At 37.3% G+C, this 72,089-nt stretch overlaps 1 protein-coding gene across 2 annotated transcripts; it reads left to right on the forward strand.

Annotated features, from left to right (window-relative positions):
• Positions 1-9,310: 9,310 nt before the first annotated feature.
• On the forward strand, positions 9,311-39,965 carry LOC104227188 (myosin-6-like). Of its 2 annotated transcripts, none has more exons than XM_009779380.2 (41): positions 9,311-9,849; positions 11,439-11,567; positions 12,350-12,493; positions 12,955-13,100; positions 13,179-13,335; positions 13,523-13,581; positions 13,674-13,833; positions 15,943-16,092; positions 16,167-16,303; positions 16,386-16,532; positions 16,617-16,718; positions 17,079-17,136; positions 17,221-17,322; positions 17,700-17,737; positions 17,861-17,987; positions 18,103-18,273; positions 18,359-18,490; positions 18,571-18,680; positions 18,785-18,860; positions 19,862-20,039; positions 20,253-20,458; positions 20,638-20,757; positions 21,565-21,663; positions 22,279-22,737; positions 23,323-23,462; positions 26,677-26,797; positions 26,956-27,095; positions 33,598-33,703; positions 33,793-33,813; positions 34,170-34,295; positions 35,232-35,402; positions 35,894-36,037; positions 36,799-36,981; positions 37,493-37,624; positions 37,710-37,780; positions 37,867-37,966; positions 38,094-38,150; positions 38,390-38,446; positions 38,764-38,844; positions 39,212-39,309; positions 39,388-39,965. In XM_009779380.2, exons 1-41 carry the CDS (start codon positions 9,847-9,849, stop codon positions 39,500-39,502), a joined length of 5,073 nt encoding a protein of 1,690 aa, XP_009777682.2. In that variant the 5' UTR covers positions 9,311-9,846; the 3' UTR covers positions 39,503-39,965. The 2 variants fall into 2 exon arrangements, with proteins under 2 accessions (XP_009777682.2, XP_009777683.2); XM_009779381.2 differs by having other exon boundaries at positions 18,800-18,860; positions 39,388-39,964.
• Positions 39,966-72,089: the final 32,124 nt, after the last annotated feature.

The raw sequence follows: 72,089 nt of genomic DNA on the forward strand, positions 1-72,089 counted from the left end.
GAAAAGTGAAAAATGACTGAGATTTCCGAACTTGTATACCTTTTTGAGGACCTGGCGCAGACCGCACAAAAATGTGTTGCGTCCGCGCCGAATGGGAAAAAAATTTGGGCTTCTCTGAACCCTTCCAGCGCGGACCGCACTGTTTTGGTGCGCGGCCGCGCTGGTTGACCTGAAACCCTAGCCCTCAGACTCAGCCACGCGGACCGCACAAAAATGCATCGCGGCCGCGCGGCTCCAGCGCGGACCGCGCGGAAATGGCCGCGGCCGCGCTGGTGTCTGCAACACCTGAACCTGCATTTTCTTAAGTCCAAGACCTCCCGGGCCCCATTCAAAACTCACCCGAGCCCTCGGGGCTCCAAACCAAACATGCACACAACCTTAAAAATATCTTACAGACTTACTCGTGCGATCAAATCGCCAAAATAACATCATATACATAGGATCAAGCCTCAAACACATGATTTTCTTTCTTTAACTTTCATAACTCAAATTCTCCATTTTTAGTCCGAAACACGTCATATGACGTCCGTTTTTAGCCAAATTTTACAGATAGTGCTTAACACATATTTACGACTTGTACCGGGCGTCGGAGCCAAAATACGAGCCCGATACCTATATTTTCTAACTCCTTTTCATTTCAAATTTTCATATCAAATTTCAAAAAAACAATTTCTTTCAAAAATTCATTTCTCGGGCTTGGGACCTCAGAATTTGATTCCGGGCACACGCCCAAGTCCCATATTTTTCTACGGACCCTCCGGGACCGTCGAATCACAGGTCCGGGTCCGTTTACCCAAAATGTTGACCGAAGTCAACATTATGCATATTAATACCAAAATTCATCAAATATTTCACATAATTCACATATTCTAACATAAAAACTTTCCGGCTACGCGCCCGAACTGCGCACGCCAATCGAGGCAACTAAAAGCGAGGTTTTCAAGGCCTCGAAAGCATGGAACAAGGAAGAACTACGGTGATGACCCTTCGGGTCGTCACATTCTCCACCTCCGAAACAACCGTTCGTCCTCGAACGGACAAAAGAAAGAAGTACTTGAGTCGGGAAATAATTGAGGATAACGGCTCCGCATATCGCACTCGGACTCCCAAGTCGATGCCTCAGGAGGCTGACCTCTCCACTGAACACGCACCGAAGGAAAACTCTTCGACCTCAACTGTCGAACCTGCCGGTCTAGAATAGCCACCGGCTCCTCCTCATATGACAGATCCTTGTCCAATTGGATAGTGCTGAAATCTAACACGTGCGATGGATCTCCGCGATACTTCCGGAGCATAGATATATGAAACACGGGATGCACAGCTGACAAGCTAGGTGGCAAGGCAAGTCTATAAGCCACCTCTCCCACACGATCAAGAATCTCAAATGAACCGATGAACCTGGGGCTGAGCTTGCCCTTCTTCCCAAATCTCATCACGCCCTTCATAGGCGATACACGGAGCAATACCTGCTCACCAACCATGAAGGCAACATCTCTGACCTTGCGGTCTGCGTAACTCTTCTGTCTGGACTGAGCTGTACGAAGTCTATCCTGAATAATCCTGGCCTTGTCCAAGGCTTCCTGAACCAGATCCGTACCCAATAATCGAGCCTCTCCCGGCTCAAACCATCCAACTGGAGACTGACATCGCCTACCATACAACGCCTCATACAGAGCCATCTGAATGCTGGACTGGTAGCTATTGTTGTAGCGAACTCTGCTAAAGGCAAAAACTGGTCCCACGAGCCTCCAAAATCAATGACACAGGCTCGGAGCATGTCCTCAAGAATCTGAATAGTCCTCTCGGACTGACCGTCCGTCTGGGGATGAAATGTTGTACTCAACTCAACCTGGGTGCCCAACTCTCGCTGAACCGCTCTCCAGAAATGCGAGGTAAACTGCGTACCCCGATCCGAAATGATAGATAGCGGCACCCCATGAAGGCGAACAATCTCCCTGATATAAATCTCGGCTAACCTTTCGGACGAATAGGTGGCTGCAACAGGAACAAAATGCGCTGACTTGGTCAGCCTATCAACAATGACCCAAACTGCATCAAACTTTTTCCGAGTCATCGGAAGTCCAGTAACGAAATCCATCGTAATCCTCTCCCACTTCCACTCGGGAAGTGCAATCCTCTGAAATAGACCACCAGGTCTTTGATGCTCGTACTTAACCTGCTGACAATTCAAACACCGAGACACATGCACAACGATGTCTTTCTTCATTTTACGCCACCAATAGTGCTGCCTCAGATCCTAATACATCTTCGCGGCACCCGGGTGAATAGAATACCGAGAACTGTGGGCCTCCGCTAAGATCAACTCTCGAATCCCATCAACATTGGGCACACAAACTCGCCCCTGCAATCTCAATACACCATCATCATCTAAGTTACTTTTTTGGCACCTCCACGCTGCACCGTGTCTCTCAAGACACACAAATAGGGATCCTCAAACTGCCGCTCGCGGATACGCTCTAATAGTGAGGAACGAGCAACCGTGCAAGTTAACACTCTGCTAGGCTCAGAAATATCCAACCTCACAAGACGATTGGCCAATGCCTGAACATCCAAAGCAAGTGATCTCTGGCTGACTGGAATATAAGCAAGACTACCCATGCTGGCGGACTTCCTGCTCAATGCATCGGCCACCACATTGGCCTTCCCCGGGTGGTATAAGATAGTAACATCATAATCCTTTAGCAACTCTAACCACCTCCTCTGCCTCAAATTCAACTCTTTCTGCTTGAACAGATACTGAAGACTCTTGTGATCAGTGTAAACCTCACACGTCACGCCATATAAGTAATGCCTCCAGATCTTCAAGGCATGAACAATGGCTGCCAACTCGAGATCATGAACCGGATAATTCTTCTCGTGGATCTTCAACTGCCTCGAAGCATAGGCAATGACTTTGCCTTCCTGCATCAACACTGCACCAAGCCCAATACGAGACGCATCACAATAGACCGTATATGGCCCTGAACCTGTGGGCAAAACCAATACCGGTGCCGTAGTCAGAGCCGTCTTGAGCTTCTGAAAGCTCGCCTCACACTCGTTCGACCACCTGAACTGGACACCCTTCTGGGTCAATCTGGTCATAGGGGCTACAATGGATGAAAACCCCTCCACGAACCGACGGTAGTAACCTGCTAACCCTAGGAAACTCCGAATATCCGTAGCTGAAGCTGGTCGAGGCCAGTTCTTGACTGCCTCTATCTTCTTCGGGTCTACCTGAATACCTGCTGCTGATACGACATGACCCAGGAATGCGACCGAACTCAACCAAAACTCGCACTTTGAGAACTTAGCATACAACTGACTATCCTTTAGGGTCTGAAGGACCACTCTGAGGTGCTGCTCATGCTCCTCCTGACTGCGGGAGTATATAAGAATATCGTCAATGAAGACTATCACGAACAAGTCCAAATAAGGTCTGAACACTCGGTTAATCAACTCCATGAACGCTGCTGGGGTATTAGTCAATCCGAATGACATGACCAAAAACTCATAGTGCCCATACCGAGTGCGAAATGCTGTCTTAGGGACATCAGACGCCCTGATCCTTAGTTGGTGGTAGCCAGATCTCAAATCTATGTTTGAAAACACACTCGCACCCTGAAGCTGGTCGAACAAATCGTCAATCCACGGTAGTGGATACTTGTTCTTTATCGTCACCTTGTTCAACTGCCGGTAATCAATGCACATCCTCATCGACCCATCCTTTTTCTTCACGAACAACACTGTTGCACCCCAAGGTGATACACTGGGTCTAATGAAACCCTTATCAAGCAAGTCCTGAAGCTGCTCTTTTAACTCTTTCAACTCTGGCGGGGCCATGTGATATGGCGGAATGGAAATAGGCTGAGTGCCCGAAGCCAGATCAATACAAAAATCAATATCCCTGTCGGGCGGCATACCCGGCAGGTCTGAAGGGAAAACCTCGGGGAACTCCCGAACAATAGGAACAGAGTTAATTGATGGAACCTCTGCGCTAGAGTCGCGAACATACGCTAGATATGCTAGACACCCCTTCTCGACCATACGTCGAGCCTTGACATATGAAATAACACTGCGGGTGGCATGGCCTGGGGTCCCTCTCCACTCAAGTTGGGGCAAATCTGGCAAGGCCAAGGTCATGGTCTTGGCGTGACACAAAATAGCATGATACGGGGACAACCAGTCCATCCCCAATATAGCGTCAAAGTCCACCATATCTAAAAGCAATAAGTCGACACGGGTTTCAAGACCGTCAAATACCACCACACATGAACGATGCACTCGGTCGACCACTATAGATTCACCAACTGGTGTGGACACATATACAGGAATACCCAAAGCCTCACTAGGCATGATCAAATAGGGTACAAAATAGGACGACACATAAGAATACGTAGATCCCGGGTCAAATAACACAGAAGCACCCGTACCACAGACTAGAATAGTACCTGTAATCACAGCATCTGATGACTCGGCCTCTGGCCTGGCCGGCAAAGCATAACAATGGGCTGACCCCCACCTTCCTAAACTATGTCTCTGGGGCGATCGGCTGCTGGCTGACCCCTGCCTCTGGCGGTCCGAGCTCCACCTCTACGGTCTCTCCCTCCACCCCTATGATCCCTACCCCCGCCTCTAGCTGGCTGGGCGGCCTGTGGATCACCTACTGCCTGAATCGTAGGGCGAGGACCCTGCTGCTGAGAACTACTCAAGGCTCGGGGGCAAAACCTGACAATGTGACTCGGGTCACCACAACCATAACATGCCCTCGGCTGCTGGGACTGTTGGCCCTGTCGACCTGTATGTCCTCCCCTGAAGCTTTAAAGTGGCGGTGCACTGATGGGGTCTAGTGGTGCGCTGAAGGTCTGCTGACCTGAATAATACTGCTGAGGACCACCACCGCCTGGAGACCTGAAGTGCCGACTGGAAGGGCCTCTGAGAGTGGCCTCTGTCATATGAATCTCTACATCCAGACGAGGTACCACTAAATCTACCGGAGTAACGGGGCCTCTTATCAGACCCATGACCACCTCCTTGAGCAAGTTCCATCTCTATCCGGCGGGCACCATCTGCCGCCTCCTGAAATGAAATCTCACCACCGGCACTCATGGCCATCTGAACACGGATCGGCTGGGCCAACCCATCAACAAACCTCCGCACCCTCTCTCTCTCGGTGGGCTGTATCACAATGGCATGACGAGAGAGATCAATGAACCGGGTCTCATACTGGGTGACCGTCATAGGACCCTACTGGAAACGCTCAAACTGCCTGCGAAGAGCATCTCGCTGAGTAACTGGAAGGAACTTCCCCAGAAATAACTCTGAAAACTGATCCTAGGTCAATGATGGCGACCCTGCTGGCCTGGCTAAAGAGAAATCCCTCCACCAAGTCTTGGCGGATCCTGCCAGGCGAAAAGTGGCGAAGTCGACCCCATTGGTCTCTACAATGCCCATAGTCCGTAGAACCTCATGACAGCTGAATATGAAATCCTGAGCATCCTCTGAAGGGGTGCCACTATATGTGGTTGTGAAGAGCTTGGTGAAACAATCAAGCCTCTACAAAGCATCCGCGGACATAGCCTAACCATCGCTGGACTGAGTCGTAATACCTGGCTGGGCTGCCACAGCTGGCTGAACTGCCACGGCTGGCTGAATTGCTGGAACCTGAGCCTGAGGAGCTACCGGCTCTGGAGTACGAGTATCGGGAGTCTGAACTCCTCCCCCATCCTGAGATGTGGCTGGAGCTACGGGAAGTAAACCCGCTCTAGAAATGCACTGCATAAAGCCTACCAGTCAGACCAAAGTGTCCTGAAGCACTGGAGTGGCTATGAAACCCTCTGGGACCTGAGCTGGGCCCACTGGAACAGTTGGGGCCGGAACCTCCTCCTCAAAATTGACCTGAGGCTTCGTCGCTGGAAATGCTGCTCGAGGCTGAGCTCTACCCCGGCCTCGGCCTATGGCACGGCCTCGGCCTCGCCCTCTGCCCCTAATAGGGGCTGCTGCTGGGGGCTCAGGCTGTTGCACGGTAGAAGAGGAAGCACGTGTCCTAACAGTGGAAAGAACATAGTGGAAAGACAATCAGTACTTGAGAAACAGAATCGCACGACAAGAATGAACAAGGTGAAGTTTTCCTAACTCAGTAGCCTTTGCGGGATAAATACTGACGTCTCCGTACCAATCCCTCAGACTCTACTGAGCTTGTCCGTGAGTTGTGAGACCTAAGTAACCTAGTGCTCTGATACCAACTTGTCACGATCCGAATTCCCCACCATCGGGAGTCGTGATGGCGCCTACTGTCGGAGCTAGGCAAGCCAACCTTAACATATATTTTCAACTAATTTTTAACAAGATAATAATAAAAACAACAAATTCAAGCGGAAGCCTTAATTTAATATTTAATGAACGAAAATGCGGAAAAATTAACATCATCCTCTACCCAAGATTTAGTGTCACAATACTCACGGACTACTATAAGATACTACAAATAAGAGTTTGAAAGAAAATACATAAGGAGTCTGCTTCGATACAATGAAAACAAACAGAAATGAAATAGATGAGACTTAGGGCCCACGCACGCCAGCGAACTACCTAGGAGTCTCTGGACTGAAGGCACGCTCCCAATCTACTGCTACTGCCGTCCGTAAACTACTCCCGAATCTGTGCACAAAAAGGGCACAAAAGTGTAGCATCAACACAACCGACCCCATGTGCTAGTAAGTGCCTGGCCTAACCCCGGCGAGGTAGTGACGAGGCTAGACCAGACCTACCTCAAATAACCTGTATAGATATATGTGCAACAACGGAAAGATATACAGAATTTAAACAGATAATAGGGAGGGGACATGCTGTGGGGTGTAACAATTTAGATATAAGACCAACGAACAGAAGAGATGGAAACTGAATAATTAGCATCTATGAAAGAGAGCAAGTGAATCAACAACTGCACAGCACCAACCTTCGTGCTTTTACTCTCAATTCTCACCAAAACTGTCAAATATAGTGCACGGCATCACCCTTCGTGCTTTTCCTCACATAACTCTCACATCAAGGCACGGAATGACCCTTCGTGCTCAAATAATTAGAGACATGGCACGGAAAGACCCTTCGTGCATAAATAATTAGAGACATGGCACGGAAAGACCCTTCGTGCATAATTATCAAAACATGGCACGGAAAGACCCTTCGTGCATAATCGCTCTTCCTCGCCCAATCATCAGTCACAACCAATCGGGGAAGGGAATATACAACAAGATTAAACATCCCGGCAAGGGAGAACAAATCAACAATAAGTCCCGGCAAGGGAAAAATACCACACTTCCTTCTTTAACTCATCTGCTTCTCAACTATCACTTCATAATTATATTAGCAAGTAATTAGCTCAACTGTTTCACATCTTTCGAATTTAAAAGCAACTACGACTCACGGTCATGCTAGACTCCGGTGCATAGATAACCGTCACCATGCCTATATATCATACTCCACAGTTAACACGTAGCAAATAACATCCAAATCCTAATCCCTCAAGCCAAAGTTAGAACAAACACTTACCTCGAATGCTCCAAACTCAACTCACGCTTCTAGTATAGCTTTACCTCTTGATTCCACCACCAATCCGCTCGAATCTAGTCATAAGTTACTTAATCACATTAATAATTACTAAATGAATCATCCCCAATGCATGAAAATAGATTTTTTAAGGTTTTTCCCAAAAGGTCAAAAATACCCCCGGACCCACGTGGTCGAAACTCGAGGTTCGGACCAAAACCCGGTTACCCATTCCCCCATGAATCCAAATATATGATTTGTTTTTAAATCGGACCCCAAATTGAGGTCCAACTTCTCAATTTGTAGAAAACCTAGGTTCTACCCAAAACACCCAATTTTCCCCATGAAAATCTTTGATTTGAAGTTGAAATTATGTTAAAAGATGTTAAGGGATAAAGAAATTAAGTTAGAAATCACTTACCAATCGTTTTGGAGAAGAAAAGTTGTTTGGAAAATCGCCTCTTAGGTTTTGGGTTTTTGAAAAGTGAAAAATGACTGAGATTTCCGAACTTGTATACCTCTCTAAGGACCTGGCGCGGACCGCACAAAAATGTGTTGCGACCGCGCCGAGTGGGAGAAAAATTGGGGCTTCTCTGAACCCTTCCAGCGCGGACCGCACTGTTTTGGTGCGCGGCGGCGCTGGTTGACCTGAAACCCTAGCCCTCAGACTCAGCCACGCGGACCGCACAAAAATGCATCGCGGCTGCGCGGCTCCAGCGCGTAAATGACCGCGGCCGCGCTGGTGTCTGCAACACCTGAACCTGCATTTTCTTAAGTCCAAGACCTCCCGGGCCCGATTCAAAACTCACCCGAGCCCTCGGGGCTCCAAACCAAACATGCACACAACCTTAAAAACATCTTACGGACTTACTCGGGCGATCAAATCGCCAAAATAACATCATATACATAGGATCAAGCCTCAAACACATGATTTTCTTTCTTCAACTTTCATAACTCAAATTCTCCATTTTTAGTCCGAAACACGTCATATGACGTCCGTTTTTAGCCAAACTTTACAGATAGTGCTTAACACATATTTAAGACTTGTACCGGGCGTCGGAACCAAAATACGAGCCCGATACCTATATTTTCTAACTCCTTTTCATTTCAAATTTTCATATCAAATTTCAGAAAAACAATTTCTTTCAAAAATTCATTTCTCGGGCTTGGGACCTCAGAATTTGATTCCGGGCACACGCCCAAGTCCCATATTTTTCTACGGACCCTCCGGGACCGTCGAATCACAGGTCCGGGTCCGTTTACCCAAAATGTTGACCGAAGTCAACATTATGCATATTAATACCAAAATTCATCAAATATTTCACATAATTCACATATTCTAACATAAAAACTTTCCGGCTACGCGCCCGAACTGCGCACGCCAATCGAGGCAACTAAAAGCGAGGTTTTCAAGGCCTCGGGAGCACGGAACAAGGAAGAATTACGGTGATGACCCCTTGGGTCGTCACATTCTCCACCTCTAAAACAACCGTTCGTCCTCGAACGGACAAAAGAAAGAAGTACCTGAGTCGGGAAATAAATGAGGATAACGGCTCCGCATATCGGACTATTAATATTAATATTATATTATCATATTAAAGAAAAGGGCAAAACCAGGGAGGTAGTTAAGTTCCGAGACAAGCCACGTAACTATAAAATCTCAAGCTGATGACAATTATGCAAATAGAACGAAAAATAAGGGCATTATGGAATTTAAATAATCATCTCTCCTTAAGACACATTCATGTTGTGGATTCTCTCTGCATTTGACGTGAAAATAACCAACCAAGAAACCTCAAACAAAACAAAATGCCTCAACAAAACATAATAGTAGAACAAAGATTAGCATTCTGAAGAGAGAAACAACAATTTTTTTCCAGAGGAAAGGAAAGGAAAAGGGAATTGCAAAGGGGGCTATTTTTCTTTCCTTTTCATTCATCATCTCCATATATTGAGGAAGAAAAAACAAAATATAGGGACATTGATTTCATATTATATATACCCCTTATTGCATACTCCAATTATATTTTTCTTTCCCATTTTCATTTCTAAACCCTTCAATTCTTCTCTCTTTTTTTTTCCATCTCATTTTCTTGAATTTGCATTACACATTGTGGAGAAGCTAGAGAAGAATGAGAGACCAAAGGCCACGCCTTGAAAGGCAATTTTTGGGTGCACATTTGCATATATAATGAGGCGCATTGTGGGTAATTGTTGGATAAAAATATCATTGGTTTTTATGGGGTTGTGGATTTGAAGGGAAAAATTGGAGTCTTGATTGATCTCCATTGTGTTTGTTGAGAAATGGTATGGCTTTCTTGCTTTTCTCTGAAGAATTTTCTTAGTTTGCATGTTGGCTTTTGCTTAAGTTTTTGTTATTTTCTTCAAGTAGTTGACAGCTGCGGTTATTATGTTTTCAATTGCATGAGAAAGGTGGCGTATTTGTTTTTGCTTAACTATACTGTTCTAATGAAGGGTTATTATAATTACTTCTTGGCGATAAATTGTTCAGATATAACTAAGTCCATAATTGTGTATTCTATTTTACGACTTTAAACTTTTAGATGAGATTATCACATAATTCAACATGGTATGAGACAGAGGTCTTAGGTTCAATTCTCACCTCCAACCATAATCATCAGAAAGAATTTGCACGTGCTACAACTTAAGCTTTTGGATGAAATAACCACAGAGTTTGTTTCAGAGAAAGGAAAAATAACATTATTTTCAGTAGGTTCAGAGAAGCTGTATTTTCTTTATTAAGAGAGTGGCAGTTAAATTGCTTTCCGCATGACGGTCTAAGTATATTATAAACTGGCCTTATCCATCTTGTCGATTGGCTAAGGAGTGCATAAGTGTTAGAGTGGGTTAGAGTCCCACATCGGTTGGGGATTGGGCTGGTGCGTAGTGGTCTCCTTATATGGACTTAGGAAATCTTACTCGCATGAGCTAACTTTTGGGGTTGAGTTAGGACCAAAGTCCATATCTTCAAAATAAGCAAGCCAACTTTCATCGCTCCAAGAAGAACTTATTTTTTAAAGCTCACTTTCAACTGTCAAGTGTTGCATACTGCACCTCCAAGTTAGAGGTTCTTGAGATTTGTCAGAACGGGTTATGTCTCGCATTGGTTGGGGAATGTGCTGGTGGTCTCCTTACATGGACTTGGGAAATCTTCATTCATGAGCTAGATTTTGGGGTTGAGTTAGTCTCAAGGTCCATATCTTCTTCACATGCTATCAAAGCCAGCCAGGTGTGTTCCCGTTTGGGCTCTCGTATTATATTGATCATGCTCCAGTTGGAGGTCTGGGCGTGTGAGGGGGTGTTAGAGTCGGTTAGACTCTCATATTGGTTTTTGGGGTTGAGTTAGGACTAAGGTTCATATCTTCTTCACAAGATTAAAGCAGGTTTACCTGCATGAAGCTTCTATTTGGAAACAAAAAGAAGTAAATTTGTGTGTTTGGATGGGCCCATCTCTGTTAAAGTATTAGCCAGTGTTCTATTCTCCCTGTCAAGATAAAAATTTGCATAGCTAGCTTTAGTCGCTTCAAAGTATTATTTTTCTAGTAACTAAACTCTATAAACGAGATTCCGTTAGACACGCCTTAATGTTTGCTTCGCCTTTCAGCTTCTAAATCATCAGCATATGTTACTGAGAGTCAAAATGGCATATTCAAGAGTAAGATATGTAGACAAATATAGATTCCATGTGTAGTATATCTGTCATCTCTTGTTCTCCTTTTCTTTTCTGATTTTATGTCATGTTCTTCGGTTCTTTTTTGCTTTTTATATCTCCTCTCTGGTGTATAATTCAAACCTTCTATGTGCATAGTGGTTTTTAAGGTACAAAATGTTTTAGTGCTGTGACTGAGACTTCGAAAATTCTAAATGTTGTGCAGAGTGTTTCCGCCAGTGTTGTGGTTGGATCTCATGTATGGGTTGAGGATCCTGAGGTAGCTTGGATAGATGGGGTAGTTGCTGAAGTCAATGGTGAAGAGATCACAGTTAACTGCACGTCAGGGAAGACAGTGAGTTTTACATTAACATACACCTTTTACACATTTCTATTATTTACATTATTTAAAGTAAATTTTTCTTTGTCTTTTAAGCTTTAATATTCTGCTTTTGCTGTATTATGTTTGATCCACATCCTTGGTGCCCGTGGCAAATGCTTGAATGATAGTGTAATTATGACTTGTTGCTTCCTGCATACATTCTTCTAGATAGTTGTGAAAGTAGGTGAACTAGAAATTCTTTAACTTGCTAGTATTGTCCGCTCTGGTAATTGAGCAGATGCCTTGGTGTTTTGACTTGTATTGTCCTCTTGTAATTGTCTAAATAATCTGTTGAATCTTCATCTTCACTTTTAAGTTCCTTTTTTCTTTTCTTGGGAGAATAAATAGCATCGTGGGATTTGATATTCCAGCGCATAAACTACTGATTTCAGTCAATTTTGATCTCAGAAGATAAAAATCTGATTGTGGCAGGCAGTATTATTGATAAGATTAGATATGGTTATACTGAGTAAAGGTCTGTTTACCATGTTGTTTGTTTAGCTTACTATGGTCTCTGAGCAGAGTGCTCTTTGGCAAATTTTGAAAATTAGTCTTTATGAGCTAAAATTAGTTTTGGTTTGAATATAACAATGATCATAAAGCGCAATAGTATCCGTCTTTAGTGTTTGCAGCATGCTGCTAGCTAGCTCTGTAGACTGTCACTTTTTGGAAAACAGATTGACAGGATTACATCATTTTATTTTCCCGGTATCTGAATGTGTTGTCTGATAAATCTCCCTGAATTTCCTTTGTAGGTTGTAACCAATCTATCCCATGTGTACGCAAAAGATACTGATGCGCCTTCTTGTGGCGTGGATGATATGACAAAACTTTCTTATCTGCATGAACCAGGAGTTTTGCAGAATTTGAAAAGTCGATATGACATGAATGAAATTTATGTAAGGGCTTTCAGGACGATTGTTATGCATTTTTTGAATCAGATATATTTTCTGTTTCTTTTCTTGATGATTTTTAGGCATTAAGGGGTGGTTTGGTTTGGTTCATGGTTATGTGGGGACTATAATTCAATGAATAATAATGATATGAATTATGTACAGTGAATAATAATGTAGTATTACACATAAAAAAAAAGTAAGTTTCCTAGTATAACTTAATGCAGGTTTTATTTGATACCGTCAACCAAACATAACACCAGTTATGCAGGGATAATATTTCCAACCAAATGCTGCCTTAATGCGGAAATTTATTTTCTAATCCATCCAAGCAAACACTGCATTTTTTTATGTCAGGATTATTTTTGCTAATCCGTTCAACCAAACAACCCCTTATGTTTTCTTTTTCTTTGTCATGTCTTGAGTAAACTGGTTGAGAAAGCTAACATGTGATTTGGTGCATTCAGACTTACACTGGGAGCATATTGATTGCCGTGAACCCCTTCAAGCGGTTACCCCATTTATATGATAAAAGTGTGATGGAACAGTACAAAGGCATTGCACTTGGGGAGCTGCCCCCTCATCCTTTTGCTATTGCTGATGCTGCTTATAGGCAAGATTCATGGTTTTTCGTGTAGCTGTCAAAGTATTAACTTCTGTATAATCTTTAACATTGTGCTTCTGAATTCAGGCTGATGATTAATGAGGGGATAAGCCAGTCAATTTTGGTAAGTGGAGAGAGTGGAGCGGGCAAGACAGAAAGCACAAAAATGCTTATGCAATATCTTGCATATATGGGAGGACGAGCGGCAGCTGAGGGAAGGAGCGTGGAGCAGCAAGTCCTTGAGGTATGATACTTTGGTAGATTTTCTCCGTTGTTTGATTTATTCGATTATTGGAATCTTGAAATAGCCACTTTCTTGCCAAGGTTGACTTTACAAAATCTGTTCAAAATATTTCTGGATCAATCAATTGATCAACTATACTTAAAAACATTTCCTGATCTATGTACATATTTACTTTTGCTTTTTTCAGTCAAATCCGGTTTTAGAAGCCTTCGGTAATGCTAAGACAGTCAGAAACAACAACTCAAGGTGAGGAAACTCAAAAATTCAGATACCTTTTCCTCACCGTATTACACATTCTGTTTAACTCATGAATTTTGCTGCACCATGTATTTTGGCAGTCGTTTTGGTAAATTTGTGGAGCTCCAGTTTGATAAAAGAGGGAGGATATCCGGTGCTGCTATCAGAACATATCTGCTGGAACGATCACGTGTTTGTCAAGTTTCTGATCCTGAGAGAAATTATCACTGCTTCTATTTGCTTTGTGCTGCACCACCTCAGGTAATTTTACTTTCCCTGTATGTTTGCAATATGTTTATTTCTAGAAGTTAGGGAGCACTTTACCTTTATTAGGATTTAAATTGTACTTGATGATGCCCCTCCAAATGCAATTTGTCTATTTTTCAAAAAGCAACATGAATATGTTAATAAAGAAAAGAGTTCCGAAGGTCTTATTTTTATTTTCATTTTTCTTAAAGAATTCCAAAGTAAGCACCGTGGAAACAACCTCTTACTGAAATATTAGGTAAGATTGCTACCATTAGACCTAATGTGATCTGGCACTTCCCTGAACCTTGCACATAACGGGAGTTTAGTGTATCAGGTTGTCCTTTTTATTAAAAGATTAAATGAAGATTAGTGATGAAAGAAACATTCAACACTTATCTGCTAAATTAATAACATCGAAACTAAAAGGTATCTTCGGAAGTTCCCGTGTCTTTTTGTACACCAAAATCATAAATGCCTTCGGAGAGAATTGGAACAAGACAGTAGATGTCAGCACTTAGTATGCTCAGCCGAAGCCACAGCAGTAGGTGCTACGGTCTGTTTTTCATTTAAGCACTAGTTGTTCGTGCCAAAGTTCTTGTTAACATACTATTCCCTCCATTTCATTGATTTGGTTTGATCTGCAAGGTTACTAAGAGTGAAATGATCGATGAGATTATTTTACTGATTTTGATAAAAAGTGTATTAAATAATACTCTGAAATGTGAAAAGGTTTAAATCTAAGTTTGAATGATTGAGTAGAAGTATTAGTTTGTACTACCGCATCCCATTTTGTATGACAGTATTTGACTTGAAACGAAATGATTTTATTTTGATTTGTTGTATAGCTTTGTAATTTGATTAGACTTAGATGTAGGGTGTGTTTGGTATTCCGGAAAATGTTTTCCAATTTTCCCATGTTTGGTTGGCTTAAATGTTTTGAAAACATTTTCCTTATGAACTCGTTTTCCTCCAATTAATGTTTTCCTCATCAAGAGAAAGGGAAAACATTTTCCAAAACTCCTTCTCAACCTTTCCCATCCTCACCAACCCACCCCACCCCCTCTCTCCAAATTTTTTTTTTCAAATTTCAGTTTTTCCGTTACCACCCACCCTACTGCCACCCCACCCCCACCCCCGCCGCAAAAAAAAATATTTTTTTTACCTTATTTTTTTTTTTGCAATTTCAAATTTCTGTTTTTTATTTTTCTGCACCTCCCCCCCCCCCCAACCTCCAAAAAAAATTTTAAATATATTTTTCAGTTTTAGTTTTTTTATTTATCGGTTTAGAGGTTCAAAATTTTACAAGTTCCAAAGTTATGAGTTCGGAGGTTTATGTGTTTGGAAGTTTACGAGTTTAGAAATTATAAAGTTTATGGGTTCGAAATTTCGCGGTTTTGAAAGTTTAGTGGTTCGAAAGTTTATGAAATTTGTGGGTTCGGAAGGTTGTTGGTTTGAAAGTTTATGGCTTCATGTTTATTATATCTAAATTATTTATGAATACTTTGAGAAGTCATTTTCCTTAATTTGCGTACCAAACACCGGAAAATGAATAAGATTACTACTTATTTTCCAAGAAAACATTTTCCACGAAAAACATTTTCCGTTATACCAAACACGCCCGTAATGTACTAAGGTATTAACAATTGTGTCACATATAACCCATGTACATTTAGAAGTTTGAATATAAGATACTTGTCTTTAGGCATTTTTTTCCACTTAATTCTCACATGGCATAACTCATAAGAGTTTTGATGAGAAATAAATCCTAGTTCCTTGCTTGGATTCACTAGAAATATCCAAAGAGAAAATATCAGCACGCATATTTTGGGCAGTTTCTACTTGACCTGATCACGAATGAACTATCGCTTCTGTTTTAAGTTTTGTTGTCTTCCTGAAGTGCTACACTTAAACCAGTACTCCCACTAAGACCAGAGAAAATCCTTGTTAAACATATCCCAAAACAAATATGTTGCAGCGCTACATAAATAAATAAAAATGACTCCTCTTTAACAGTTTAAGCATTAGATGAGCTATCACATATTTCAACAGTTTATGCAACATGCAATGCTGTTTTTCTAAGTTGGAGCTACTTAGTTTGCTTGTTTTCTTTTTTTCTTGCAGGATGTTGAAAAATACAAAGTAGGGAATCCTAGGACATTTCATTATCTGAACCAATCAAATTTTTTTGAACTAGCTGGAGTGGATGAGTCAGAGGAATACCTGGCAACGAGGCGGGCTATGGATATTGTTGGGATCAGTCATGATGAGCAGGTATTAGCATCATTAAATTCTTCGCATACATGGGTTACTTCATGAGAGTCTCTAGTTTTAATATTCAACTGCAGGATGCTATTTTTAGAGTAGTTGCTGCGATTCTTCACTTGGGAAACGTTGAATTTGCAAAGGGAACAGAAACTGACGCTTCAGAACCTAAGGATGATAAGTCTCGGTTCCATCTTAAGATTGCAGCTGAACTATTCATGTAAGTGGTTTCTTCTATTTATATCTCCAGATACCCACGTGCTTTTCGGTAAAAACTATCATTTCGCTGAAATCTCGTTTAGGTGTGATGAGAAGTCTCTTGAGGACTCCATGTGCAAACGTGTCATGGTAACTCGTGATGAGACCATTACAAAGTCCCTCGATCCACAGGCTGCAGCTGTCAGTAGAGATGCTTTAGCCAAGATAGTTTACTCAAGATTGTTTGATTGGTTAGTTGAGTACCGTAAATTTTATTGCTTGTTCATTTGTATCAAAGGTAATTGACCCAACACAAATGTTGTTTTGTTGTTCAGGATAGTGAACAAGATCAATAACTCCATTGGCCAAGATCCTGATTCAACTTTCTCAATTGGTGTTCTAGACATCTATGGATTTGAGAGTTTCAAGACAAACAGGTGCTTAACCGGTATGCTTTTGTTTTCATCATTCAAGTAGTTAAGTTTTGCAGAATGCTGGATGAAAGTTCTGTTCTGCAAATTTGGATTTTTGGATTTAAAATTTCATTATCCTCCATGATCTGACATAACCATAATTTTCTCTGTCAACATCTGGCTCTGTTCCAAGATTTATTCTGGATATGGTTTACTGTTCCTACTTTATTTATAGCTGCCTATACACACATTCTACTTCTTAAAGCACTTTTGGTGTTGAGTTCACATTTAGATGAATAGCCTTGTTTGTTTTCCTGCTCGTTTCTTTAATTTTATTTTTTTATGCTCTCTCCTTTGTTATGATTATTGATTTCTTCTATGCAGTTTTGAGCAATTTTGCATTAATTTGACCAACGAAAAGCTGCAGCAACATTTCAACCAGGTTTGTGTGGTCATTCATTTGATAGTCTCATAGCTCGGACATGTTAATGTAAATACTGAAAAACCTTTTATTTCCCTTTGCCAGCATGTTTTCAAGATGGAGCAAGAAGAGTATACCAAAGAGGAAATTGACTGGAGTTACATAGAGTTCATTGATAATCAAGATATTCTGGATCTTATAGAAAAGGTGACCTGGATATATACTATATCACCATCTTTTACTTTTGATGACTGCCTACGACATGTATAGAGAAAGATTTATAGGCAGAAAATGGGACAAGACCATATACAAGTGCGTAGAGATAAGGAGTTCTATAAAAAATAGATGAGTTCTATAAAAAGTAGATCTTTCTACCGAATATATTAAATCATCAATGCATGTTGAATCATCTTATGTTGATTACCATACTATTTGTTTCACTTCTTTCCTCCACAGATATGCTAATATAAGAAAAATAAATCTTTGTTGTCAGTTTCTGTTATATGTTATAGATTTTAATTTTATTGATATGTTTTGGTTCCATTTTTACCATGTTTATGTTCTGAATACTTCGTTTCCTTCAGAAACCTGGCGGGATCATTGCTCTTCTTGATGAGGCCTGGTATGTAGAGAGTTCAAATCTTTTCTTTACTCAAAATTTCCATTCTTTAGGTATAATTGCCAAAAATACCCACAAAACTCATTGGTTGTTGTTTTGACTACTCTTGTGGCTCACTTTTGCCAGTATGTTCCCAAGATCAACATATGAAACCTTCGCAGAAAAGCTATATCAGACTTTTAAAGATCATAAGCGGTTCAGCAAGCCAAAGTTGTCCCGGACTGATTTTACTATTTGCCACTATGCTGGTGATGTATGTAGCAAAAGTACTTAAATATATCTATGTACTTTACAAGAGTGAGGGTTATGCAATTTTTGCTAAGAAAAGCAAGTGTTGCTCAATCTTGTTTTGACTTCTTTCATGTCAGGTCACTTACCAAACTGAGTTCTTTTTGGATAAGAACAAGGATTATGTAGTTCCAGAGCACCAAGCAACACTTACTGCTTCAAGGTGCCACTTTGTCTCTGGCTTGTTTCCACCTTTACCTGAAGAATCTTCTAAACAGACCAAGTTCTCCTCTATTGGCGCTCGATTTAAAGTATATTTTCTTCTTTCCTTTGATCAACCTGTTTTTATCTCATTGTTTCATGCTTCTGAAATATATTACACTTTACCTGGTATAGCAACAATTGCAAGCATTGCTTGAGACACTTAATGCCACAGAGCCTCATTATGTTCGTTGTGTGAAGCCAAATAATCTTTTGAAGCCAGAAATTTTTGAGAACCAAAATGTACTCCAGCAGCTTCGTTGTGGGGTAAGCTTTAATAACCTCCGTCTGTTATAAACTGTATAGTCTCTGCAAGCCTGGGTACTTCACAACTAAACCTTTTATAGGGAGTTCTGGAGGCTATTCGGATCAGTTGTGCTGGCTATCCTACTCGGAAACCGTTTGATGAATTCTTAAGCCGGTTTAAGGTCCTTGCACCTGAGGTTTTAAATGGAAGGTATTATTCGCATTAACACAATTCAAAGAGTTTCGAGGTTTCTATCCATTTTCTTCTTTGGTCTGTCAACATTTATATTTTTTTTTTACTTTCTCATTTAGTAGTATTCTCATTGATAGTATTGACGAGGTCGCCGCTTGCGGGAGACTTTTAGAGAAGGCTGGACTCAAAGGTTATCAGGTACCGGTCGTCGTTTTTCTGGTAGTGGTTAATCATTAAGATTATCTATTACAGAGAAAGATGTTCTGTTCTGTGTGCTGAATTACATCGGCAGCTATATAGGTGCATTTATATCCACAGATAAGGTTTTTAGCCCTCACTAAATTCCTTACATCAATGGAATGCTGTGACTAATTGTTATTGCTATCATCATTTAAAAGGGCAGCGTGTAAAAATCTGATGGAAGAAGAGTGAACTGAAATTTCTTGGTTGGTTTTCTTTAGGGAAGGAATTACAAACATATTACCTACTTCAAATAATATATTATCTCCCTATTCTAGAAACAAATCAAATCAGGTTTTGTACTCTAGAAAAGCTGACAAATCTAGAATTCTGGAATCCTTGAGATCCTTTCCCAGAATATAAACACTCCTCGAGCTAGGTTGTAGATATTGATTAAGACAAGCTTGGAACTTGTAGGGAAGTAAGGAAGTAAAGAAGTTCCATTTTCCCTTTTTCTATATTTTTTATTCTAGTGGCGATCTATTTCAACGTGTTTGTAGCAGCAAGAAATCAATGAGTAAAGGATCTCCCAATTCTCTTTTCCTTTAGGAAATAAATTACCTTCCTAAAATATTATATAATCTAGAAAACAAATAAAATCCGGATTCCTAGTCTAGAAACAGTGTACTAATCCAGAATTGTGGAATCTTTGAGATCCTTTCCCAGAATAAGGACAGTTCAAAATCATGCTTTATTCCTTTCGCTCCGAAAATGCCGTGCCTTTTTCTCTCTTTAATTGAAGTATTTGGTCATTTAGATGCTGCAATTTAGTTGAGGAGCACTGTTGAGAATCTTGTGGGAAACCTGTAAACTAGGTTTTCTATTTTCCTTTTGCATCAGATTTTATGTATTTATATCGTTCAAACTTGTATCAGCTGGTTGTATGATTCTTTTTGTTGAAGCTCATAAAATTTAAACTTGCTGGTTGATGCATTCTATCTGATGTTACATAATTGCAGGTTGGTAAAACAAAAGTGTTTCTTAGAGCCGGCCAAATGGCAGAATTAGACACCCGCCGAAATGAGGTCCTTGGCAGATCTGCTAGCATAATCCAGGCAAAAGTTCGCACATATTTCGCTCGCAAAACTTTTTTGTTGTTACGGGTTTCAGCAATCCAAGTCCAAGCTGTTTGTAGGGGTACGATAGCCTGTTTAACTTTTATATATAATTTATATGACCATGCCCCGACAAAAAGCTAGAAACCGCTGTGAATATGTACCTGGATCCTGTACACGCCGTTCATCACACCGTGTGAATTGGTTTCTCTAAATTCAATAATGCCTCAAATGTTTTACTTATGCAATAAAAAAAAAGAAATGCCCAATAACTGTTTTATGATACCTTATGCAGGCCAACTTGCACGGGCTATCTACGAGTGCATGAGGAGAGAAGCTGCCTCTCTGAGGATCCAAAAAGATGCACGCAAGTACCTTGCACGGAAATCTTATGGATTGCTGTGCTTTTCAGCTGTTTCAATTCAAGCAGGATTGCGTGGCATGGCTGCTCGAAATGAGCTTCAATTCAGAAAGCGAACAAATGCAGCTATCTTTATCCAGGTAAAGAGAGATTTTCTACTGGCTTTTCTGAATTTCACATGCCATTTTAGCGTCAATTTTTTATCCTTCAGGATCAGCATAATGATAATTTAGAACTCAAGTAACTAAGCCATTTTACATGCTTTGACTGACATATAGCTTCGGCGTAATTTTTCTTTCTTTGATTATGCTGGTTATAGAGTGATTGGCGGAGATACTTGAAACGGCTACATTATAGGAGGATGAAGAAAGCAGCAATTGTGTTACAATGTGCCTGGAGAGCTAAAATGGCCCGCAGAGAACTACGAAAGCTAAAGATGGTAAGAACTCACTCTGTTCGCCTTTACCGCTCACAAGATTTTGGGTACGACATGCTAGTTTGTTGTGTCCCTTGATCTGTGTAAACTGTATGTGTCATTATTCTCCCAGTTTTCTGTTACGATAGAATAACAACTAGTTCTGAATCATTCAGTGAATAATAGTGAACTTTCTCAGTACTTTGTATTAATTACAAAGCAAGAAATAGTTGAATAGAAAGGCAAGAAACATATTGTTCCTCTCACCCTTACCCACCAATAATTAATGTATGGAGGTTCAGTCATCAGGGCGATGGTAGAAGGTAATTTTTATGTGTGTGCTGAACTGGGCACCTTTGAACGGTGAACCAAAAATAACCAGGTGGTTTGTGGGAAGTCCATGCCATAGCAGTGGAAGTCCCAACAATTGCTGTGTCGACCCTTGTGCATTATGGTGTGCCTTTTGCGCATTGTGTCACGAAGGATGACAAATAAGGTTTTTGATATGGCTTTTATGTTCAATCCATATGATCTTGCAGTGCAAAATTTTCTGCCAGTATAGTTCTTTTTATCATCTCCTTCTCTTCCTTCTGATTTCTCTTTTAGTTTTCTCTTCTTTAGTGGACATAAAGCAAGATCTCCATTAAAAGAAAGGAATTATTTGGAAATGAACATGCTTTTGTGGAGTGAAACCGAAGAGCTGGAGCTTTAGTTTTATTTTCTTTAGTGACATAAAGCCGACTTTTATGTTCAACTCATATGATTTCGCAGGCTTTAGTTCAAATACCTTAATAGATGTGTTAAATGTCTTGATTTTATTTTCTGCTCCAGGCAGCGAAAGAAACTGGAGCTCTCCAAGAAGCCAAAAGCAAGCTGGAAAAGGAAGTTGAAGAGCTGACACAGAGACTACAGGTGGAGAAGCGCATGAGGGTAAATATATTTCTTTGAACTTACTAGATTACTATCAGTTTTTATAATTGGTAATTATGTTCTAACAGGATGGTTAGCTATGATGTCGTATTTCCTCTTTGCACTCAGTTTAAAGGAAATGATTTCTTCTCATATTTGACCAGTCCATCTTTTTTGCACATTATTGTGAGTTACAGGTCCTAAACTTGGCAACTAAGACATAGATCTAATTGTATTTCTAGACTTCAGACTTAAAATAGATTTCCATTTGCTGGAGTCTTAGATCAACTTCTGGTTGTTGCTCTGACTTCAGTATTTGATCAAATTTGTTAATTTTTATATCTTTTTTGCGTTAGAGCCTACTAAACCTCAATCTGAAAGTAGTTGGGCTCGGCTATTCACATCCTATATGTCTATTCTGCTGTATTTGGAGTTTATATAGCTCAAATATTTTTGATGCAAATCATGTTGGAAACATGTATGTTTTATAGTTTCACTATGAAGTGTTTATTATTGGATTATGGAGTTGGATCAATGCAAGCAAGCATTGAAAATAAACAGAAACAAAATGTGATTCTATTTTGCAGTAGCATCTTGTTTCTATACCAGCTAATTGACAGAAACCATATTATACAGGACAATTTGGAGGAAGCTAAAACCCAGGAAACAATGAAATTACAGTCTACATTGGAAGAGACTAGGCTTCAGCTTAAAGAAACTAAAGAGCTGCTCGTGAAGGAATGTGGGGCTACCACAAAGGACAATCTGGAGGAAACTAAAGCCCAGGAAACAATGAAATTACAGTCTGCATTGGAAGAGACAAGGCTTCAGCTTCAAGAAGCAAAAGAGCAGCTCGTGAAGGAACGCGGGGCTACCACAAAGGACAATCTGGAGGAAACTAAAGCCCAGGAAACAATGAAATTACAGTCTGCATTGGAAGAGACAAGGCTTCAGCTTCAAGAAGCAAAAGAGCAGCTCGTGAAGGAACGTGGGGCTACCACAAAGGTTGCGGAACAAGGATCTATTATACAAGAGGTCCGAGTTATAGATCAGGGGCTGGTCGACAAGCTTAATGCTGAAAATGAGCAGCTTAAGGTAAGGATGTAGAAGTAAATGTGTTGTACTATTTGATGGATATTGCATACTGTTAGAGTAGGTTAGAGTCCCACACTGGTTGCGGAATGGGATGGTATCCCCTTATATGGACTTGGGCAATCCTCTCCCATGAGCTAGCTTTCTGGGTTGAGTTAGGCCCAAGGTCCATTTCTTTAACATGATATCAGAGCCGGGCCCATTCCCGTTTGGGCTCCAGTGTTATATTGTCCACACTCCAGTTGGCGGTCTGGGAGTGTGAGGGGGTGTTAGAGTGGGTTAGAATCCCACAATGGTTGGGGAATGAGCTGGTGGTCTCCTTATATGGACTTGGGCAATCCTCCCCTCATGAGCTAGTTTTTGGGTTTGAGTTAGGCCCAAGGTTCATATCTTCACACATACTCTATTTGAAGATCAAAAAGCACATGAGTTAAGTCTGACCAGGAAAAGTTTTTCTGCTTCTAATTTAATATTCTATAGACTGTTTTCTTGCTCAAGATTAGTACTCCATGGTTACAGCTTCTGATGCATTATTGTCATAATTTAGTTGTCGAACTGGCTTTCAATATCTTGTCAAATATGTTGCAGGTTATTGTTAACTCGTTGGAAAAGAAAATTGATGAAACAGAGAAAAAATATGAGGAGACAGTCAAAATAAGCGAGGAGCGATTGAAGCAAGTTCTGGAGGCCGAGTCTAAGATAACTCAGTTGAAGGAAGTCATGCAAAGGTAGGGAAATTTTAGACAACGCCTTTCCTTATTTGTTATACCTTAACTAGTAGTCGTACCCGCGCGATGCGCGGTCAATATTAAAAAAATATTAATTAAATTAAATTATGATCAGGCTTGTTTGATTCTATTAGATCGTATTGCTTTAATAAAATTCAATTGTCATCTTGTTTGTCAATACGATATACCCAATAATGAAATCTCTATTAAATCAAACGTGCTTATATAGTCAGTGAATAACTTTTTTGTTCTATTTTTCTTTATTATATTAAACAATATTTAGTATTCGCTTTCTTTTTGTAATATATGAGAAGATATATAATTTATTACTATTGAATTTTTTGTTTTTAAATTTTATTATGTTGTTCTTAATAATATTATCTAAATTTTAGTGAATAAAATCTATGTTAAACTAACGGGACTTATACAGGCAGCGCATCAAATAACGTTTTTGTTATGTATTTTTCTTTATTATATCTTTCAATATTTAATACTATTACTTTGTTAATAGAAAGTTTCATTAGCATATTACGTTATTTAATATTTTTCTCTGAAGTTTTTTTTATTACTTTATTTTTAAATAATTTTAAAACTCCAACTTAAAACTACTCCCCAATTTGAATTGGTAATTTATTATTTTTTTAATTTTGTTTTTTATATTAAAATTCCAACTTGAACTACTCCCCAATTTGAATGGATAGTTTTTTTCTCTTTTTTCGTTTTTTATAGCTTTTTTATTTTAAAATAATTTAAAAACTCCAACTTGAAACTACTCCCACCCAATTTGAACGGGTAGTTACTTTTTTATATATTTATATTTTCATTTTCTAATTATAGTTAATTATAAGATATCTATTTTTATTTTAAAATTATTTTAAAACTCCAACTTGAAACTACTCCCCGATTTGAATGGGTAGTTTTTCTTCTCTTTTTTTTTGTTTTTTTATAGATTTTTTTTTGCTTTTTTATTTTAAAATAATTTAAAAACTCCAACTTGAAACTACTCCCACCCAATTTGAATGGGTAATTTTTTTTTATATTTATATTTTCGTTTTTTATATAGTTAATTATAAGATATCTATATTTATTAATTCAAATAAAGTAATCAATTAATATATATATGAATATATTCATATATATGGCAGTTTTATATTTTTTTATTATTTTCTTTTTTTATATATATTTAAATTCAAAAAGAATAACCAATAATTAATTATTAACTAAATAATAAATTTAGTAACTATTTATGTCATGTGGCTTTTTTTAAGCTGCCCCTTGGATTAACGAAAGGGTATTTTCCTCTCCTTTTAGTAATATATAGATTCTGTTGTTCTTAATAATATTATCTAAATTTTAGCGAATAAAATCTTTGTTAAACTAACGGGACTTATACAGGCAGCGCATCGAATAACGTTTTTGTATTTTTATTTTCAAATAATTTTAAAACTCCAACTTAAAACTACTCCCCAATTTGAATTGATAATTTATTATTTTTTAATTTCGTTTTTTATTTTAAATCTCACATTTGAAACTACTCCCGATTTGGATGGGTAGTTTTTCTTCTCTTTTTTCGTTTTTTATAGCTTTTTTTTTTTTTTTTTGCTTTTTAAAAAAAAAAAATTTAAAAGCTCCAACTTGAAAATACTCCCACCCAATTTGAATGGGTAGTTATTTTTTTATATATTTATATTATAGTTAATTATAAGATATCTATATTTATTAATTTAAATAAAGTAACCAATATATATATATATATATATATATATATATATATATATATATATATACACACACACACACACACACACACACACACACACATATATATATATATATATATATATATATATATATGGTAGTTTTGTATTTTTTTATTTTCGTTTTTTATATATATTTAAATTCAAAAATAATAACCAATAACTAATTATTAATTAAAAATAACTACCAATTTGAATGGGTAGTTATTTTCTTATATATTTATATTTTCGTTTTTTTATTATAGTTAATTATAAGGTATCTATTTTTATTTTAAAATTATTTTAAAACACCCACTTGAAACTACTCCATGATTTGAATGAGTTGTTTTTCTTCTATTTTTTTGTTTTTTATAGTTTTTTTTTGTTTTTTTATTTTAAAATAACTTAAAAACTCCAACTTTAAACTAATCCCACCCAATTTGAATGAGTAGTTATTTTTACATATATTTATATTTTGATTTTTTTTTATTATAGTTAATTATAAGATATCTATATTTATTAATTCAATTAAAGTAACCAATATATATATATATATATATATATATATATATATATATATATATATATATATATATATATATATATGGTAGTTTTGTATTTTTTAATTTTCGTTTTTTATATATATTTAAATTCAAAAATAATAACCAATAACTAATTATTAATTAAAAATAACTACCAATTTGAATGGGTAGTTATTTTCTTATATATTTATATTTTCGTTTTTTTATTATAGTTAATTATAAGATATCTTTTTTTATTTTAATTATTTTAAAACTCCAACTTGAAACTATTCCCCGATTTGAATGGGTAGTTTTTCTTCTGTTTTTTTCCGTTTTTTATAGCTTTATTTTTTTTTTTGCTTTTTGATTTTAAAATAATTTAAAAATTCCAACTTGAAACTACTCCCACCCAATTTGAATGGGTAATTATTTTTTTATATATATTTTTTTTATTTTTTTTTATTATAGTTAATTATTAATATAGATATAGATAAGAAATCTATATTTATTAATTAAATTAAAGTAACCAATTAATATATATATATATAACCAATTATATATATACATATATATAGTAGTTTTTTTAATTATTTTCATTTTTTAGATATATTTAAATTAAAAAGAATAACCAATAACTAATTTAATAACTAATTATGTCATGTGTCATTCTATTGTTCTGCTATTTGGCTTCATGAGGTGCTTTTGTCTTCTGGTTTTAATTATAGATAGATATGTTTTAGTATTAATCTGGATTATACATCATAGTTTGTCTAAAGCTGAAAGTCAATCAGGAATTTTTCCCTTGGTTGATTTCCCTATAGTTGAATGGTCTAAGTGTAATAATTGTTAACATTATTTACCTTGTAACATTCTTTTAGCAGCTTGGTTAATCTCACACCAATTTCGATCCTTATTTTCTCCTACTTTTTCATTTGATACTGATTGAGAGAACCACAGTTCTAAAGAGCTGCTACTGAAGGATCCTGAGGCTGCCACAAAGTTGTTGGAAGAAGTAGAGTTTCAGGTTGTTAATCAGGAGGTGACGGGAAAGCTTACTGCTGAAAATGAGCAGCTCAAGGTGAGGATGTTAGATTTAAATGTGATGTACTACTTAGTTGATGCTCTTCTTAAATTTCAAGAAATACCTGATGGAAATTTGGCTGCAACCAGTTTTATTGCTGCTTCTAATTCAGTTATTGAACTAGCTTTAAACATTGTGTATCAAATATGTCGCAGGTTCTTGTTAACTCATTGGAAAAGAAAATTGATGAAACAGAGAAAAAGTATGAGGAAACAAGCAAATTAAGTGAGGAGCGATTGAAGCAAGCTCTGGATGCAGAGGCTAAGATAATTGAGTTGAAGATTAGCATGCAAAGGTTGGAAAATCTAACATATATGGCTTGGTTTCTTCAACAGGCTCTGGCATCTTATCTTATTTGTTATTATTTTCTAAAAGAATATGGTTTCGCATGTCGTTTAGATTTGCTAGCAGTTTGTCTCAAGCTGAAAGTCAATCAGGATCATCCTTGTTTGTTTGATTTTCCTATAGTTGAATTGTCGAAGTTTATAGTTTTGTGCACTACCGAAACAACTGTGTTAACTCCCAATAAATCTGTGGTTCACTAGTTTCAATCCACCTCAGCTTCCCTCTGAATTGAAGCTAATGTGCTTGGCCCAAAATTTCATAAGTTTGTCCTACTGGATCCATATTTTATTATCGTGCTGTTGGAATTGCCAGGAGGAATGAAATTTCTTGTCAATAACACAGATCTAGTCTATGAAATCTTCACTCCATTAAAGATCCTAATTTTCGCCTTCTTTTTCATTCTAAACCCATCGAGAGAAGTACAACTCTAAACTTGTCAACTCAGCAAGTCTTCTTGAGAGGCTTTTTAGTTTATGAAAATTAAACCTTTTGCGTTAAAAGTTCAAATTTTAATTTATCTTAATCAAATCGCTTCGACACAAGTATGTCAAAGCAGATGATAGATCCATGTATGCAGCTTCTGTATGTTTTCCAATATTTCTTGTATAGTCCCTCTTCTTTTTAGAGCAAACTTTGAACAGATAGAACAACATGCGATCCATTTTTCCCTTTTCATTGCTCTCCCGCTGTACAATAGCACTCGCACTATTAATGTGGTCTGTGTTGGGAATAAACCCCTTACCAAAATAATATTCACGGTAATAAAGCGGAATAATAATGTAGCACCGAGATACGGTAATTAACAAGAATAAAAGAGTAACAATGACACCAAAATTTTTACGTGGAAAACCCTTCTGAATAAGGGAAAAAACCACGACCCCGAGAGGAGCAACTGATATCACTATAGTAAGGAATTTTACAACTTTGTAGGTCGGAGGTAAATACTCCAAAGACCACTACAACACTCAAAAGAAATAACCCTCTTTTGATATTCCCACCTCACTACAATATCGCTCACTCTCTATTTTCCTCACAGACTATTTTCTTATACCTTGTCTGTGAAACCTCACTCTTTCTTTCTCTCTTTGTTGGTGTGTAGAAATGAGAGTTGAAGCTCTCCTTTTATAGCCAAAGCTTCACCCTCTAAAGCCTACAATATTTGACAATTTACACACATTTTTCACAATTCAACAAAGTTGGCTACCAAACCAAAGAAATTCAACAAGGTTGGTTACCAACCAAACCAAGTCAACAAGGTTGGCTACCAAACCAAAGAAAACTCTTATTAGGCACATGCCTAATACTTCTTCAATGAGATGGACATCATCAATCTCCCCCTCCAGTCTCATTCATCCAGAGGAGGTAGCACTGTCTTCTAGTTTGAATGCATGCCGACAAGTTCTTTGCATAGCTCGAACTTGTTCCTTGGTACCACCTTGGTCAGCATATCTGCGGGATTCTCATTTGTAGAAATCTTCAAGACTTTTAGAGATTCATCATCTACCATTTCTCGAATCCAATGATATCTCACATCAATGTGTTTGGTCCTTGCATGGTACATAGAGTTCTTGCTAAGGTCTATTGCACTTTGACTGTCACAATAGACGACATACTCCTTCTGATGCAATCCAAGCTCTTGAAGGAATCGCTTGAGCCATATCATCTCCTTGCCAGTTTCTGTAGCGGCAATGTACTCTGCTTCAGTTGTTGAAAGTGCAACGCACTTCTGCAACTTAGACTGCCATGATATAGCTCCCCCTGAAAATGTAAATAAATATCCAGTAGTAGATTTTCTGTTGTCAATGTCACCTGCCATATCAGCATCTGTATAGCCCTTCAAGATTGGATCAGATCCTCCAAAGCACAAACAATCTCCCGTGGTACCTCTCAGGTACCTGAGTATCCACTTGACTGCTTCCCAATGTTCCTTTCCAGGATTTTCAAGAAACCTGCTGACAACACCAACTGCGTGAGCAATATCAGGTCTAGTACATACCATTGCATACATCAAGCTTCCGACTGTTGAAGCATAAGGAACTTTAGCCATGTTCCCTTTCTCCTCCACTGTTGTAGGACACATCTTCTTACTCAACTTTAGATGACCAGCAAGAGGTGTGCTGACTGGCTTAGCATTCTTCATGTTGAAGCGTTCTAGTACACGTTCAATGTACTTCTCCTGAGATAGCCACAACTTTCTACTTGTTCTCTCTCGAACTATCTTCATCCCTAGAATTTGTTGTGCTGGGCCCAAGTCCTTCATATCAAATGACTTGGACAGATCTCCTTTCAACTTTGCTATCAACCCCTTGTCTTTTCCTACAATTAACATGTCATCCACATACAACAACAATATAATAAAGTTATTCTCAGAAAATCTTTTGAAGTATACACATGGATCAGAATAGGTCTTTAGGTATGTTTGACTTTTCATGAATGAATCAAACTTCATGTACCACTGCCTTGGTGCCTGCTTCAATCCATAAAGACTCTTATTCAATTTGCACACCATGTGTTTCTTTCCAGCTACTTCAAATCCTTCTGGTTGCTCCATATAAATCTCCTCTTCCAAATCTCCATGAAGAAATGCAGTTTTCACATCCAACTGCTCCACTTCAAGATCTAGGCTAGCTGCTAAGCTCAAAATTGTTCGAATAGAAGTCATTTTAACAACGGGGGAGAAAATTTCGTCAAAATCAATACCTTTCTTCTGTTCGAAGCCTTTAACCACCAATCGAGCTTTGTATCTGACCAGCTTGCCATCTCCATCTTTCTTGAGTTTAAAGACCCATTTGCATTTGAGTGGTCTTTTACCCTTTGGAAGTTCAACCAGCTTGTATGTGCCATTTTTCTGGAGAGATTCCATCTCTTCTTGCATAGCTTTCATCCACTGGTTCTTTTCTGGATGGGACAACACCTCCTTAAGACTTTCTGGCTCCCCCTCATCACTGATGAGGACATACTCTGTGGAAGGGTACCTGCGTGACTCTACCCTTGGCCTCTCTGATCTCCTCAGAGGTTGAGGTTGTTCTTCTCCCTGAGTGGGGTGCTCCACTTCCTCGACACCTTCATCAAGTTGCTCCCCCTGCTCAATAACCTCACCAGGTTGCTCCCCCTGCTCGGCAACCTCGTCGGTCGTACTTTCTGCACTTGTGGGATTGTTAGAAGTAGAAGGAATAGTAACAAAGTTAGGAATTATACCATTCTTCGCCTTTTCTGACATATCAGCAGCAGTTCCAACTTCACTTTCTCGGAAGACTACATCTCTACTTCTGATGACCTTCTTCTTTACAGGATCCCACAGTCTGTACCCGAACTCTTCATCTCCATATCCGATAAATATGCAGGGAATAGATTTATCATCCAGCTTTGTTCTCTGCTCTTTTGGTACATGTGCAAAAGCTCTGCAACCGAACACCTTCAGATGCGAGTAGGACACCTCCTTGTTGGTCCAGACTCTCTCTGGGATTTCAAACGCCAACGGAACTGATGGACTCCTATTGATCAGGTAACAGGCTGTCTGAACTGCTTCACCCCAGAATGACTTAGGCAGTTTAGCCATTCTGAGCATGCTTCTCACCTTCTCCACAATGGTGCGGTTCATCCTCTCGGCTACGCCATTGTGCTGTGGGGTTCCAGGAACTGTCTTTTCATGTCTGATCCCATGACTTGAACAATACTCTTCAAATTCCCTTGAAGTGTACTCACCTCCATTGTCACTTCGGAGACGCTTTAGCTTTCGACCCGTCTCCCTTTCTACTAGAGCATGAAACTTCTGGAAAACTTGAAACACCTGATCTTTGGTTTTCAAAATATAAACCCATAATTTTCGTGAAGCATCATCAATAAAAGTAACAAAATATTTGTTACCGCCCATTGATTCAATTTCCATTGGGCCGCAAACATCAGAATATACTAAATCAAGTATATTCAATTTTCTTTCAGACGATGTCTGAAATGAGACTCTATGCTGCTTACCAAATAAACAGTAGTCACAAGGTTTTACAGTTGTACCTTTGGCATAAGAAATGAGTGATTTCTTGGCAAGAATCTGCAATCCCTTCTCGCTCATATGACCCATTCTTTTGTGCCATAAATCTACAGAAATCTCATCTTGTGCCGCGTTCAATTCACCTTGGCATATTTCTGCATTTGTCCTGTACAACGTGCCACGAGCAACTCCCTTTGCAATCACCAATGATCCCTTAGTGAGTCTCCACTTTTGATTTGCAAAATAACTCTCGTATCCATCTCGGTCTAAAGCAATTCCCGAGATCAAGTTCATCCGCAAATCAGGTACATGCCGCACATCCTTTAGAACCAATGTGCATCCGACATTTGTCTTGATACAAATGTCACCAATCCCCGCAATCTTTGAGTAACTTGTGTTACCCATTTTCACTGTGCCGAAATCACCTGCTACATATCTGCAAAAAAGATCTCTTACCGGTGTGGCATGGTGAGATGCCGCTGTGTCAACCACCCATTCCGACTCTGAACCTGACAGGTGCATGCATTCCTCTTCCTCATTTATAAAGAGGACAACATTATCATTATTTTGCACCATGGCGGCTGTGTTGTCGTCATTCTTCTGGCCACTGGTTTCACCTTTGCCCTTCCTTGGATTTGGGCAATCTCTTTTGAAGTGACCTGGTTGATTACAGTTGTAGCAATTTCTGACTCTTGATTTGGATCGGTTCTTTGACTTCCCACGAGCTCCGGATCTACCATAGTTGTTCGAACTCCTTTGATAACTCCTGCCTCTACCTTCTGTGATGAGAGCCTGTCCTTGATTTTCAGGCTTCTTTCTCATCTTCTCATTGAGTAGAAGAGCCGATGTGACATCTTTCAACTCAATAGTAGTCTTACCGTGCAGGATGGTTGTTGCCAAGTTATCGTACGAAGATGGCAACGAGTTCAATAGCAAGATGGCTTTATCTTCTTCCTCGATTTTCACTCCGAGGTTGGCAAGCTGTGTGATTAGTCCGTTAAACACATTTAAATGTGACAAAAAATTCGTACCTTCACTCATGTGTAGGGCGTATAACTGCTTCTTCAGGTACAATTTATTTGTCAGCGTTTTGGACATGTATAGGCTTTCCAACCTTGTCCAAATTCCTCGTGCAGTGTCTTCATCAATGATGTTATTTACCACATCATCTGATAAGTGCAACCTAATTGCACTAGCAGCTCTTTCATCCAAGTCAGCCCAATCCTCAGCTTTCATGGTATCAGGCTTTTTGGAATCAACATCTAGAACCTTGTGTAATCCTTGTTGGATGAGCAGATCTCTCATCCTTCTTTGCCATGTTGAGAAACCGTTATCTCCGTTGAATTTTGCTACCTCGTACTTTACTCCGGACATTTTTATTTTTTCACCAAGTATAGTACTACCGACAGTGAATAGTATTTCAGTGAACGAGCAGAACCCGTGCTCTGATACCAGTTGTTGGGAATAAACCCCTTACCAAAATAATATTCACGGTAATAAAGCGGAATAATAATGTAGCACCGAGATACGGTAATTAACAAGAATAAAAGAGTAACAATGACACCAAAATTTTTACGTGGAAAACCCTTCTGAATAAGGGAAAAAACCACGACCCCGAGAGGAGCAACTGATATCACTATAGTAAGGAATTTTACAACTTTGTAGGTCGGAGGTAAATACTCCAAAGACCACTACAACACTCAAAAGAAATAACCCTCTTTTGATATTCCCACCTCACTACAATATCGCTCACTCTCTATTTTCCTCACAGACTATTTTCTTATACCTTGTCTGTGAAACCTCACTCTTTCTTTCTCTCTTTGTTGGTGTGTAGAAATGAGAGTTGAAGCTCTCCTTTTATAGCCAAAGCTTCACCCTCTAAAGCCTACAATATTTGACAATTTACACACATTTTTCACAATTCAACAAAGTTGGCTACCAAACCAAAGAAATTCAACAAGGTTGGCTACCAACCAAACCAAGTCAACAAGGTTGGCTACCAAACCAAAGAAAACTCTTATTAGGCACATGCCTAATACTTCTTCAATGAGATGGACATCATCAGTCTGTTAGTAATGATGTTCCCACTTGTGTGCCCCCCTTTTCCAATGGGTTTATGGTTTCTATTCCTGTGCCATCATTCCCTCTTTTGCTCCATGTATGTTCCAGGAGAATTGTCCACTCTGCTTAATATGGACCAGGTCCTCTTAAGAATTATGACTCCTTGTTCCTGCTTTCCTTCAGAATTACTGGACTTGCTTGTCTTCTTAGGAGTTATTGTTCATTCTAACAAAATGTAGAACTCAGATATATTTCTTCCATTAACTAGCAGAGAAGATAGATTTCTTCTATTAAGAATCTAATTGCTTTATCTTTTATATGTACAAGTTAAAGTCCGGGATTTCTTAATCATGTGAAATTAGTTAGCTTGAATATCTTGTTTAACTTTGCATTTGTATCTCAGGCTTGAAGAGAAACTTTCCGATATAGAAGACCAGCAGATTCTTCGACAGCAAGCGTTACATTTACCTTCTGGGAAAACTTCAAACCGATTCGCAATAAAAACTCAGGTGCTGATGCCATAGAAATGTCAATCCTTTTGCATAGCTTTCTTGAGCATGTCCTAACTTTTTTTCTTTTTCCGTTTTTCCTCTTGCAGCCTTCTGAAAATGGTCATCATGTAAGTGAAGGAATCACCGATATAGTTCCTAGTTTTATACTCCCTCTGTCCCAACTTGAATAATACTCTTATCATTTTAAAACGCTTCAAAACCTTTGACACCATTCCATCTCTGGAAAACTTTCACAACTTTCAAGAATTCAAATTCATTAAAGTGTTTCGAGTTTTAAATATAGGAACTAACATTTCAACTATTACTCTGACGTTTTCTTCCACAATAACTAGTTTAACATGTAAGTCAAAATTAACATCTTAAACACTGTGTGTACTCGAATATGGTCACATAAAATGGGATGGAGGGAGTAACAATCAGGTTGGTGCTTTGAATAATGTCAGTTATGAAATATTGTATACAGGAACCGCAGGCTGCAACACCAGCAAGAAGGTTTGGTACAGATTCTATGAGGAGATCCAATGCTGGCGTACAAGGAAAATGGTTTGGTACAGAGTCTATGAGGAGATCCATGGCCGAAAAGCAGCGGGTATGTACCCAGGATGTGGTCGAAATTTTTTTCAATCAGATTTCTTTTTCTGTTTGCCATCTTTCTCTGCTTAGAACCTTTTCTTTTTGAGTATAGATGGGACAAGATATCCAAATATTGAAATTCATAAAACATGCTACGCCAGACAAATGTTTATTTTGAAAAGCCTGTGGTTTGAACTGTATTCTCTGACTGTGAGATTTGCAGATTATGAGCTGATGCTTAGTCAAATTCCTTTTCCCCGAAAGAAAACCAGGGTTAAAAATTATCTTTGATTCAATGAGAAGTCGGGGGAAAGAGAGGATTAATTGAATTTCTTTACTCTGGTGCTAAGAGATTGATACAGCTAATCTTTTCTTTTCCGGTGGGTGGGGAACGGGTGTCCACATCCTTCGGCTTTTAATTTTTTTCTTCCTTACCTCACCCTCATTCTTTATGATCCCTTGTAAACTTCCTTGTTCACTGGCTTTATCTTGGTTAAAAATAGTAAACAATATGTAGTGGCAGCTAAAGAATTGAACAAATAATGAGTGCTGGCCACTCTGGACTTCTCTTGATGCTTCTTTAAAGCTACCTTCCTTGCAATTTCTTTTTCTCAGAAGTTACAGTGTACCTATAAAAAAAAGCTGGCAAATCTGCAGCAGAAGATAGTATAAGGACACAACTGCATATGTTTAAACCTGGGTAGGACGCTTTTATGTGTGTACGCAATGCTTAAGATGAATTTGTGTTTAAATTGTTTTTCATATACAAAAAATATTGGGTTACTTTTCTAGGTTAGTGCTACTAGTGTTTGAGAAGTTGTTTTATTCCCACTGGTATATTTCATGAAAGAGATGGATAATATATCAGCAGAGGTATTATTCCTCCACTTTCCTGTGAATGAATAATAATGTGGCTACTAATTTTAATATCCTCTTTAATATTATGTTTCAGGAGAGTGTGGATAATCTTATCAAATGTGTCAGTCAAGATCTAGGGTTCAGTGAAGGGAAACCAGTGGCGGCATTTACCATATACAAATGCCTACTTCATTGGAATTCCTTCGAAGCAGAAAAAACTAATGTATTTGATCGTCTTATTCAGATGATTGGTTCTGCGATAGAGGTAATTTTCAATATCTTGTAGAAATTAGAGGTTGTGTTTGTAGGTGTTCATGAGTCATGACATCAGTGTAATACATACTAGCCTGTATTGGTCCGGAATTGGACTTTTGTACTGCTATGTCAAAAATGCATCATTTCAAAAATGGGAAGGAATTTCATTATTACCCGTTACATCTGAGAGGTGCTAACCGCTTCTCATCTTCCACCCTCCTAAAGAAATCCTGAAGACAATGAAAGAAAGCAGCTGACGACTGAAATCAGAAGGATTTGTCAAGTTAGCTCATCATCTTAACTTCCAGCTTAAGCAGAATAGGTGTTACACTATACATGCTATAATCTACAAAACATAAGCTTAAACAGTTCCCGGTGAAGTCATAATCTATGTGACTGTAGTTTCAGTTTTTATCCTCTAAAATCACGGCTTAAAAATGCTCTCTCTAACTGATGATATACGCTTATTTACACACATGCTCGTCTTATATCAATTTGCAGGACGAGACAAACAATAATCACATGGCTTATTGGCTGTCCAATGGTGCAACATTGTTGTTTTTGCTTCAGCATACGCTGAAAACTACTAGTTCAGCTCCAAGTAAACCGCCCCAACCAACATCGTTTTTTGGTAGAATGGCGCAGGTATTTAAATTCTTACATCGTCTTTATTATTGAATGTGCTCCTAAAACTATTGAATTAAAGTTTCTACGGTGTTCCCTTTCATTATATCTAAACCAAAACTGGGTGGCATAATATTATGCAAAGAAACCATTATAGTAGTTGGCTATACCTTTTGCACTAGTACTTTGTGTATTTGAAAGCACATCCATAGAAAGCTTCTACAGTTATTCTTTGATTTCCCTGTTATGTTACTTACAAAATTGGACATGTATCTGATACTACTGTTGATGTTGAATTTTTTTTTTGGGGGGGGGGGGGGGGGAGTCTGTGATTAAGAGGAAGTAAATTATATGTAACACTGCACTAGTAAGCGGAATTAACTTTAATTATTTACACAGATTGAATAGGCTCTGATAGAATGATGAAAGTTTGAATGTAGAGGAAGAGATAAGGAGAACGAATCATATTGATTCTAACTTGATTAATATGAAATACAATATACACTTTATATATAGGTGTGATGCACGGTTTAAGGTATAAAACCACATTATTTTCACCATTGACTTACTTATTAGGTGGCTACCTGTTGGTGATGTCCTTGACTTTCTAATAGTTTATGTACTCATATGCTGCGTCCAAGCAAGACAATGTAACTATTACTTGTTTTCAGTTTCGTTGGCTGGACATAATGTAAATCTCTCAGAATAAAACATACTGGTACCTAGAATGAGGAACTGGAATATGCAGCTTTATTGATGAAAGGATTGTACTTCTTTTCTAGAGTTTCAGGTCTTCATCAGCCAACATTGCAATTGGTGGTCTCGACACTGTACGCCAGGTTGAGGCAAAGCAGCCAGCTTTGCTTTTCAAGCTACAGCTCAGTGCTTATGTCGAAAAGATTTATGGAATTATTCGAGATAACTGGAAAAGGGACTTATCTTCATTACTGACTTCATGTATCCAGGTATATCACCATGTTTTCCAGAAGTACTATGACAATGTCTTGTTTTATTTGGCTGTGTAGTCAGCTTAATGTTGTCCTCATTTCCAGTTTTGTAGTCTTGAAGTTATACAATTTTGTATTTTGAACCTGACGCAGTTGAAATCAGTACACATACATATTCTGAACAATATGAATAATATCATTTGGCGTGTACAACAACAACAACAACCCAGTATAATCCCACAAGTGGGGTTGAACAATATGAATAATAGCATTTGGCGTGTGTTAATCAAAATATCACATGAATAAAATCCTCTTCTCAATTAGCACTTTTCCCTAGCTCACAAGGATTCATTGGGCCCCTATATTTCACTGTCGCGTTGACTAGGATTCTGGCTTTTTTAAGAAAATTGTGATAAGCTACTGTGCTTCCAACTAATTTGTATTTTGAGTAAAAAATTCTCAGGATTATGGTCTTTGTATTTCTGATATTCAAATTTCTAACTTTACTTGCACTTTCCATCTTAATTAGGCATCTCAAATATCAAAAGGTGGCTCCTCGCAATCACCACTGAAGTCCCTCGATGGTCGTTCTCCACCAGGTCCCTGGGACGGCTTAATTGAGAGCCTAAATGGGCTTCTCGGTACACTGAAAGAAAATTATGTATGTTTTTCATTATTGGAAATAGTGTGATGTGCAAATATTATTATAAACTGATGAGTGGACTTATATGAATATTTTGTTTCAGGTTCATCCAGTTTTTGTCCAGAAAATTCTAAACCAGATTTTTTCGTACATAAATGTTCAGCTTTTCAATAGGTAACTTTTTTCCTATCTCATAGCAGAAAGATTGGCCAGAAATTCATGGACACACCACTTACCATATTATTTAATCCTCATTGCAGCCTTCTCCTTAATAAAGAGTGCTGTTCATTCAGCAACGGGGAGTATGTAAAAGCTGGATTGCAAGAACTAGAACTTTGGTGTGGCAATGTTAAAGAAGAGGTAATCTGTCATTGGTACCCTAAGGGTACATTATTAGTAGATGTTAGATATCATGAACTGTATTTACATATCTGTAATTTTATACTTCTTGAGGTTTTAACTCCTGGTAACCCTTCTTTCTTCGCAGTATGTTGGTTCTTCTTGGGATGAACTAAAGCATGTGAGGCAGGCAGTAGGATTTTTGGTATGTTTCTCCTCTCTGAATGGGCAAATTTTGATCAATCAGATGTTCTTTTTCTCCTAATTTTTTTACTCGTAGGCTAATAGAGGCCTTCTATCCGGTTTACGTCCTAGTATGAATTTGCAGAAGTGTTTCCTGTTACTTGGAAGTGACACCATGTTTTTGGAAATTTATCTCCAAATTTGAGATAATGACCTTAAATGTACCATCTATTTTGCCCTGTCTAAATAGCTTGTTTTCAGGTTATTAATCAGAAGTCGAGACTTTCATCTGAAGATCTAACAACTGATCTCTGCCCCGTAAGTTCATCTTTATAGTCTTCTTAATTGTAGATTTCAAATATTGTTATTTGTTAATACATGGCAGTTCCAGGCTGCCACATGTGGCAGTAAAAATTTCTTAGTTAGTTGTTTAAGTGCTAGCACGGGAAGCATACTATTGGACAAGTTATGAATTGTATACCGATTGTTAAGGGCTTAAATGAATTATTCGCAGTGTTAAGATGGATGTTTTGAAGTTAATCTTTATGTTATGATATGAGTCCTTGGCATTCATGTCGTAATCATTTTAACACCTTGCACTGAGTGTCTTTTTTTTTGTGGGATTATCTTTTCAGATTCTGAGTAGTCAACAGTTGTATCGAATATGCACGCTTTACTGGGATGAGGATTTCAATACTCAAGGTGTATCCCCAGATGTAAGTCTACCTTTCTCTCCTTCTGCTTATATTTTATTTTACTAAATCTCTTTTCTTAGTTTTGGGTGTTTTTGGGGCTGGGGGTGAGTACTAATTAGGTATATGAAATGTGCTCCTTAGAGACGATTTGCTAGTCAACAACGCTCATCAATACATGATATCAGTTACATCCTCAACTTCTTGTTTTTTTAAATGTTTTAGCCTTGTGTTTTTATGCGATGTTGGTTGATTTTGATATGATATCCTTTGGATTACTTTTCTTCTATCTGCGAAGTTAAACCACCTTAGCTTTGGTGATTCTCTCTCAATGACAAAGCTTAAATCAACTTTTCTGCACTTGGTTCCTAAACCATATTGCTCGGAACAGGTCATTTCCAGCTTTAAGGATCAAGCAAAAGAAGACGGGAATGACGTAGACAAAGCAAAGGAGGCAGATAATAACTTTATATTGGATGATAATTCCAGGTAGCTTATAAATTCCATTTTGCTGTCAAAATGAACATAGATCATGTTCTATCATTCATCTATTTGCTTCCAATGCAGCATCCCCATCTCTGTTGAGGAGATTAACAGTTCCCTCAAGGATGTTGATTTTACCGGTGTAAAACCTGCAAAAGAACTGCTTGAACATCCAGCCTTCCAATTTTTATGCGAATAAGGCTAACATTTCTCTAGCACCAATTGCATGTTTGTTGGAAGGACGTCATCCAAGTTAGCACGTCATGAATATCACTATTGTACATCCACCAACCGATTCTTTTGTCCCTCCGGTAGTTGTCTTTTCATATTATAAATTCCAAAGCCCCTTGTAAAGTTGCTCTAAGGTAGTCTCTTGTAAAATTGTAGGTCTAGTTTAGATAGGAGAAGGGGCAAGGATGAAGTTTTCCAACCTAGAGCTTGTTCCAGTTAGTCTTTGTTCTTCTTATTGTCTCATTTTTGTCCACTTTTATAGTTGCCATTAGTTAGATTCTTTGTAACAAGGACTAATTGGAGTACTATATTGTAAGAGCAAATGGCCAATTTAGTGCCCCCTAAAGGTGTCCCTTTGTCTAAAGGATTTTTAAATTTGATTCATGTATATCCTTCTTCAGCAGACATTGAAATGGAATCCTATCTCCAATTTTTTATGTATCAGAAATCGCAAATTCAGCAGGATGAACATGTCTTTGTAAATGACCTGCATTTACTATTTCCTGTGGCTGTGATCCATTTTAATGGTTCTTGTTCCAAAATCTTGCAACAGCTGCAGTAACAGCAGTAAAGATTTCATGTAAAAAGAGAAAACTCATTACTTGGTAGAGTATAGTCTTTTCTCAACTTGAGTCAATCAAAGGAATACCATAAACTTACATTCAAAGAGTACAAAGCGTGTTGGGAATAAACCCCCACAGAAATAATATTCACGGTAATAAAAGCGGAATAATAATGTAGCACCGAGATATGGTAATTAATAAGAATAGAAGAGTAACAACGACACCAAGATTTTTACGTGGAAAACCCTTTTAATAAGGGAAAAAACCACGGCCCCGAGAGGAGCAACTGATATCACTATAGTAAGGAATTTTACACTTTATAGGTCGGAGTAAAATACTCCAAAGACCACTACAACACTCAAAAGAAATAACCCTCTTTTGATATTCCCACCTCACTACAATATCGCTCACTCTCTATTTTCCTCACAGACTATTTTCTTATACCCTGTCTGTGAAACTTCACTCTTTCTTTCTCTCTTTGTTGATGTTAAGAAATGAGAGTTGAAGCTCTCCTTTTATAGCCAAAGCTTCACTCTCTAAAGCCTACAATATTTGACAATTTACACACACTTTTCACAATTCAACAAAGTTGGCTACCAAACCAAAGAAATTCAACAAGGTTGGCTACCAAACCAAACTAATTCAACAAGGTTGGCTACCTAACCAAACCAAGTCAACAAGGTTGGCTACAAACCAAAGAAAACTCTTATTAGGCACATGCCTAATACTTCTTCAATGAGATGGACATCATCAATCTCCCCCTCCAGTCTCATTCATCTAGAGGAGGTAGCACTGTCTTCTAGTTTGAGTGCATGCCGACAAGTTCTTTGCATAGCTCGAACTTGTTCCTTGGTACCACCTTGGTCAGCATATCTGCGGGATTCTCACTTGTAGAAATCTTCAAGACTTTTAGAGATTCATCATCTACCATTTCTCGAATCCAATGATATCTCACATCAATGTGTTTGGTCCTTGCATGGTACATAGAGTTCTTGCTAAGGTCTATTGCACTTTGACTGTCACAATAGACGACATACTCCTTCTGATGCAATCCAAGCTCTTGAAGGAATCGCTTGAGCCATATCATCTCCTTGCCAGTTTCTGTAGCGGCAATGTACTCTGCTTCAGTTGTTGAAAGTGCAACGCACTTCTGCAACTTAGACTGCCATGATATAGCTCCCCCTGAAAATGTAAATAAATATCCAGTAGTAGATTTTCTGTTGTCAATGTCACCTGCCATATCAGCATCTGTATAGCCCTTCAAGATTGGATCAGATCCTCCAAAGCACAAACAATCTCCCGTGGTACCTCTCAGGTACCTGAGTATCCACTTGACTGCTTCCCAATGTTCCTTTCCAGGATTTTCAAGAAACCTGCTGACAACACCAACTGCGTGAGCAATATCAGGTCTAGTACATACCATTGCATACATCAAGCTTCCGACTGCTGAAGAATAAGGAACTTTAGCCATGTTCCCTTTCTCTTCCACTGTTGTAGGACACATCTTTTTACTCAACTTTAGATGACCAGCAAGAGGTGTGCTGACTGGCTTAGCATTCTTCATGTTGAAGCGTTCTAGTACACGTTCAATGTACTTCTCCTGAGATAGCCACAACTTTCTACTTGTTCTCTCTCGAACTATCTTCATCCCTAGAATTTGTTGTGCTGGGCCCAAGTCCTTCATATCAAATGACTTGGACAGATCTCCTTTCAACTTTGCTATCAACCCCTTGTCTTTTCCTACAATTAACATGTCATCCACATACAACAACAATATAATAAAGTTATTCTCAGAAAATCTTTTGAAGTATACACATGGATCAGAATAGGTCTTTAGGTATGTTTGACTTTTCATGAATGAGTCAAACTTCATGTACCACTGCCTTGGTGCCTGCTTCAATCCATAAAGACTCTTATTCAATTTGCACACCATGTGTTTCTTTCCAGCTACTTCAAATCCTTCTGGCTGCTCCATATAAATCTCCTCTTCCAAATCTCCATGAAGAAATGCAGTTTTCACATCCAACTGCTCCACTTCAAGATCTAGGCTAGCTGCTAAGCTCAAAATTGTTCGAATAGAAGTCATTTTGACAACAGGTGAGAAAATTTCGTCAAAATCAATACCTTTCTTTTGTTCGAAGCCTTTAACCACCAATCGAGCTTTGTATCTGACCAGCTTGCCATTTCCATCTTTCTTGAGTTTAAAGACCCATTTGCATTTGAGTGGTCTTTTACCCTTTGGAAGTTCAACCAGCTTGTATGTGCCATTTTTCTGTAGAGATTCCATCTCTTCTTGCATAGCTTTCATCCACTTCTTCTTTTCTGGATGGGACAACACCTCCTTAAGACTTTCTGGCTCCCCCTCATCACTGATGAGGACACACTCTGTGGAAGAGTACCTGCATGACTCTACCCTTGGCCTCTCTGATCTCCTCAGAGGTTGAGGTTGTTCTTCTCCCTGAGTGGGGTGCTCCACTTCCTCGACACTTTTATCAAGTTGTTTTCCCTTCTCAATAACTTCACCAGGTTGCTCCCCCTGCTCGGCAACCTCATCGGTCGTACTTTTTGCACTTGTGGGATTGTTAGAAGTAGAAGGAATAGTAAAGAGGTTAGGAATTATACCATTCTTCACCTTTTCTAACATATCGGTAGCAGTTCCACCTTCACTTTCTCGGAAGACTACATCTCTGCTTCTGATGACCTTCTTCTTTACAGGATCCCACAATCTGTACCCGAACTCTTCATCTCCATATCCGATAAATATGCAGGGAACAGATTTATCATCCAGCTTTATTCTCTGCTCTTTTGGTACATGTGCAAACGCTCTACAACCGAACACCTTCATATGCGAGTAGGACACCTCCTTGTTGGTCCAAACTCTCTCTAGGATGTCAAACGCCAACGGAACTGATGGACTCCTATTGATCAGGTAACAGGTCGTTTGAACTGCTTCACCCCAGAATGACTTAGGCAGTTTAGCCATTCTAAGCATGCTTCTCACCTTCTCCACAATTGTGCGGTTCATCCTCTCGGCTATGCCATTGTGCTGCGGGGTTCCAGGAACTGTCTTTTCATGTATGATCCCATGACTTGAACAATACTCTTCAAATTCCCTTGAAGTGTACTCACCTCCATTGTCACTTCGGAGACTCTTTAGCTTTCGACCCGTCTCCCTTTCTACTAGAGCATGAAACTTCTGGAAAACTTGCAACACCTGATCTTTGGTTTTCAAAATATAAACCCATAATTTTCGTGAAGCATCATCAATAAAAGTAACAAAATATTTGTTACCGCCCATTGATTCAATTTTCATTGGGCCACAAACATCAGAATATACTAAATCAAGTATATTCAATTTTCTTTCAGACGATGTCTGAAATGAGACTCTATGTTGCTTACCAAATAAACAGTAGTCACAAGGTTTTACCGTTGTACTTTTGGCATAAGAAATAAGTGATTTCTTGGCAAGAATCTGCAATCCCTTCTCGCTCATATGACCCATTCTTTTGTGCCACAAATCTGCAGAAATCTCATCTTGTGCCGCGTTCAATTCACCTTGGCATATTTCTGCATTTGTCCTGTACAACGTGCCACGAGCAACTCCCTTTGCAATCACCAATGATCCCTTAGTGAGTCTCCACTTTTGATTTGCAAAATAACTCTCGTATCCATCTCGGTCTAAAGCAATTCCCGAGATCAAGTTCATCCGCAAATCAGGTACATGCCGCACATCCTTTAGAACCAATGTGCATCCGACATTTGTCTTGATACAAATGTCACCAATCCCCGCAATCTTTGAGTAACTTGTGTTACCCATTTTCACTGTGCCGAAATCACCTGCTACATATCTGCAAAAAAGATCTCTTACCGGTGTGGCATGGTGAGATGCCGCTGTGTCAACCACCCATTCCGACTCTGGACCTGACAGGTGCATGCATTCCTCTTCCTCATTTATAAAGAGGACAACATTATCATTATTTTGCACCATGGCGGCTGTGTTGTCGTCATTCTTCTGGCCACTGGTTTCACCTTTGCCCTTCCTTGGATTTGGGCAATCTCTTTTGAAGTGACCTGGTTGATTACAGTTGTAGCAATTTCTGACTCTTGATTTGGATCGGTTCTTTGACTTCCCACGAGCTCCGGATCTACCATAGTTGTTCGAACTCCTTTGATAACTCCTGCCTCTACCTTCTGTGATGAGAGCCTGTCCTTGATTTTCAGGCTTCTTTCTCATCTTCTCATTGAGTAGAAGAGCCGATGTGACATCTTTCAACTCAATAGTAGTCTTACCGTGCAGGATGGTTGTTGCCAAATTATCGTACGAAGATGGCAACGAGTTCAATAGCAAGATGGCTTTATCTTCTTCCTCGATTTTCACTCCGAGGTTGGCAAGCTGTGTGATTAGTCCGTTAAACACATTTAAATGTGACAAAAAATTCGTACCTTCACTCATGTGTAGGGCGTATAACTGCTTCTTCAGGTACAATTTATTTGTCAGCGTTTTGGACATGTATAGGCTTTCCAACCTTGTCCAAATTCCACGTGCAGTGTCTTCATCAATGATGTTATTTACCACATCATCTGATAAGTGCAACCTGATTGCACTAGCAGCTCTTTCATCCAAGTCAGCCCAATCCTCAGCTTTCATGGTATCAGGCTTTTTGGAATCAACATCTAGAACCTTGTGTAATCCTTGTTGGATGAGCAGATCTCTCATCCTTCTTTGCCATGTTGAGAAACCGTTATCTCCGTTGAATTTTGCTACCTCGTACTTTACTCCGGACATTTTTATTTTTCACCAAGTATAGTACTACCGACAGTGAATAGTATTTCAGTGAACGAGCAGAACCTGTGCTCTGATACCAGTTGTTGGGAATAAACCCCTTACCAAAATAATATTCACGGTAATAAAGCGGAATAATAATGTAGCACCGAGATACGGTAATTAACAAGAATAAAAGAGTAACAATGACACCAAGATTTTTACGTGGAAAACCCTTCTGAATAAGGGAAAAAACCACGACCCCGAGAGGAGCAACTGATATCACTATAGTAAGGAATTTTACACTTTGTAGGTCGGAGATAAATACTCCAAAGACCACTACAACACTCAAAAGAAATAACCCTCTTTTGATATTCCCACCTCACTACAATATCGCTCACTCTCTATTTTCCTCACAGACTATTTTCTTATACCTTGTCTGTGAAACCTCACTCTTTCTTTCTCTCTTTGTTGGTGTGAAGAAATGAGAGTTGAAGCTCTCCTTTTATAGCCAAAGCTTCACCCTCTAAAGCCTACAATATTTGACAATTTACACACACTTTTCACAATTCAACAAAGTTGGCTACCAAACCAAAGAAATTCAACAAGGTTGGCTACCAAACCAAACTAATTCAACAAGGTTGGCTACCTAACCAAACCAAGTCAACAAGGTTGGCAACCAAACCAAAGAAATTTTTATTAGGCACATGCCTAATACTTCTTCAATGAGATGGATATCATCAAAGCGCAGGTCTCTAATTTTTCAACATGAATTCACAAGTTACCTCATATGTATAATGTACCCCTACAGTCTTTAAAACAACAACAATAACAGTATACACAGTGTAATCCCACAAATGCAGTCTGGGGAGGGTAGTAAGTATACAGTCTTACCCTTACCTTGTGTAGGTAGATGGGCTATTTCCTATAGACCTTCGGCTCAAAGTTAGCATGCACAATCACAACACCATAGCGGAAGACATGTAGTAGTGAAGATTCATAAAAGAGAAGCAGTAACACATCAAGATAATAGTATAACCAAATCATATGCGTCATCAGGAAGTAATAAAAATCTAAGACTATATAAATGCGAGAATAAGACTATGATTACAAGTAATCGGGAAGTAATAGAAATCTTAGACTATGGAAATGCGAGAATAAGACTATGATTACAAGTAATAGAAATCTAAGATAATGGAAACGCGAGAATTAGACTATGATTACTAGTATGAAAGGAAAGACGTTCAACCGCCTACTAACCTTTTACCTCTACCGCCTTTAACATCTTGAATACTTTAGTGCATTTAAAAGGATAGACATGTCTTGTTAGGATATGAATTCCCTTCTTGATTATTGTGTTTTCAATTTGCATTCTAGACCTCTGTGAGATGAGATGATTAAACAATAAAAAAGGGATATCAGATGGAATGTTGATAAACCAATGAAATTAACAACAATGAAAACAACTACTATAATCAAAGTAATAAAGCAGCAAACCAGTTTTATCATTGTAAGAAAGGTTTAAAGAACAACCAGAAACCAAGTTTAACAAGTTGGTTCAATTTTTTTATTTAATACCAAACTCATTCTGTAACACCTAGGTCAACTAGGTTACAGACAATCCCAAAAATTAATATTGGTCTAAACTCCAAACAAAAGGGAAAATAAGTAGCTAAATCCATAGGCGGAGCCAGAATTGTAATTTTATGGGTTCTTAAATTTTGATTGGTGACCTCGAGTGCTAATAACTGGGTTCTAAATTTCATATTTTTATATATTTAATGAATTTGTTAACACAAATATATTGTTTGAGCAAAAGTTACTGGGTTCTGCCGAACCCGTAATCGGGCTTCTAGTTCCACCCCTGCTTTTAGGGAGAAATTCAAAAATAGCCAGATTTACAACTGGTTGTTCAAAAATAGCCCAGTTTCAAAAGTAATCGAAATTTAGCCACTTTTCATGTAAAGATAAATCTGAGTAAAAACACTGTTCAAAATCCGAAAAATACGTCAGTATATTATGTTGGAGTTTCAGCATAAGTATACTTGAACTCCAGCATATTATACTGGAGTTCCAGAATAAGTATGCTCGAACTCCAGCATAATATGATGGAGTTTCAGCATAAGTACACTAGAACTCCAGCATAATATACTGGAGTTCCAGCAAATATATTGGTCCAGCATAATATACTGGAGTTTGGAGCACCGGTGCTCCAGTCTCCAGTATATTTTACTGGAGTCAGCAAAGTATACCGGTCCAGCATAATATGCTGGAGTTCATACACAAGTGCACGGAACTCCAGTATATTATGCTGGACCGGTCTCTGTTGCAGCAAAATAGTGGCAATTTTTCATTGAGTTGGTAAACACTGTTATTTTTGAATAACCAATCCGAAAACTGGCTATACCGTGCTATTTTTACCTGCTTTTAGGGTGAAATTTAAAAATAGCCCAGTTTCAAAAGTAATTGAAATTTAGTCACCTTTCATGTAAAGATAAATTTGAGCGAAAACACTGTTCAAAACCCGGAAAATACACCAGCATATTATGCTGGAGTTCCAAGACAAGTATACTTGAACTCCAGCATATTATACTGGAGTTCCAAGATAAGTATGCTGGAACTCCAGCATAATATGATGGAGTTTCAACATAAGTACACTAGAACTCCAGCATAATATACTGGAGTTCCAGCAAGTATACCGGTCCAGCATAATACACTGGAGTTTGGAGCACCGGTGCTCCAGTCTCCAATATATTATACTGGAGTCAGCAAAGTATACAAAGATGTCATTGATGGGTGCATAACGGTTGGCTTTGAGTGCAAATATTCCTTTGCAACGGTTGCTCATTAAATGTTATCCGATGTCAAGCCTTTGAGTCTTTGCCATCGGTGTGTTCCCTTCGGAATCCATCTTGTACCGGTTATGCACTTCGTGACTGTAAGCACGTGATTTTTGCCCAATATGAGAATTACTCCCAAAAAATTCAAAAATAAAATGATTTTTCTTTGGTGTGCAATTTTGTGATATTTTGAATAATTATTTGTATTTGTCTGTGCGTGTTTATTTGCTAAATTAATAAAAAAATACAAAAATATGTCGCATTTGCATGTAGGATTTAATTCTATAATTGTTACTAATTAAATTTGTTTACAAAAAATTAAAAATTACAAAAATAGGCATCGTTTGCATTTTTAGCATTTAATGTCCAAATATACAATTTTATGCTTAATTATTACTTAATTGTGCGTTAATTGTTATTGGAAGTTAATTTGCGCTTTTATAACTTAATTTAGTTCTTAATAATAGTTTAAGTATTTTTTATAATTTAGTTTTAGAGAAATAAAAGAAGAAAAGAGAGCGAAAATATAAAGAAAGTCGGAATTGGGCCTCTTCTTCGATTTCAAGCCACCGGCCCAAAAAATGGCCCAATCTTCCCTACGACCCAGTCCATTTCAAACTGGGTCGACCCAGTCCATAATCCAAAAGACCCAAACCCCTTTGTCTTACATTTTACAACACAAAACAAAAGAAAAAAGAAGAAAAAACCCTAAAAAGACTAAGAAGTCATCCGCCCCCTCCTATCTTCTTCTTCTTCCTCAAGTTTCTCCAAGGTCATCCATGGCTTCCCCCTCAAAGCTCAACCATGGCTGCCCAACGTCACACTCACACACACAAACGCATGTCACCCTCACGACCCCGGCTCAACCAAACGACCTCCAAACGCAACCGAACCAACAACCAATCCGTCGAGCTCCACCATGAAAGCTCACAGTTGAGATTTCCGCGACTACTTCTGTCTCCGAGCTGCTGCATCGCGCTCATCATCTTCAACACCAAGCTCCCCGCGACTGCCCGTCACAGCTTCTGCCATCGTCATCCATGGTGGTTGCTTTCATCTTCTCCGTTCTTCGTCAAAGCTCGAGCTTCGACCTCCATCCATGGCTGCCGTAGATGCGTCTTCTTCGCTAATCGAGCTGCTGCTACCTTCTGCTTGTGACGGGCTGCCATTTTTCGTTTTTAAACGATGCCAAACGACCACCTTCTTTGATCGTCCGTTCGTGGTCGTCTTCGGCGTCAAGTTATCTTGGTGCGAGATTCGTTTCCGGACAGATTGTTTCCATCCAAGTTCATCGTCATTCGCTCGATGCTTGGGTCGTCAAAACAGTCCGTACGTATGTCGTTCGATCCGGTTAGTAGATTTTGAGTTTTATGTTTGTCCGTATTTTGTTTTGATATTTTTCGAATCTAAAATCGGCGAATGTTTGTTTTGTTCATGTCTATGCTTAGATATTTGATTTTTGGTTTTGTTCATGTTCATGTTGTTTGTTAAATTAATTTTCAGATTTCAAAATAGAAGTTTAATTAGTTGTTTTCATATTCATTTCATGTTTGTATTATTGTTTAAGTGAATATTTGTTAGTTTGATGTTTGTTAGATTCAAATTGAAATTTAATTAACTATTTCTTCAATTTGTTTCATGTGTTTATGTATTGTTAGAAATTGTTAATATTGTTAAGTTCAAGTTTAAGTTCATAATTGTTTCTTCGTCGATCTTGTTATTTGTCTAAAGAATTTAGTTGTAATAAGGGAAGTATGTTGGTTTTAATCATTTGAATCCATCGTTTTTATTTTTAGATTTAATTCATGTTCATATTATGTTTGTTTGTTCTTGAATCCGAAATTTGTATAGCTTGATTTCTTGTTTACCATTTGTGATTATTTCTTGAATTTATCTCATAAAGTTTAATATAGGAATTGTTGGTTGTAATGTTGTTAGAATTGATTTTAAGTTCAATATGATTGAAGTTAGAAATCTAAATATACTTGTTTGTTGTAGTTGTTGAATCCGAAAATAGGATTGTTTGTTGCTAAAATATTGTTCAATCAAATTTTAGTTGTTCTTTGTTGTTCAATTTGTGTTCATGTGATTTGTTGTTGAAATATTGTTAAAATCGTGTTCATGTGATATTGTTGTTATGATGTTCATCCGTGTTCATATTGTTGTTTGAACATTGTTAGAAATTGATCATATTGTCTATATTTTGGTTAAGTTTGATTAATTGATGTGTTATAGATGATGGGTAGTTTGGTAAATTTGTAGTACGTTCAGGGGTAGTTTGGTAATTTCAGTAAGGTCGTGAGGGGTAGTTTAGGAATTGTACATTTTGAAATTGTTTATTTGAAGCATGGGGGACAAAATGAAATGGGGTGGGTTGTGATATAGTTGTTTAATATAAAGGGGGGACAAGATTTAATTTAAAGGGGGAATCTTGCATTATTTTAAATGAAGCATGGGGGACAAAATATAATGGGGTGGTGTGATATGTTTATTTAATGTAATGGGGATGAGTGGAAAGATAATGGGTTGGGTAGAGAAAAAGTATTGATTTAATTGATTAAAAGATTTATGGGATGGGATTATATATATGAAGTCTTGAACACAAGACAAGAACAGAAATAGGGAGAGAGATACGGAAAAAAAAATACACACACAGATAGAGAGAAAAAAACGGACAGAGAATAGAAGAGAGAAAAATTCCGAAAAATATTTAAGCTTTCAAAATAAAATAAAACTAAAAAAAATCTACTGCTTTCTTTCTTTGTTTGAAATTAGTATTAATGGTTGTTGTTTCATTTAAAGCTTAAAGCTTTTGTTTTTGGGATTACTACTCCACCGGTCTGTTACTGGGTTGTTACTGTTGCTGGGCAGTTGTTGCTATTGTACTGTTATTACTGCTGCTGATTCTCATCATCATTTTCTTTTGCTTCCAATATCAGGTATATATTTTAAATTCATGGCATGAAAAGCTTCAACATGGCAAGTAAATGAAGTTTGGAATTATAAGGATGTCTTCTACTCATTTAAATTTTATTAGTTTAAGTTTCAGTTTTGTTTTAGTTGGTTAATATAGTATTATACTTGACATGATAAACTGTTAACTAATTAACCTTCTGGAGTAGTAAATTCCACGATAATCTTATATGTTTTGAGGACTAGTGATGACATTTACTGTTTAAATTGTTGAGATAGGGAACATTGCAGAAAATTGGCCATTAATTAAATCTTGTGATATTGTTAGCTAAGTAAAGAATAGTACGGAAATACCCAGAAATTACATTACTAGATTATTTTGTCAAATATCCAATTTTGTTTAAAGCTAGATGATGTCGTCTTATTAAATCAATTGGTAGATTAGTTCTCTTTCTTAATAACAAATGGCATAGTTATTTTAGGAACGCGATCAACTCATTTCTTTTAATGTATGAAATAATGTCGATGATTTTTTTTTACAAAATATAGAGTTAGTGTTTGTAAATATTCGCATAGGCAGAGTTAGTGTTTATCTCAAACTCAATCTTCGTAATCAAAAATTAACTAAATAATTATAACCTCGGACTAAAAACAAGTGGTGTAAAAGAAAGATGAGATTTATAAATTGTAACATTTTAAGTCAAAAATGTGTAAATAGCGTTTGCTACAAATAGAATAATGAAAATTCTTCAAAAATATCACTTCCTTTCTTACATCCATTCTTTCCCAATTTTTATACGTAATTTGCACGTTGTTTATTTGGGTAGGCAAATATTGTATTCACTAAATGGTAGTATTAATCACACGTTGTTTATTTTACTCCTCAAATTCGAATGGTTTGAGGAATATAATTCATACGCGAAAAAATATAAATTGCGATCAACGTCCAATAAATTGTAAATTCTTTTTAAGGAATTTAGAGACTAGAAGAATATTTATTTCTCATGACTTTCACATAAAAATGTATGGATGTAATAAACAATTTGTGGAAAATTTATACTACCATCAAGAATATTTTTGTGATTAGGGATACGTTCGCGTAACCTAATTATATTTCTAAAAGCAATTCGGATTATGCGTTCGCGTGACTTCGATCGAATATTTAATAAAAGGGATTTCTCGGAGAATATCATTATTAATTTCATAAAAACCCGAGATGTGAGGTTCACTACTTAATTATACCAAAAGGGCGAATGTTTTTGATTTTATTTAAAGCATAATTTCGAAAATGATTATTTTAATAAAAATATTATCAATATCATTGTGTACACGTGCGCGTGACACAACTCCGCATGTTTTAAAAAATATAATTTATAACACGAATATACGTACGCGTGATTCGATTCAAAGAAGGGTCTTTAAATCTAAATAGAAGCGGTAACAATAAAATCATGCAATAAAAATGTATTTAACAAATCAAAATAATCAAGCCGAATATAACAGTTGAGCGACCGTGCTAGAACCACGGAACTCGGGAATGCCTAACACCTTCTCCCGGGTTAACAGAATTCCTTATCCGGATTTCTGGTGCGCAGACTGTTAAATAGACAGAGTCATATTCTCCTCGATTCAGGGATTAAAACCGGTGACTTGGGACGCCTTAAAATTCCCAGGTGGCGACTCTGAAACAAACAAACAAATCCCATTTCGACTGTCCTTTAATTGGAGAAAACTCCCTGCACCCTCGCGGGGGCGGAAAAAGGAGGTGCGACAGCTCTGGCGACTCTGCTGGGGAATTTGTTGGACTTCCAGAATCTCTGGTTCAGGGTTCAAGAATTCGAGCTTAAAATAACTGTTATAGTTGGCTTTATTTATTATCTGATTTTTACATGATATATGCTTAATGTGCTAAATGATGCTTTTACCGCTTTAATATTATCTGAATTGTGTATATAAAACTGCTACGAAACCCTTCTTCTTTCTGAGTCTTCTAAATTTATGGTGTACACGTGCGCGTGGCCCACCTTTCTGTTAGAAGTCATACCAAATAAGACGAAGTTGGGACAAGTAACTAGGCCGGGCAGACTTTCGTGCTCCCGGTACGTTGCCCCCACTTCGGCTCAAGCTGTCCACTTGGGTGAGCCAGGGCTAGAACAATATGCCTCAGGTTTTTTCACTTAGAATAACTCAGCTTCATGCCGGATCCCTAGTAGGAGCGATTGTTTGCATCACGTGCATTTGACTTTGGAGGCTCAACACAGGGGTTGGGTTTGTCTAGGACAGGTGTACCAAAAAAAAATGACCATCCTGATGCATCTTACTTGCTGCTACTTGCGCATTTATTTGATCTGGATTTGTGTGTTGACTGACTTTTGAATATCATGAATAATTAAAATTGAAAAAAAGAAATAGCGGTTAGGGAATTGACTGTTTATTTTTGAAAAAAAAAACAATGCCCAAATACTGTCAAAACTCTGCCGAAATTTTGAGAAAATGAAAAAAAATGTCTTATTAGTTTGTTTTATTAAAACCAAAGAAAAAATAGAAAGAAAAAAAATCGTTGTTTTGTCTTATTTTTCAAAAAAATAAAAAATATATATATATATATATAAAGGAAAATAGTTTGTCTTCCCCTGAAAATGACAATGAAAAAGAGTCTTACTTTTAAAATAGTTTTTTTTATTCGTTTCTGAAAAATTCAAAATAATAAAATAAAAAGAGTTGCGTTGAAAGTGGTTTTATTATTTGTTGCAAATATATATATATATATATAAATCCAAAAATAAATCCAAAAAGTTTTTCTTTATTTTCAAAAATGTATATATATCTTTATTTGTTGCTAAAATATTTGTCCTGCCAAAAAGTCTAGAAAAGTTTTTTTTAGACTCCCAATTTTCAAAACAAAAAATCCGAAAATATTTTCCTTCTTCTTTAAAAATTTTTTAATTATTAAAAAAAAAATATATATATATATATATATATATATATATATATATATATAATAAAATAAAACAAATTCGAAAATATTTTCCTTCTTCTTTAAAAATTTAAAAGAAAATTCAAAATTCAAAAAATATTTTTTTAGAAAGCATTTCTTTTATTAAAGGTAAAATTCCAAAAAAAAAAAAGATATTTTCTTTCTTCTTAGAATAAGAAAAAACAAAAAAAATATCTTCCTTTTACTTTTGAAATTCTCAAAGTTCAAATCAAAAGAAAAGGAATTCTTAGAAGTCTTTCTTTCAAAAAGAAAATCAATCAAAAATCAAAAAAAAAATATATATATATATACTTCATTTCTTCTTTTAAAGCAGTTCTTTTACAAATTCAAAAAAAAAAATAATTTAAAATTAGTTTATTTACTTTATTCATGACCTGCCCGAACTACGCGGGTTTGATTCTCACCGGATGTGAGATACGTAGGCAACCCTCATCGGGTCCAACCCCCCTTTATTGCTAAAATAGCCAAAAACCAATAAATAAATAAAAAACGTGTCAAAATTTTAATTTTTGTCATAAATAAGTCGGGCGGTGTCCAACCTCCCCATTTGCTAAAAAATAGCCAAAAAAATATATGTCAAATTTAATTTCGTCATAAAGAAGTCGGGTGACGCTGTTTTATCAAGACATAGCCGAATGTTCCCGAAAGGGATGCCGGAAGGCTGACTTTGCATAAATAACCACCTTTGGGTCATTTTTTAAGATTTGGTCCAATCGACCCACACAGCCTTAAAAATCTTCGTCCCCGAGGCGCTGAAGGGCCGTGTTTGCAACACCCGATTTTTATTGTAATTTGAAAAAAAGAGTTAGTGGTCAGGTGAATACCGTTTGGATTTTTGGTCAAAATAAGTCGAGCCAGCTTCGACCGCGTCTTAAACGGTTCTTGCCGAAATAGCCTTAGAGTATCTTTCAGTTGTCGAAAGGTTATTTTCGTAAAAGAACGGACAAGTTTGTAAAGTGTCAAAATAATCCTCCCCGACCTCAAAATTCATGTGAGATTTGGAAGGGGCCACATTTGCAAAAATAGCCGTTTGGTTGCATTTGTCAAACGGGGAAAGGAAGCTGGCCTTTTTTGTTTTGAGAGTATAAATCTTTTGATTAAAATATGTGGGTTGTTTGATTTTCAAGTTTGTAGGTAATCTTCAAACCATTGAAACCCAGTTTGTTTTAATATGAAAATTGAAAAAAAAATGATTAGTATTGTTCATCTTTTATTGGTCCGAACTACGCAAAGTCTGATTCATGCGGGGTCATGATACGTAGGCAATCTCCATAAGATTCGACCACCACAATAAAATATATATAATAAAATAAAATAAAATAAAATATAAGTGAATAAAATTTTCAAGAAAACTGGGACGACACAAGCAGTCGAGCAAATGCATAATAGAAAGGGGATATTTGTCTAGGAGCATTGCATCTCAACGTGTAATTATATATGTGTTAAATTCTCAAAACTAACAAGTTTGTTCATTTCCAGAATTCAAGCAGTTAGTTTCTCTAAAGAGTATACTGGCATATTATCATTATCACACGAGATCAAAAGGACGAATACCCGAAAGTATGTCTATCCCAGATGTTGACACAGGTATTGAGCTAGAGGAGATGGATGTCGGGAAAATGAAAGAAGAGATGTTTAAACTCAAACAGCAAATGGCTGAAATGTACCAGGCTTGGTCTACAGGGCAGTTACCCCTATCTTACCCAACTAACCCTGCTCCATCAATGACCCAAACTCAGGATAATATTACCACTGAATTATCCCCAAATTTCCCCATTTACCAACACTACCGAGGAACCACCTCTCAAACACCGCAGTCTCCACCTCCAAAACCAGTTTCATACTTTCCTCCACCTGTGACTCCTGTTTTCGTAGCACCTCCCCCGGCTACATTCCACAAATCTCCTAGTGAGCCTACATTCCAGGCCCAGGACAACCAATATTACCCCCCGGAGCCCACCCTCAAAGCCTCCGAAATCCATTCAACTGCTCCTCGTTTTGATATCCCAACCGAAATTGACAAGCCAACCAAAAATGCTGAACAAGAAGAAATGTTCAGGAAGGTCAAAAGTCTAGAACAATCATTCTGAGACATGCGGGGATTAGGTGGGCAAGTCAGTGTAGCTTACAAGGATTTGTGCTTGTTGCCAAATGTACAATTACCAGTCGGTTTCAAGATGCCTAAATTTGACCTATACAATGGGCACGGCGACCCAGTAACCCACTTAAGGGGTTTCTGCAGCAAGATGCGAGGAGCTGGGGGAAAGGACGAATTATTGATGGCTTACTTCAGTCAAAGTTTAAGCGGATCAAGCTTTGGAGTGGTATACACGCCAGGACCATGGGAGATGGTACACCTGGGATGACCTAGCACAGGCATTCGCACACCATTTCCAATACAATCTGGAAATCATCCCAGATCGACTATCTTTGACAAAATTTGAGAAGAAACACAATGAAAGTTTCAGAGAGTATGGCTTCCGGTGGAGAGAACAGGCAGCAAGAGTGGATCCTCCTATGAAGGAGAGTGAAATGGTAGACTACTTCCTCCAAGCCTTGGAACCAACTTACTATGCCCATTTGGTTTCAGCGGTAGGGAAATCATTCAACGAGGTAGTGAAGATGGGAGGTATGGTGGAAGAAGGCCTCAAGACAAATAAAATTATGAGCTATTCAGCAATTAAGGCAGCTACTCAAGCTATTAAAGGCGGGGTAGGAGAAATCGGAAGAAAGAAGAGAGAGGAAGCAGCGGTAGTTGATTCAGGAATTTGGTCGGGACCCAGAGGTTCACCGCCTTACTATAATCAACAACGACCTCGCCAATCAACTTACCACCACAATTCATCCCAACACTACTATCACCCTTCAGAGCCCCATTCTTCCATTAACCAAGCCCAAACTTATACTCAGCCTCCGGTTCGCTCGCAATGGCGCGCACCGGCTCCCCAGAACACACATACACCACTGCAAAACACTTATTCACCACCAAGAGCCTACAAGAACCCTCCAGGGGCAGGTTTCTGGGGAAATCAGGCTTTCAGAAATGAAAAAATACAAAGAACATTCACTGAGTTGGGGGAAACCTATACTGCCGTGTTCCACAAATTAAGGCAGTTAGGATTGTTGAGTCCTGTTGAGCCCAGATTGCCAAATCCCTTTCCCAAAAATATGGACCACTCGGTAAGCTGTGAGTATTGTTTGGGGGCTCTCGGACATGATACCGAGAAATGTTGGAAGTTGAAACATGCAGTACAAAATCTTATTGACACCAACAAGATTGAGGTTCAGACACCAGAGGCACCCAACATCAATCAGTACCCGTTGCCGGCACACCTTGAAACCCACATGATTGAGCTAATGCACGAAGGAGGGAAGCTAAAGAAACCCTCACAAACAGTGATGATGATCCATGTCGGTTCAAAATAAATGTTAACCAGTGGGAAAACGGTGGTATAGTTGGAAAAGGTGGATGACAAGCCAGTTATGGTGTTGGGAAAAGGGTCCAATGAGGCAGATGTACAGTTTGTGGGGTTGAAAGCAAAAATCAACAATTGAATGGCTACTCCTCTTCCTATACGAAGGGAGTCTTGGTAGTGGGCTCTGATTTTCTTTTTTGTTGTCTGGATTATTCCAGGGTTGTAATCCAGATCTTTCTTGTGCTCGCCAAAGTGTGAAACCTTGCTATCCCGTATTTTAATAAAGTGAAAGTTTTTTTCCTCATTCCTTATTTTGTTTTAATTTTTCTTCTTATTTTTCTCTTCTGAACAGTTCTCTTTCTACTGGTTCTAATGACATGGCATGCACGACGGATCTTCAACCTAGTCTAAAAAAGAAATCAATCAATCTGATTTCGAACTTATAGTACAAGATTGTGATGATAAGTCGGAATACGATAAGGATGAAGCCTTCAGAAAAATTAACAGAGAGTTGAGCCAAGTTGAAAAAAAAAGAGCCCAACTCAAATGACACGGAAGCCGTCAATCTAGGGGATGCGGATGACATCAGGGAAGCTAAGATAAGCATCCACATGGAACCAAACATCAGGGAAGAACTAATCAAAGCACTTACTGAATTCAAAACATTTTGCATGGTCATACGACGACATGCCGGGCTTAAGCACCAATCTAGTGGTTCAAAAATTGCCCACTGACCCGGCATTACCCCCCGTCCAGCAAAATTCAGGAAGATCAAAACCAACGTGAGTGGGAAGATTAAGGAAGAAGTGACCAAACAGCTGAATACTAAGGTTATTCGGGCCGCTCGATATCCTGATTGGTGGGCTAATGTGGTGCAAAAAAAAAAACGGAAAATCCGAGGTATGTGTTGATCATCGCAATCTAAATAGAGCAAGCCCGATGACGCTTTATGATCCACAGATATCGAAGGGAAATGCGTCGACATGGCTATCAATTCTAACGCAGTTAAGAGATATTATGATTTCTGGTAATTGTAATTGTTGTTTGTTTGTACTTAGCATTTATCAGAAAATGAAATGACGGAGGCAATTCTTTCTTCTATCCAAATACTTTGACCTTTGCTTCCCCTTTTGAGCCTTATTTACTCTTTCATACCCCTCTTTTGGAATCAGTAATGAAAACGAAAAAAGTAATGATAATAAGAACAAAAGAAAAGTCAAGAAAAAAAAACAAAGGAATGGGAACTACGTTGGACCTGATTCCTCAAAGAAGCGTAGGCGCCTCACGGCTCGGTCATAGTGTAACATAGTGTGCATAAGGTAACATAGTATGACAAAATAAAAATCCCCGAGCAAGAAAAAACTGGGGCAGAAGTTGGCGCTTGTAATTTTGTCAAGAAAGTTTGATTCCAAGAGTTGTACTATTTTACCCCTAAAAATTATTTTTGAACTTTGGATACCCCCTTCTACTTTCAGCCATACACAAAAACCCCTATTAATGTCCAAAAAAGACCTCCCGATCAGTATCTGAGAAATGCTAAGTCAATTCAAATGGAAGTCGGGAATAACACTCTGATCCCCAGCAAAGAAGAAGATCATAAGCTGAAAATGAATTGATAGCCGAAAGAATCCCCAACAGAGAGAGTCATATCGGCAGCACTCCAATCCCCAGCTGAAAAATAAAATAAAATAAGAAAGTCTTATCGGTGAAAACCTTCAGAGGCACCATAAGGCGACGGGAGTTGAGAGAAATGAGAGAGTCTTATTAGTGAAAACCCCTCGAAGGGCACTATGAGGCGACAAGACAAGATTGGCGGGAAGGATCCGCATTTGGCAAAGAGTTGAGTGCCTGTTTATCCCCAGCAACATGAGGCCGTCTGGAAGGTTGATTGATACAAATAGACTGGGTTGATTAATCCGGAATGCGCGACATGATCGTTGGAATCGGTTATATCATTCAGATAAGTTCTTTTCTTTCCTTTTCCCTAGCATTTGTTCAGAAAGACTTCTTCTTTTTTCTATTTTTTTGAAATCATCACTTTTTCATTTCTTGGTTTAAATGACTTTACCTTCCCAGCAATTTGTTTTTGAAAAGGATTTTCAGATCTTACTACCAGTTGCCAAAATGATGCAAAGCAAAATGCGAATAGGACACGCCAAAGACAAGGCGATAAAGAGAAAAGAAGTTGGTCGCAAGACCAAATGATGAAAGGGGCCTAGATCCCAATAGGACCAAATTTCCAAAGGAAGTTGGAGAAAAACAGGAAAACAACAGTTGAGAAAATTGTGGACCTAATTCCAAGAGGGCCCCCGGCAGATCATCGAGATGTAGGAGCATCCCCGACAGATTTTCGACCAAGTTCCAAGAGGGTTGGACAACATAGAGTGGGGAAGGGAGAAAGGGAAAAACCATCCCAGTAGGAGTATCATAACCAACCACTGGCGTTTTTTTAAACTAACAAATTTTGTTTGGTTTGAAACAGGTAAAGGGAATGGCAGTGAAGACCATAAGGGAAAATGCAAACTGGGGCAGAAAATTTTCTTTTCAGTTAGAAAATTTTCTGGAAATCAGGTACCCATTTGGGGAAGAATAAAGATAGCATCAAGGAAGTGGTCTTTGAACCAGGGTTGCCCCCAACATAATAAGCTTCCAATGGAGGAAGTTGATCCCCAGCAGACAGAACAAAGAGATGACATTTGTGCTCAGAAAAGCAAAGAGCCATTATCCTCCCCAGCAGCTTCCAGAAGAATGAAGCATCGATTCGAAGGGATAAAATTCCCCAGCAACGTTATCCTCAACAAAGTTATCTCAAGAAGATAACACTTTTATCCCCAGCAGTGTTAAGAAAACAAAAAAAAATAAAATTGAATTTGAAGGGGGGAAAGAAAGGAGACTCCCCCAGTGGTATTATCCCCAGCAATCAGGCGTCCACCTGGAGAACAAGGAAGAGCAACGGAAGTATTAGAAGTCAGGCATCCACCTGGAGAACAAGGATGAGTAATGGAAGTATTAGCAATCAGGCGTCCACCTGGAGAACAAGGAAGAGCAATGAAAGAAACAGCAATCAGGCATCCACCTGGAGAACAAGGATGAGTAGTTGAAGTATTAGTAATCAGGCATCCACCTGGAGAACAAGGAAGAGCAATGAAATATCAGAAATCAGGCGTCCACCTGGAGAACAAGGAAGAGCAATGAAAGAAACAGCAATCAGGCGTCCACCTGGAGAACAAGGATGAAGAAAAGAAATAGCAATTAGGCATCATCTGGAGAACAAGGATGAAGAATTGAATTAGCAGTCAGGCGTCCACGTGGAGAACAAGGAAGAACAGTTGAAATATCAGAAGTCAGGCGTCCACCTGGAGAACAAGGAAAAGCATCAAAACTGGGGCAGAAGATTTTCTGCCATGGTCGAAAATTTTCTCGGAAGAACGAGGAAATCAATTCAAGTTTTAAGAGATAGCAAGACAACAAGATTTGGAGAAAAACAGTCGGAGGTAAGACAATTCCAAGATGTTGAAAATGGGATCATCCGCCCTCGAATAGGATATTTGGGTTCATCCACCCTCGAATAGGATATTTTGGGATCATCCGCCCTCGAATAGGATATTCTGGGTTCATCCGCCCTCGAATAGGATATTATGGGTTCATCCGCCCTCGAATAGGATATTTTGGGTTCATCCGCCCTCGAATAGGATATATTGGGTTCATCCGCCCTCGAATAGGATATATTGGGTTCATCCGCCCTCGAATAGGATATTATGGGTTCATCCGCCCTCGAATAGGATATTTTGGGTTCATCCGCCCTCAAATAGGATATTGTTGGGTTCATCCGCCCTCGAATAGGATATAATGGGATCATCCACCCTCGAATAGGATATTTTGGGTTCATCCGCCCTCGAATAGGATATTGTTGGGTTCATCCGCCCTCGAATAGGATATTTTGGGTTCATCCGCCCTCGAATAGGATATTTTTGGGTTCATCCGCCCTCGAATAGGATACTTTGGGTTCGTCCGCCCTCGAATGGGATATTTCGGGTTCATCCGCCCTCGAATAGGATATTTTGGGTTCATCCGCCCTCGAATAGGATATTTTGGGTTCATCCGCCCTCGAATAGGATATAATGGGTTCATCCGCCCTCGAATAGGATATTTTGGGTTCATCCGCCCTCGAATAGGATATTTTGGGTTCATCCGCCCTCGAATAGGATATAATGGGATCATCCGCCCTCGAATAGGATATTTTGGGTTCATCCGCCCTCGAATAGGATATTTTTGGGTTCATCCGCCCTCGAATAGGATATAATGGGTTCATCCGCCCTCGAATAGGATATTTTGGGTTCATCCGCCCTCGAATAGGATATTGTTGGGTTCATCCGCCCTCGAATAGGATATTTCGGGTTCATCCGCCCTCGAATAGGATTTTATTTTAAAAGTTGTTGAAGTCAGGAGCCCGCCTGAAAAGAGTAATGGCGATTATTTTCAAAGTTGTTGTTGAAATCAGGAGTCCGCCTGAAGAGAGGAAAGGCATTTTATTTTAGAAGTTGTTGTTGAAGTCAGGAGCCCGCTTGAAGAAAGGAATGACGTTTATTTCAAAAGTTGTTTATTTGAAGTTGGAAGCCCGCCCAGATAACAGAGGCATACATTTCATTCTTTAAATTTTCAAGTATTGAAGTTGGGAGCCCGCCCATACAACAGAGGCATACATTTCAAGATCAAGTCAGAGGACAATAAAACAGAGGGTTAAAATAGGAATCCCCAGCAGGAAACAATAAAATTTCCCGGCACCGGGAAGCAGAAGGTTGCAACAAGAGGTCACAGCACAAACTCAAGTACATGTGTCAAAAAGAAGAAAAGTACCGGAAAAAATGCAAGCAGACAAGAAAGCAAGGCAACAAGAAAAATTGCAGTATAGCTTAACTTCTTGTTTTCTTTTAAGCATGGTGTAACAAGGAGATCGGTAAGCAGTAGTAATAGCATGCAACAACAGTAACAGTGCAGTCCAACGATAGTCCCAGCTACCAAAGTTTCCGAACTACATTGACCTGATTCCTGTTTAGCCCAGGATATGTAGGAAACCTTTGAAGCAAAGGTTCGGTCAAATCTTTTTCAAAAAAAAGCTTCAACGGAGTACTCGGATGGGCAAAAATCGCTCGCTTTATCTTTGCACGAAAACCCTTCGTGTCTTCGGGCAAAGAGGGGCAGCTGTAAGCACGTGATTTTTGCCCAATATGAGAATTACTCCCAAAAAATTCAAAAATAAAATGATTTTTCTTTGGTGTGCAATTTTGTGATATTTTGAATAATTATTTGTATTTGTCTGTGCGTGTTTATTTGCTAAATTAATAAAAAAAAATACAAAAATATGTCGCATTTGCATGTAGGATTTAATTCTATAATTGTTACTAATTAAATTTGTTTACAAAAAATTAAAAATTACAAAAATAGGCATCGTTTGCATTTTTAGCATTTAATGTCCAAATATACAATTTTATGCTTAATTATTACTTAATTGTGCGTTAATTGTTATTGGGAGTTAATTTGCGCTTTTATAACTTAATTTAGTTCTTAATAATAGTTTAAGTATTTTTTATAATTTAGTTTTAGAGAAATAAAAGAAGAAAAGAGAGCGAAAATATAAAGAAAGTCGGAATTGGGCCTCTTCTTCGATTTCAAGCCACCGGCCCAAAAAATGGCCCAATCTTCCCTACGACCCAGTCCATTTCGAACTGGGTCGACCCAGTCCATAATCCAAAAGACCCAAACCCCTTTGTCTTACATTTTACAACACAAAACAAAAGAAAAAAGAAGAAAAAACCCTAAAAAGACTAAGAAGTCATCCGCCCCCCTCCTATCTTCTTCTTCTTCCTCAAGTTTCTCCAAGGTCATCCATGGCTTCCCCCTCAAAGCTCAACCATGGCTGCCCAACGTCACACTCACACACACACACGCACGTCACCCTCACGACCCCGGCTCAACCAAACGACCTCCAAACGCGATCGAACCAACAACCAATCCGTCGAGCTCCACCATGAAAGCTCACAGTTGAGATTTCCGCGACTACTTCTATCTCCGAGCTGCTGCATCGCGCTCATCATCTTCAACACCAAGCTCCCTGCGACTGCCCGTCACAGCTTCTGCCATCGTCATCCATGGTGGTTGCTTTCATCTTCTCCGTTCTTCGTCAAAGCTCGAGCTTCGACCTCCATCCATGGCTGCCGTAGATGCGTCTTCTTCGCTAATCGAGCTGCTGCTACCTTCTGCTTGTGACGGGCTGCCATTTTTCGTTTTTAAACGATGCCAAACGACCACCTTCTTTGGTCGTCCGTTCGTGGTCGTCTTCGGCGTCAAGTTATCTTGGTGCGAGATTCGTTTCCGGACAGATTGTTTCCATCCAAGTTCATCGTCATTCGCTCGATGCTTGGGTCGTCAAAACAGTCCGTACGTATGTCGTTCGATCCGGTTAGTAGATTTTGAGTTTTATGTTTGTCCGTATTTTGTTTTGATATTTTTCGAATCTAAAATCGGCGAATGTTTGTTTTGTTCATGTCTATGCTTAGATATTTGATTTTTGGTTTTGTTCATGTTCATGTTGTTTGTTAAATTAATTTTCAGATTTCAAAATAGAAGTTTAATTAGTTGTTTTCATATTCATTTCATGTTTGTATTATTGTTTAAGTGAATATTTGTTAGTTTGATGTTTGTTAGATTCAAATTGAAATTTAATTAACTATTTCTTCAATTTGTTTCATGTGTTTATGTATTGTTAGAAATTGTTAATATTGTTAAGTTCAAGTTTAAGTTCATAATTGTTTCTTCGTCGATCTTGTTATTTGTCTAAAGAATTTAGTTGTAATAAGGGAAGTATGTTGGTTTTAATCATTTGAATCCATCGTTTTTATTTTTAGATTTAATTCATGTTCATATTATGTTTGTTTGTTCTTGAATCCGAAATTTGTATAGCTTGATTTCTTGTTTACCATTTGTGATTATTTCTTGAATTTATCTCATAAAGTTTAATATAGGAATTGTTGGTTGTAATGTTGTTAGAATTGATTTTAAGTTCAATATGATTGAAGTTAGAAATCTAAATATACTTGTTTGTTGTAGTTGTTGAATCCGAAAATAGGATTGTTTGTTGCTAAAATATTGTTCAATCAAATTTTAGTTGTTCTTTGTTGTTCAATTTGTGTTCATGTGATTTGTTGTTGAAATATTGTTAAAATCGTGTTCATGTGATATTGTTGTTATGATGTTCATCCGTGTTCATATTGTTGTTTGAACATTGTTAGAAATTGATCATATTGTCTATATTTTGGTTAAGTTTGATTAATTGATGTGTTATAGCTGATGGGTAGTTTGGTAAATTTGTAGTACGTTCAGGGGTAGTTTGGTAATTTCAGTAAGGTCGTGAGGGGTAGTTTAGGAATTGTACATTTTGAAATTGTTTATTTGAAGCATGGGGGACAAAATGAAATGGGGTGGGTTGTGATATAGTTGTTTAATATAAAGGGGGGACAAGATTTAATTTAAAGGGGGAATCTTGCATTATTTTAAATGAAGCATGGGGGACAAAATATAATGGGGTGGTGTGATATGTTTATTTAATGTAATGGGGATGAGTGGAAAGATAATGGGTTGGGTAGAGAAAAAGTATTGATTTAATTGATTAAAAGATTTATGGGATGGGATTATATATATGTGAAGTCTTGAACACAAGACAAGAACAGAAATAGGGAGAGAGATACGAAAAAAAATACACACACAGATAGAGAGAAAAAAACGGACAGAGAATAGAAGAGAGAAAAATTCCGAAAAATATTTAAGCTTTCAAAATAAAATAAAACTAAAAAAAATCTACTGCTTTCTTTCTTTGTTTGAAATTAGTATTAATGGTTGTTGTTTCATTTAAAGCTTAAAGCTTTTGTTTTTGGGATTACTACTCCACCGGTCTGTTACTGGGTTGTTACTGTTGCTGGGCAGTTGTTGCTATTGTACTGTTATTACTGCTGCTGATTCTCATCATCATTTTCTTTTGCTTCCAATATCAGGTATATATTTTAAATTCATGGCATGAAAAGCTTCAACATGGCAAGTAAATGAAGTTTGGAATTATAAGGATGTCTTCTACTCATTTAAATTTTATTAGTTTAAGTTTCAGTTTTGTTTTAGTTGGTTAATATAGTATTATACTTGACATGATAAACTGTTAACTAATTAACCTTCTGGAGTAGTAAATTCCACGATAATCTTATATGTTTTGAGGACTAGTGATGACATTTACTATTTAAATTGTTGAGATAGGGAACATTGCAGAAAATTGGCCATTAATTAAATCTTGTGATATTGTTAGCTAAGTAAAGAATAGTACGGAAATACCCAGAAATTACATTACTAGATTATTTTGTCAAATATCCAATTTTGTTTAAAGCTAGATGATGTCGTCTTATTAAATCAATTGGTAGATTAGTTCTCTTTCTTAATAACAAATGGCATAGTTATTTTAGGAACGCGATCAACTCATTTCTTTTAATGTATGAAATAATGTCGATGATTTTTTTTACAAAATATAGAGTTAGTGTTTGTAAATATTCGCATAGGCAGAGTTAGTGTTTATCTCAAACTCAATCTTCGTAATCAAAAATTAACTAAATAATTATAACCTCGGACTAAAAACAAGTGGTGTAAAAGAAAGATGAGATTTATAAATTGTAACATTTTAAGTCAAAAATGTGTAAATAGCGTTTGCTACAAATAGAATAATGAAAATTCTTCAAAAATATCACTTCCTTTCTTACATCCATTCTTTCCCAATTTTTATACGTAATTTGCACGTTGTTTATTTGGGTAGGCAAATATTGTATTCACTAAATGGTAGTATTAATCACACGTTGTTTATTTTACTCCTCAAATTCGAATGGTTTGAGGAATATAATTCATACGTGAAAAAATATAAATTGCGATCAACGTCCAATAAATTGTAAATTCTTTTTAAGGAATTTAGAGACTAGAAGAATATTTATTTCTCATGACTTTCACATAAAAATGTATGGATGTAATAAACAATTTGTGGAAAATTTATACTACCATCAAGAATATTTTTGTGATTAGGGATACGTTCGCGTAACCTAATTATATTTCTAAAAGCAATTCGGATTATGCGTTCGCGTGACTTCGATCGAATATTTAATAAAAGGGATTTCTCGGAGAATATCATTATTAATTTCATAAAAACCCGAGATGTGAGGTTCACTACTTAATTATACCAAAAGGGCGAATGTTTTTGATTTTATTTAAAGCATAATTTCGAAAATGATTATTTTAATAAGAATATTATCTATATTATTGTGTACACGTGCGCGTGACACAACTACGCAGTCCAAAGACGTGTTTTAAGCGATGTTCATATTTCTTTTAAAAACAATAATAATAAAGCGGTTAAAAGATAAAATTTGCACATAAGTTCATATTTGTATAAAATCAGATAATCAAGCCGAATATAACAGTTGAGCGACCGTGCTAGAACCACGGAACTCGGGAATGCCTAACACCTTCTCCCGGGTTAACAAAATTCCTTATCCGGATTTCTGGTGCGCAGACTGTTAAATAGACAGAGTCATATTCTCCTCGATTCAGGGATTAAAACCGGTGACTTGGGATGCCTTAAAATTCTCAAGTGGCGACTCTGAAACAAACAAACAAATCCCGTTTCGACTGTCCTTTAATTGGAGAAAACTCCCTGCACCCTCGCGGGCGCGGAAAAAGGAGGTGCGCCAGTGACCGATGCCGATTATCCATTGGTTCAACTTCTGTTTGTTCCCGATTCCATGTGTCACCTTGTTATTTAGCCACTTGTTCAACTAATTTACTCCATACAACGGGTTGCGACAAATTAAATGCCATGGTATTCAAATCAACTACTATTCTTTTTTAGATAATTCAAAAGTTAGAACAAATTTGGTTATTTGTTTGCTAACCTATTTTGGGTGGTTTCAGTTTCATGATATGAAATTATGAATATAGTTATACTGTTTCTTTATTAGTTTAAATTGGTGAAAGAAGAAAATTGCTAATTTCAAAAGAATACTTATTACTTGGGCTATTGAATTTCCGCACGTGGGATTTAAGGCCTTCATGAAGCCCAAACATTTTAGTTGATGGATATGGACATGTTTAAAAACTTGGTCCATATAATCCGGTGCACAAAGTATCATGTGTTCACGTCTTTCACAATTCGAACTCGAGACTCATAAATCATACAGAGACAACTTTTATTGTTGCTCCGGGTTTCCTTAAAAAAATTATTCAATACAAAAAAAAAGTGGTCTAGTTCTCTAGGTTATAAGGAATAGATACAATATGAAATTGAATCTAGAATTCTGAATCAATAAGTCTGAAATACTAGAATATTGTAATAACTGGCGCTTAGTGTGTATATACACAGAGAGCCAATCCCATTAAGTCTGCATGTCGTATGTTGAAACGATGGTAAATTCCCCTCGCCCCTCCTCGAGGTATTATAGATGCTTGTTTTATAGCATATGTGCATGTGTATGTATGTTATGTATACATGCATGCATGTATATTACACGTATGGGTGCATTATTTATGGAACAAATTTACCTCTAAAGATTTTGAAATGAATTAATGAAGGTAGCCCAGTGCACAAAGCATTCCCGCATTTATGTAGGATCCGGGGAAGAGCTGCATTTGAAGGGATGTAATATAGACAATATACCATAATGCAAGCATTAATGGATACTTCTACGACTCGAACCCGTGACTTATAGATCGCACGGATTAATTACTTAGTGAAGGATGTAACGTAGTTGTATACTTCACTAAGATTGATACATGATTTTACCTTAAATAAACTTAACCATGATTGCCTAATATGGTGGATATAATTCCAAAATATTGAGATTCTAATAAGATTATCATTTGCAACAATGTTGATCATCATCTATGAGTAATGAGTTAGTGAGAATATTAACACGCTACTTGACTACATTATTTATTAATTTGCTGCGTATTAATGTGGTCCTAATTAAAATGATTTTCTACTTCATTATGAGATTTCTTTGTCCAACAAACAATTTGGAAATTTACTTCCAAATCGTTTTCTTTATATATACACCTTCAATTATTTCCAACTATAAACATCTAAATTATAATTAACTTCAAACTTCTATTTAAAACTCAATAAAATCTGATTATCAAGCGTGGATAGTTGGAAGCAAAATCTCTTTCTCTCTTTATTTTCTTTGTTGGAACCAAACTTTAAATTCTAAATCCGCCTCTATATGTAACTCCTCTCGCGGACCCCCTAACTTCTGGCACAGGGCAAGGGAGAAATTCAAGTAATGCAACCGATCATATCACATAAAATGAATAATTAAAATTAATTAATTCCAAATGGGATAATTCTGCAACAATTAACCTAAAGTTATTTAATTTAGCTGCAGATGTAAAATATTATTAGGGAGGTCATTGGCTAATTTTGAGAAATGGTCTCAAACAACTCTTCACAGGGTCATGTGATCACATGAATTCCCATGTTTTTTTCTAATTGATTCCTCTTATCTTATTTTACGGACATTTGGCTCTGTCACATGATATAAATATCAAATATTTTAATGTGTTTCAGTTATTACAGTTATGGAGTTAGTTGCATTAGAATATATAATCTTACAGTACAATCACAGAAGTATATATAAATTTTTTATAAGAATTTTTTATTAACTTATTATTTTATATAATTTTAGTTGTGGGGCAAATTGTTCTTGGGAAATTAAATTTTGAATCTAACTTGAGAGTTTAGGTTCTTTGGATTGAGACATGTTGATTAAAGGACCTGTGAAATTAACTTGTCCTTTGAACATGAAATCTAGAAATGGCTTCAAAACAAAGTTAGAAATCTAATGCTACTAATTAGTATATCATCTTAATTCAATGAACTGTAAGGATTCAAGACATATTACTGGAGAAAAAGTACTTTCCCCAAGAAAGGAAAAAATGATTGTACAACAAGTAATTCCAAGATGGTCTTGTTTAGCATTATTTATGACAAACTCCATCTTATGACTTTGTCATTAAAAGGGAAAATTGAAAATTATTTGGAATATGTACTATGGTATAAAAATATATATTCAAACCTCTCTATATTATCATTCTTATATAACAGTCGTTCATTATAAAAGCTAAGTTTTTCTCGGAACTAATTTTTACGTTATATTATAATATATGTCTTCTATAACAGCATTTCACTATAACAACCAAAAAATATCGAAACAAATGAGATTGTTATAGAAAAGTTTGATTGTATTGGCACAACTTGCTCACTTAAAAGGTAATGAGGTAAATCTATATGATAATCATTAATCGGTATAACCTGGTAAATATGAATGAAGTAAAAGACAAAAGACCTCTTCTAATTTAGCATTAACCAAATTCCATTGATAAATTAAACGCGATCAGTTGGATCTTAATTTTGTGCCATATCTCAAAACCTTTTGTTCTTACATTTTCCCTATTGTAATTTTGATTAGTCTAGAGCATAGAGTTTTAAATATACGAGTTTATATTTGACTGGAAAAATAATTGTTTTATGAATAATGGAAAACTAACACGGTTAGTCTTAAACTTATATCTTGAACGTCAATTTCATATAAAGTGTATTGTGATATGATAGTCCTATTAAAGGAACAATCTATTAGACAACGACCTAGACTTTAATAATTTTGTCAAATAATTACTTCGTCCTAATTAGCCTTTATAGGTTTCAACCCTATAAATTAATTAGGTTAATCTCTCTTCTTTTACGGAGTATACAATAAAGCCATCACCAAAGGATGTAGTCGGATATATATTATAAAGAGTAAAATATAAAATTGGCTGCTTGGTCGAAACTAATTGCATTCTCTAGTCAAAAAATATATAAAATATGTATATTTTTGTATATAATATATATATATATATATATATATATATATTTTATCGTCTATTATTTTTAAGAGCGACTAAAAATATATATTTCTATATTATAAACAATCTTCCCTTCCTTAATTAATTATGTATTGTTTTGAGTTTGAGCTCTAAAAATATTAAAGTTCCTTTCAGTAGAGAGTGCTTTATATCACAACGAATCTTTCCTGTGCAATTCAAAATTAATCGAATCACGAATCAATATATATATATATATAACACATATGCACATAAAAGAGGCAAAGAAATGAATGGAGTAATACATATCCAAGGCTCATTGAGTTGTATACCTACGTTATTTTCTTCTCTTTCTATCCCTCTTGAAACATCATAAATGTGCAGACAAAGGAAACCTCAAAATTTAGGACAACATGAAGATTTTAAGGGGGTTGGTAAAATTCAAGAAAGATTTTTGACTATTCCCTAGATAATGGCTAACATAATTGAAAAGGTTAATACATATTTTGACTAGTAGAACTAGAAAACAAGTCTTCATTCATTCAAATCCTAGCTATTGACCTCATTAACTGAATCTCATTATTGGAAAAACTGCCTCAATTGAATGTGCAAGGAATGATGTAGCTAAAAATTAGAATTATATATGTGGTCTCACACATGCACTTCCACTGGTCAATGCCAATCATAAGTGTATCAAGTTTAATTTACAAAAAATAAAATAAATTCTTTTGCCATTTTTTCCTCCTTTTCTTGCGTCTTTTGACCATGGCTTCTATAATTAGAACATGGCAAATGATTTAGATACCAACTTGTGTTTATTAAATGCTCAAATCACATGCATTTAGTATATAAGAAAGTATTTAGCTTATTATTAATATGCTAACTCTAACTTACTTTGCACTTCTCAATGAATTAATTAATATTTGGTAGGGCTTCTACACCGTGGGAAAAAAGGAAATCATTGTTGGTATTTCTCCATAAATAAATGCCTAGAAAATTGGTAGAGAATCTGATGCATGTGCAAGGACTACTGATCATGTAAAACAATTAACCACTTAAAAGTGTAGGCATTTGAGTCGGGAACTTATTGACCATTTAATAGTTACTACGTTTGAAATTTAATATATATATATATATAGGGGTGTCAATGGTTCGGTTCGGTCGATTATTTTATAAAATTTGTACCATACTAATTTTTCGGTTATTCTATTATGTATAACCAAAATTAGACTTTTCAAAACCGTCACAATCATGTCGGTTTCTCTTCGGTATCGGTACGGTTCAGTTAATTTTCGGTATTTTTTTAATATCATGTAAAATTCACCAGTAGAAGTAGAATTGCAATAACGTACGTTCTTTTATAGGACTTAGCAAAACTCTCTAGACATTTTTACTGTTTAAAGGGTGATGAATTAAAAAAAAATATGGCTAGAGTATAGATCCATCAACTATTCTACAACAGCGTAAAAGAAATCAAACAAAGGCAAAGAAAATATTAATCACACGAGTTGAAAGATATACCAAGCTGGGACTCAAGAATAAAGTCTATAGAAGATTAAATATTCAAAAAGATAAATCTAAATTATATGAAAGGAAACATATTCAATACATTGTAGTTTGCTACTCATAATCGCTAGAATACTTTGTGTCTTGCTAATAAAGATACTTGAAATAACTTAGTTTAAGTAGAAGTAGCATAATAGGTTTTAGGAATTAGTATTTTGAGTTTAATTACTTGTTGGCTTGTAATAGTTTTCATAATTCCAAGGCTCAAAGAAAATTTAATGCATTATTGTTTTTAAACTTACTAAATAAATATATTTTCTACATGTAAAATCTATTTGGTACGGTTCGATTTTTTTCGATTTATTTTTATAAAATAAAAAACCTACCCTAATTATCGGTGTGGTTATATATTTATATAAAAACCTACGGTTTCTTAAAAAAAACCTAAAAAATCGGTTCGGTGCGGTACGGTTCGTTCGATTTAGTCGATTTTCGAATATCCATTGACACCCTTATACATACATACATACATATATATATATACATACATACATATATATATATATATATATATATATATATATATATATATATATATATATATATATATATATAATA

This window comes from Nicotiana sylvestris, chromosome 1 (assembly GCF_000393655.2).
Source record: "Nicotiana sylvestris chromosome 1, ASM39365v2, whole genome shotgun sequence".
Taxonomy (NCBI): domain Eukaryota; kingdom Viridiplantae; phylum Streptophyta; class Magnoliopsida; order Solanales; family Solanaceae; genus Nicotiana; species Nicotiana sylvestris.

Coding starts and splice junctions, on each gene's coding strand:
- LOC104227188 (XM_009779380.2), top strand. Junction 16,719..17,078: donor GAGAGTTTCAAGACAAACAG/GTGCTTAACCGG, acceptor TCTTCTATGCAG/TTTTGAGCAATTTTGCATTA. Junction 38,447..38,763: donor TAACAACTGATCTCTGCCCC/GTAAGTTCATCT, acceptor TTATCTTTTCAG/ATTCTGAGTAGTCAACAGTT.